Source organism: Orbilia oligospora (genome assembly GCF_000225545.1).
Source record: "Orbilia oligospora ATCC 24927 unplaced genomic scaffold scaffold00081, whole genome shotgun sequence".
In the NCBI taxonomy this organism is placed as follows: Eukaryota; Fungi; Ascomycota; class Orbiliomycetes; order Orbiliales; family Orbiliaceae; genus Orbilia; species Orbilia oligospora.
In genome coordinates this window covers 978,559-1,047,668 of record NW_011645638.1, presented here as the reverse complement: position 1 = coordinate 1,047,668, position 69,110 = coordinate 978,559, and the positions used below count along the sequence as shown (strand labels likewise).

General features: G+C 44.5%; 19 protein-coding genes across 19 annotated transcripts in view; 9 read left to right on the top strand and 10 right to left on the bottom strand.

Annotated features, from left to right (window-relative positions):
* Window positions 1-350, bottom strand: part of AOL_s00081g305 (uncharacterized protein) — a gene marked incomplete at both ends in the record, with an annotated part of 1,919 nt that extends 1,569 nt beyond the window's left edge. The window contains one exon of the mRNA XM_011125122.1: window positions 111-350. Within this exon, the coding sequence (XP_011123424.1) occupies window positions 111-350 (240 nt within the window). The remainder of the gene's footprint in view (window positions 1-110) is intronic.
* A 1,763-nt stretch (window positions 351-2,113) lies between these two features.
* On the bottom strand, window positions 2,114-3,148 carry AOL_s00081g304 (uncharacterized protein; the record flags this gene model as incomplete). The annotated part of the gene is made up of 1 exon (XM_011125121.1): window positions 2,114-3,148. The coding sequence occupies one exon, from the start codon at window positions 3,146-3,148 to the stop codon at window positions 2,114-2,116; it is 1,035 nt and encodes a 344-aa protein (XP_011123423.1).
* A 2,687-nt stretch (window positions 3,149-5,835) lies between these two features.
* Window positions 5,836-8,745, bottom strand: AOL_s00081g303 (uncharacterized protein; the record flags this gene model as incomplete). The annotated part of the gene is made up of 6 exons (XM_011125120.1): window positions 5,836-6,282; window positions 6,343-6,784; window positions 6,850-7,227; window positions 7,291-7,819; window positions 7,881-8,582; window positions 8,667-8,745. 6 exons carry the CDS (start codon window positions 8,743-8,745, stop codon window positions 5,836-5,838), a joined length of 2,577 nt encoding a protein of 858 aa, XP_011123422.1.
* Window positions 8,746-12,680: 3,935 nt separating this feature from the next.
* AOL_s00081g302 (uncharacterized protein) lies at window positions 12,681-17,972 on the bottom strand (the record flags this gene model as incomplete). Its single annotated transcript, XM_011125119.1, has 2 exons — window positions 12,681-17,773; window positions 17,870-17,972. 2 exons carry the CDS (start codon window positions 17,970-17,972, stop codon window positions 12,681-12,683), a joined length of 5,196 nt encoding a protein of 1,731 aa, XP_011123421.1.
* A 2,287-nt stretch (window positions 17,973-20,259) lies between these two features.
* AOL_s00081g301 (uncharacterized protein) lies at window positions 20,260-22,554 on the bottom strand (the record flags this gene model as incomplete). The annotated part of the gene is made up of 4 exons (XM_011125118.1): window positions 20,260-20,328; window positions 20,417-21,082; window positions 21,160-22,354; window positions 22,463-22,554. The coding sequence occupies 4 exons, from the start codon at window positions 22,552-22,554 to the stop codon at window positions 20,260-20,262; spliced, it is 2,022 nt and encodes a 673-aa protein (XP_011123420.1).
* A 3,628-nt stretch (window positions 22,555-26,182) lies between these two features.
* Window positions 26,183-27,273, top strand: AOL_s00081g300 (uncharacterized protein; the record flags this gene model as incomplete). The annotated part of the gene is made up of 3 exons (XM_011125117.1): window positions 26,183-26,963; window positions 27,028-27,162; window positions 27,254-27,273. The coding sequence occupies 3 exons, from the start codon at window positions 26,183-26,185 to the stop codon at window positions 27,271-27,273; spliced, it is 936 nt and encodes a 311-aa protein (XP_011123419.1).
* A 920-nt stretch (window positions 27,274-28,193) lies between these two features.
* On the top strand, window positions 28,194-29,597 carry AOL_s00081g299 (uncharacterized protein; the record flags this gene model as incomplete). The annotated part of the gene is made up of 1 exon (XM_011125116.1): window positions 28,194-29,597. One exon carries the CDS (start codon window positions 28,194-28,196, stop codon window positions 29,595-29,597), a length of 1,404 nt encoding a protein of 467 aa, XP_011123418.1.
* Window positions 29,598-30,172: 575 nt separating this feature from the next.
* Window positions 30,173-31,361, top strand: AOL_s00081g298 (uncharacterized protein; the record flags this gene model as incomplete). The annotated part of the gene is made up of 4 exons (XM_011125115.1): window positions 30,173-30,436; window positions 30,630-30,699; window positions 30,765-31,167; window positions 31,268-31,361. The coding sequence occupies 4 exons, from the start codon at window positions 30,173-30,175 to the stop codon at window positions 31,359-31,361; spliced, it is 831 nt and encodes a 276-aa protein (XP_011123417.1).
* A 412-nt stretch (window positions 31,362-31,773) lies between these two features.
* Window positions 31,774-32,205, top strand: AOL_s00081g297 (uncharacterized protein; the record flags this gene model as incomplete). Its single annotated transcript, XM_011125114.1, has 1 exon — window positions 31,774-32,205. The coding sequence occupies one exon, from the start codon at window positions 31,774-31,776 to the stop codon at window positions 32,203-32,205; it is 432 nt and encodes a 143-aa protein (XP_011123416.1).
* Window positions 32,206-32,439: 234 nt separating this feature from the next.
* Window positions 32,440-33,793, bottom strand: AOL_s00081g296 (uncharacterized protein; the record flags this gene model as incomplete). Its single annotated transcript, XM_011125113.1, has 3 exons — window positions 32,440-32,590; window positions 32,683-33,323; window positions 33,392-33,793. The coding sequence occupies 3 exons, from the start codon at window positions 33,791-33,793 to the stop codon at window positions 32,440-32,442; spliced, it is 1,194 nt and encodes a 397-aa protein (XP_011123415.1).
* Window positions 33,794-34,471: 678 nt separating this feature from the next.
* On the top strand, window positions 34,472-35,924 carry AOL_s00081g295 (uncharacterized protein; the record flags this gene model as incomplete). The annotated part of the gene is made up of 2 exons (XM_011125112.1): window positions 34,472-34,655; window positions 34,750-35,924. 2 exons carry the CDS (start codon window positions 34,472-34,474, stop codon window positions 35,922-35,924), a joined length of 1,359 nt encoding a protein of 452 aa, XP_011123414.1.
* A 779-nt stretch (window positions 35,925-36,703) lies between these two features.
* AOL_s00081g294 (uncharacterized protein) lies at window positions 36,704-39,505 on the top strand (the record flags this gene model as incomplete). The annotated part of the gene is made up of 1 exon (XM_011125111.1): window positions 36,704-39,505. One exon carries the CDS (start codon window positions 36,704-36,706, stop codon window positions 39,503-39,505), a length of 2,802 nt encoding a protein of 933 aa, XP_011123413.1.
* Window positions 39,506-46,290: 6,785 nt separating this feature from the next.
* On the top strand, window positions 46,291-49,501 carry AOL_s00081g293 (uncharacterized protein; the record flags this gene model as incomplete). The annotated part of the gene is made up of 8 exons (XM_011125110.1): window positions 46,291-47,378; window positions 47,435-47,934; window positions 47,991-48,113; window positions 48,167-48,242; window positions 48,296-48,484; window positions 48,541-48,714; window positions 48,780-49,224; window positions 49,295-49,501. The coding sequence occupies 8 exons, from the start codon at window positions 46,291-46,293 to the stop codon at window positions 49,499-49,501; spliced, it is 2,802 nt and encodes a 933-aa protein (XP_011123412.1).
* Window positions 49,502-49,957: 456 nt separating this feature from the next.
* Window positions 49,958-51,689, bottom strand: AOL_s00081g292 (uncharacterized protein; the record flags this gene model as incomplete). The annotated part of the gene is made up of 2 exons (XM_011125109.1): window positions 49,958-50,132; window positions 50,197-51,689. 2 exons carry the CDS (start codon window positions 51,687-51,689, stop codon window positions 49,958-49,960), a joined length of 1,668 nt encoding a protein of 555 aa, XP_011123411.1.
* A 1,733-nt stretch (window positions 51,690-53,422) lies between these two features.
* On the top strand, window positions 53,423-53,803 carry AOL_s00081g291 (uncharacterized protein; the record flags this gene model as incomplete). The annotated part of the gene is made up of 1 exon (XM_011125108.1): window positions 53,423-53,803. One exon carries the CDS (start codon window positions 53,423-53,425, stop codon window positions 53,801-53,803), a length of 381 nt encoding a protein of 126 aa, XP_011123410.1.
* Window positions 53,804-56,618: 2,815 nt separating this feature from the next.
* AOL_s00081g290 (uncharacterized protein) lies at window positions 56,619-58,811 on the top strand (the record flags this gene model as incomplete). The annotated part of the gene is made up of 1 exon (XM_011125107.1): window positions 56,619-58,811. The coding sequence occupies one exon, from the start codon at window positions 56,619-56,621 to the stop codon at window positions 58,809-58,811; it is 2,193 nt and encodes a 730-aa protein (XP_011123409.1).
* A 1,059-nt stretch (window positions 58,812-59,870) lies between these two features.
* On the bottom strand, window positions 59,871-60,848 carry AOL_s00081g289 (uncharacterized protein; the record flags this gene model as incomplete). Its single annotated transcript, XM_011125106.1, has 1 exon — window positions 59,871-60,848. The coding sequence occupies one exon, from the start codon at window positions 60,846-60,848 to the stop codon at window positions 59,871-59,873; it is 978 nt and encodes a 325-aa protein (XP_011123408.1).
* Window positions 60,849-61,472: 624 nt separating this feature from the next.
* Window positions 61,473-62,924, bottom strand: AOL_s00081g288 (uncharacterized protein; the record flags this gene model as incomplete). Its single annotated transcript, XM_011125105.1, has 3 exons — window positions 61,473-61,986; window positions 62,051-62,777; window positions 62,861-62,924. The coding sequence occupies 3 exons, from the start codon at window positions 62,922-62,924 to the stop codon at window positions 61,473-61,475; spliced, it is 1,305 nt and encodes a 434-aa protein (XP_011123407.1).
* Window positions 62,925-64,735: 1,811 nt separating this feature from the next.
* AOL_s00081g287 (uncharacterized protein) lies at window positions 64,736-66,050 on the bottom strand (the record flags this gene model as incomplete). Its single annotated transcript, XM_011125104.1, has 3 exons — window positions 64,736-64,789; window positions 64,855-65,126; window positions 65,192-66,050. 3 exons carry the CDS (start codon window positions 66,048-66,050, stop codon window positions 64,736-64,738), a joined length of 1,185 nt encoding a protein of 394 aa, XP_011123406.1.
* Between the last annotated feature and the right edge of the window lie 3,060 nt (window positions 66,051-69,110).

Below are 69,110 nucleotides of genomic sequence, written 5' to 3'. Positions count from 1 at the left end.
ATCGTGCCCGAGCGAACGTTGCACAAAATCAAATGACACACGACTCCAGAAGCCAGCAGTCGAAGATCGAGGGGGGGAAGCTGAGTAAACAAATGGAAAAGATCACATACATCCTGATTCTGGTTCGCAACCCGCTTGGCCGGTCGAATTTGAGTAGCCATCTGGGCAGCTTGAAAGACGGAGATTCCAACGTTTCTTCCAAGGTTTGGGACGTTTGTTGCAGCAGATGCGGCGGACTGTCTAGCGAGGTTTGCCGCGGCAGCGTTTGCTACAATTGGAGATGGCGACTGACGTAAGAACACACTACGATAAATAGGGTTCAGAGGGAAAATTGGTATGAAGGGCCGCATTGCGGAAAAGAAGAGAAAAGAGAAAAGAAAGAGAAGAGAAAAGGAAAAAAAAAACTGAAAAAGAAGCAGAGGGGAGAGTGTCGAAAGGGAGATTTTAAAGTATTTACGGAGAAGCAGAAACTAGAGACTCAAGGGAAGGAGAAAATAGTATGTACAACAACAACGTTCTCTCGATACCACCGTCACGGCGCCGGTACGGTCGAAATACACCTAATCCGGACTGGAACGATGTCGCAATTCCGGAGAGTATGTTACTATGTGTCTATCCCTCGAAGGATAGCAGTTTTCGTGAGTCCGCAGACGGCCAGTCGGACAGGGACCGAGATAACGAAATCAGGAAAGAAAGTCAGAGGGAATATAGTATAAATATTGATACAAAGAATCGAAACCGCAATCTATCAATCTATTATTCACTCAACTATCTACAAAAACGAGATAGCTAGTAGACGATAAATAGCAGAACAATGGACAAAAAACAAAAAGAACGAAGATATGAAGGGAAAAAAGTTTGCAGGCGATAGGGTAAAAAAAAAAAAGTGAACTGCGACATCCAGATAACCTTTCAAGATCAAGACCTGGGGATGCTAGCAACCTTAAATCATTAAGCCTATAGCCTATAGCCAACCCAATCAGCTCTTTCAGCTTTCTCATTTCAGTCGCATCGGGATCGCATCCCTCGACCCCTTGCACTTTAGGTCCTTTAGGTAGCTTGGAACCTGCGATCAAGCTTGCGACGTGAATGCCGCAGCTCGTACGGGCCTGCCGTCTTGCGCTCGTGACCCTTTCTTAAGATTGCCCCTCATCTCCCGTGATGCCCATCGCGGGGCTGAAGCCGGCTTAGTCTACGCCAACATCGGGTCCAATCGGGTGCGGCTTGTCAAGATTTCCTTTAAAGGCATTAGAAACCGGGTTATTGGGCGCCTGTTCAATCGGCTTACCGTATTCTTAGGTAAGGGACTTTGTATTTTGGCAGCCCGAAATTGCAGAACTGCAAGAAAAGAATGTCAAATCATCGTTAGCGAATTTCGGATTCGGATGTAAACGTCATCTGGCTAAATAAAGCTCACGGGTATTTGGCATTCCGACGGGGTACAAAATTTAATAAATTGCTTCTAAAAATCCAACATTATGCAACGCAGCGCTCTTGTTTCGCATCTTGTAGGCGCCCGTTTATAATTTATGCAGCCTTGTTCCCTGATGTCGGTTGGTCACGCGCCTGATTAGACAACTTAATTATAACTTTTCGAGGATAGCTTCCGATGTATCGATAATAGATCGGGTTTGGCTTCCGCTAGTGATATTCAAATACAATAGTGTGGGGTTGGGATGTTATCTGTTCTCTTATCTAACAGTATCACAAAGTCGTATACTATACCAGTCTATTAATACATACTAACTTAGGTGTACCCTGCATAAGTATGTTAATACCCTATATGGTTATTTAAATGTTACCCGTGGAGCTTAATATTGGTGTTGGGGTCTAGCCCTTAAACCAGGGACCGGGCCAGCACCATGCATTACTATCATGTTAACCGCATATATATGCATACGGACGTCATAGAAGAAATGTTCATAAAGCACTTGACTAATCGATAAGAAGATTGGATTAATCAATAAGAACCGACTATTACATGCAAGCCACAAACACTGACAGTTAATTGCGAACCTCAGTTGACTATATAGAAAGGACCCCCAAACACCATTCCCGTTTCAAACCTCCCATTACTATTACAAAATGCACACAAAGTAAGAAAGCAAACCAATCAATATAACTCCGCCCGAGCCTCCAGTTTTTTCCATCCCTTCTGCTTCGCCATACTCCTAATCCCCATCCCAAAAGAATCTCTAACTGCCAAATCCGCACCCTCTTTCACCAAAAGCTCCACAATCCTCTCAACCTCCTCTTCTTCCTTTCCAAACCTCACCGCCGCATACAACGGCGTATGCTTCATCGTACTCGTCATGTATAACCTTGCTCCAGCCCCCACCAATTCATTCACATAAGAAAAATCACCTTTCGCTGCTGCCAAGTGTAACGGGGTATATCCCGTCTCCACGATTTTTGAGTTTAAAAACGGTCCTTCCTTCAGTAATAATTTTAGAACCTCTAATCCTTCCTCGCCGTTTCCGTATTGTACAGCTGCATGAATAGGACTCCATCCGTCGTCACCACTTATACGAACGTCGACTTTGTTCTCGATCAGAAACCTTGCTATATCCGCATGACCACCCTTCAATGCCAAAAATAATGCCGTCCTCCCAACGCTATTCCCATCATTTTTGATCTCTTCAACTCCCTTCGGTCCTAACCAATCCCATAATAATTTCAAAATTTCGAAATGTCCCTTCTCAGCCGCCGTAAGAACCGGACTCATCCCACTAGAATTATAACACTTAACCTTCGCCTTAGCCTCCAACAACACCCTCACGGTCTCCAAATGTCCAAACTTAACCGCCAAAATCAAAGGCGTAGATCTGGATTTTTCCGTTTTAGCTTCAATATCGGCTCCATTCTCCAATAATAATTTAATCCCATCTATCCAACCCTTTTCGACGGCTTTGTGTAACGGTGTAAACCCGTCTTTGGTTTCTGTAGCCGTGATATCGGAGGTGAATGGAGGTGATGTGAGGAGGAGGTTTAGGATGGATAGGTTTTCGGAGTATGCGGCGAAATGGAGGGGTGTCCATTTTTGTTTCCCGGCTGTAACGGGGTAGGAGTAGTTCTTTGATGAGAGGATCGATTGAACTTGTTCTAGAGAACCGTCGCGGATGGCGGTTATTAGGGCTGGATATGGCATGTTTTTGTCTTGGTTGAATATATATAATATATATATATATAAGTATATATATATATATATATATAATACGGTGAAGCTTTAATCGAAGACTCTTCGACTAGATAATCTGTAGGCTTGGGTTCAAAAGATCCTGGGGATGATATCGAGATGGAATTTGATATATTAATACTGTAGGTAATATATAATATTTAATTTGTGGATGTATATCCTACAGACTTTTAATCGAAGTAATTGCCGAAGGATTTACTGATATAATATACTGTCCTAGATATACCCTGACGTACCCCCCTAAAACCGGCTTTTGTATCCATGTGTCATCGGTTCGAAGAGCTAGAATGGGATGATATCCAGCTTTGGTTAGATATGCCGCGGCCTTTCGCGAGGCACACACTAGTTACTTGTATTACCAGACAAAAAAAAAAGATCCCTTCGGAATGTTCTGTAGCCAAGGCTTTTCCGAAAAATTACTGCAAGCTGAGGAAGGTTTCAAGTGGGTTCGGTAGTTTTGAAGTATTCTTTTAGGACGGACCTAAGATGGTAACTACCTAATCCTGTCATGTTCGGCGTGACATATAAACCCTTAGCTACTTAAATACTTATAAAGCAAAGCAAATAAAATCAAAGTATTCTTACCGTCTCAGCCCGGGGCGGGACGTACCTGTTATGAACAGGAACTTGCTAACATTCTCCCCCCCTAAAAATAAAAAAACTCCAGTCAGTTAACATAAAAAACAAAAGTTTTATGTATGAATACAATATTCAATACCTCGAACCACATTGGGATTTTTAAATCCGCTTTTTGAAAATCAACAGGTTGACCATTCTGATAGCACTCGTGAGGTGTTTCTCCGTTTTCGAGAGCTTTAAGGACTGCCTCGATGTTTTTTAATTGACGAGCGTTTTCTTCGGGCTTCTCGAGGAGTTTCCTAAGATATTGAATTCGTGGGCCTGTGTCTATAGGAATCGGGATAAATGGTTGCCAGATACGCGCTGGAGCCTCTGGATTACTGATATTATCACCCATATTTCTTTTTGTTATGTTACAATTGATGAAGTGTGTATCTGGACGGCACGGCAGAGTGGCTGTTATTCGGTGTCGTGAATACTATACCCTATCAAGTTATCGGTAGTCTGTAAAAGTGGCTCATGACGGTGGTCTAAAAAGCTAAATTATAGATGCTTAGGTACCTCCTAGTGCGCTAGATATCGGTAATATTATTCTAAATACTAATTATGATCGTCGCTGATCGCGAGAGCTATCAGGACAAACAATATTCCGAATACAAATACTTGTAAATATAAATATAGTTACAGATTTGTTATAATTGTGTTAGGTAATTGCTCGCTGCCACGTACGACGCTATTCGCGCTCGACGAACAAAAACTAAGTACTTGGTTAAGAAAGGTTTCCATCGATCCCACCGCACATGCAACTATATCACAAAGGACTTCCCAACTTCAAATCCCCCAGCCACAATTAATTATCACATTTAAATCTAAAATATGCATACCTAAACCAAACCAAACCAAACCAGAAAAGAAAAAGAACCTTCCGGTTCCCAAAGAAGTATCTACCCCAATCCAGCAAGCCGTACATACCAGGAAACCCGTAGTTAGGCTAGGGTAGGGCCCGCCGTAGCACATCCCTGCATGAACAACGGAAACGTAACAGAGTTATGCATGTCAATAATTCAGCCATCCGAGAAACAGCCTTGCACGGTTAATTCATTAACCAACTAACTGATAGTAATAGTAACCTCTTCGCATAAACACAAGCCGACTAACTAGGTAACTTCCTTCTCTTTTGATACCCTCAAACCCGGTTTTATACACCCCACAACCAATAACATTATATATATGGTTTATAAATCTGGATGTATCATATTAGAATACTATTGGTCGCAGATTGAAACTGTGTTGGCAGTCGGAAACGGCACATTAAAGGCCTCTCTCAATTTCGGTTTCGTAAGGGGCCGGGCCGGGGGTCATACATGTCATCATATATTATGAGGATCTAGGAATGGATAACTCAATAGCTTCCACTTCTAGATCCTCTTCAATCATTCCGCTAATTATAATTATAAATTTTACTTGATGACGAAGAACATGTATGAAACGGGAGGAAAATGGTATAAGTTCTTTTCTTTTTTTTGGGGGTGTGTTAACTCTACTCTGAAGATTTTGATTTCAAACAAAGGATCTCCCTCCCCGCTCAGATCTTCTGTCTCGAAAAAATACAGGGTGCATATATACTATTCTGTACATACTACACAATTGATATCATCCAAAACAATATGGGATATCTCAAGATAAAAATTAAGGAAAGGGACAAAAGAAAAAGTGTATAACAAAGGAACAAAAAAAAAAACCAAGAAAAAGAAGAAAAACGCCAATAAACGCCAGCTCCAGATGCAGATAATCCCTCCCGCAGAGAACCAAAAGAACGGAATGCAAGAGGAGGATAGAAGAAGGAGAAGATCAAATAACAGAAAATGCCCAGATGATGGTGATGATCGTAACCTTTGTCGTTAGTTTTTTCAAAACAAGAAAATATAAAAAGCTCAAGTGAACGGGGTATGAATTATTATTTTTCCACCTCCGAGGGAGAACAAAAGAGAAATGAGCGAATAAAAATACTAGGTATTCACAAATGTAAAGGGAGACGAAAGGGAAAAAAGGCCTCTTAATTAGGCATAACGCACACTCTGACCCCTCTGCGGCTCTTGCTGCCCGTAAGGCGGTGCGTATGGAGGTGCGTTGCCTGGCTGCTGAGGATGACCGCTGTTGGTTCTCATATTATTATAATAATCCAATGCTGCCGCTTGTTCCATATAATACTGTTGATCATAGCCGAACTGGTTTGGCGGCATCTGTTGAGGAGGAGGAGGGGGCATGTTTCCTCCAACACCGCGATTCTGGCTGCCGTCCCGTCGACTAAGCCTTCTCCCAGCATTACTGGGGGCGTAGGGAGGGGCGACATAACCCATATCTTGCGGTGGGATGAAAATTGGTGGTTGTGAACGGAGCTTTCTACGCTTGACGCGACGGATGCAGCTACGGATGCAGCACCACAGGATCGAGAGGACTATGAGGCCGCCGATACCAGCGGAAAGGCCGATGACAAGTGGAAGATGCTGTAAAGAAGCTTGTTAGAGTTATCGTTCTCATGATATATAGTCTGGCTCGAAACTCACCCTCTGGATCCAACTCCTGACATCATTGAACACACTATTACCGACACAGGATCCGGATCTGCAGACTCCAGACCCACACCTCGTGCCGTCGACGAACCACTGTTGCATCCCGTAGCAAACGCCTTGGCCAAGTTGTGGGGATGTACATGTAAGTTGGCAGTTAACATCATCGCAACTCTTGGTATTGTTATTAACGCCCTGGAGAACGCCAACCAAACTGCGACACTGAGCGTCACGATTGGTACAATGCCCACTAGCACAATAAGTACCAGCGTCTGCGTCACCGCATGATTGGCCATCCGGAGTCGTAACATCTGCTGGACAGGAAGAACTGCCACCACTGCAGGTTTCTTCGGGATCGCATGGACCGTTACTGGGGCGGCAGACTTGGGTATTCGGGGCGAATTGGCATGTGCCTGTGCAGCACTCTTCGTTCGTGGGACTAAAGGTGGATTACTATTAGCAGCACGTCCATAGAACATTATTATACTAAGATGTTGTACTTACTCGCAAACGGCTCCGGTACGGAAACGGCAGGTACTAGGATCACAGCAAGTAGAATCACCACCGCTGTCACATTCCTCACCCTCTTCGACGATTCCATTACCGCAAACACCCGCCACAATTGTAGGAATATTACGGTTAGCAGACAAGCAGTTCATATTAACAGTGCCCCGGCTAAGTCCGGTACAGATATTGCCGACAGTGCAAGCGCTGAACTGAGTGATAGAATCTCCGGTAGAGGGGTTCATGATGAATCGCCCGCCAGCATCGCAGCCGTTCGATGAGAAAGGACAGCATTGCGATGTAGCAACGTAGGCTTCATCTTGACAAGCTGCTGACGTACAATCATGTACTGCTCCGAAAGTATGGCCGACCTCGTGACTAAAAGGTTTATTTATTAGCAAATATTGATTTTGTTATCTTGCATTGCGCGATTAGGCTTACGCTAGAACTTTGTATTCCTGGTTGGTTCGGGCTACAACGTTGGCTCCGCTGACAAAATTGGTGTTCTGGCGGTTGGCTTCGGATTGGCAAAGAAGACCCAGCCATGCAAGTCCAACAGATGCCCCAGTAGGACAGTTGGTGAGTTGGGTCCAAAAGGCCAGACCGTCGCCAGACTTTGTTCCTCTCCACTCAGAAAGGATATTCAAGCGGTCTTCAATTGTGGTGTTGCTGGAACATCGCAAATTCCATGGAGCAGTCTGAGGCGCAGTGACCGGGCAGGTTTCGTTTGGATTGCTGACAATTAGGTTGGCAAGGCCAAGGGTGATGTTGAAGGTTGATTCGAAAAGAGTCGATGCCTCGTTGACTACACTGATGATGTTCTGTCGGACTCGCTCTCCGTTGTTTCCGAAACTGGCAACGTATTCGCAGTCCGCTACGATACCCATAAGAGCGACCTTTCTGGTCGACGGGCATCCCACGGTGCTTCCGATAACGCTCCTCAGGTTGATACCACCACCGAAACCACCAGCTAGATAAACTATTAGGATTTCCCGCACATACTGAATCTCATGTTATAGGAGGAGCCTTACAGCTGTTGTCGACCTGTCTTTTTTTCATCCGACCGAAGATACTGTTGGCACCAAGAGGATTCCAGCTAATATCTCTCTTCATTCCAGCGCTTTCCATAATCTGCCTCCTGATTTTATGATTCGGGTCCGTATTGAAAGCCAAATCATCAGAACCGCAGCTCTTTTCGGCCTCTATCCCTCTTTTATGTTGAGATCTGATGCCTTCGTTGATGTCCGAGTCCCTCACAACGACCATAAATTCCTCCTCACCATCAAGGTGAGGGTCCTCGTCGTGCTTGGTTTGCATATAGCCGGACCTTAGTTGAATATGATGGTCATTTCCGTGAATTGCGAAGGCACCACCGAACAAAGGTGACTCTCCATCCTTGTAAACGTATATCCTGGCGTGTCCGGCATATTCCCATCCGTGTTCGCCCATTAAATAACTAGTCCCCTTGAAGACCTTCTCTTGACTCCTATCTACATTCTCGGCCTGGACGATTTTGCCATCGGCGCCCATGTACTCGATTTTAACATTATGATCGACAACATCATGATTCGGCTCCAGCGAAAGTTTGATTTGTTGATACGGCCTGTCTATGGAGAAAGTGATCGAGAAGTCGGAGAAGGCGTGGATACGTTGTGATGTTCCATCGGCGTGGATCTTGACATCTTTGATGAGCCCGACAGACGGGACTGGAGCACGGCGTGCTATCGAGTGTGCTAAAAATATTGACGAGTGTCAATCAGCATGTGTTTTTACTTCTCTTATCCGACGACGGGTGGGACTGGTGGGGAGACGATCACCAGGTGGGTCGAATATCGAAGGGTGCAAATAGCGTGTAGTGTCTCTCGACGACGACGACGAAGCACGAAGCGCGAACATACCATGTGAGAACGTGAGAAGTAGAGATAGTAATACACCTGTAATCAGGGCACCTATCCTGTGAAGGAACACCATCCCAATCCGATCAGACCAAGATGGATATTACCGTCGATACCAAATTCCGACCTGACAAGACAAAAATGAACGGATTATTGATGCCGACCCGACCGGAATGTCCGGAATGCCCCTCTAGATTTACAACCCGAACGAGCGACCGAAAAGACCAGTTCGTTTGGTTGATTAGTTGCTCAACGAATGCCGACAAATGAGGACGACGAGGAAGAACGAGGGCGATGATCGAGCGCTAGCAAGGTCGTTAATTTTTGTTTTTTTGTTTATAATATACCGATATGTTTCTGCGAGAGCGTTTAAAAACGAAAAGGAAAGAAACAGACGAAGCCGTGGAAGGGCCCGAGGAGATATAACTATCTCTTTCTCTTTCTCTCTTATTGAAGCAAGAGAGTAGTATAATAGACTGGATTAAGCTGGGCTGAATCTCAGGGCAGGAAAAAAACGTGGTTGAAACACAGCGAGGCAGGAAACCTGGAGAGGATGGCAAACATCAAAACGCTAAACGCCGGATATGAGACCCCTTTCGACGGATCCCCTTCGATCCTATTATATACTCCAAACTCTCGCCTCGGGCCAAGTCTTTAATTTTTAATATTTAATGGTTTTTTTTTATCAAAAAAAAAAAAAAAAGAGGTTAGTAGATTCTAATCGTTGTACCGTTGGTGTCGAGGAGTATAAGTAAGTATTTGTAGTGGGCGAAGAGGCTGAGGCGAGGAAAAGGTGGAATGGGAAAGAGCCAAGATCCAAGGAACCAACGGCACTTTGGTCAGCAGGGAAACGGAAACTAAGAATAGACGATGCTATTTGAAAGTACTTCGGCCCTGCACAACCCTCGTAAAACCTGTCTTGTCGGTCTGCAGGCTGTACTATGCCCGTATGTATGTGTATGTAAGTAGCTAAGTGCGGAGTCTGAACTTGTCCCTGCCGATGTTGATCCAGTGTGCTCGTGGTTGCAAGCTGACGGTCAGATGCAGCTACACACAAAACAAGATCTCTTTCTCGAACTATTTCCTCGAGGCTGAGATTAGTCCGGCCTACATAGTATCGTGGATACTCACCGATCTATTAACATAATATCGACAACTAAGTATGTACCTACCTTTTTTACTGCTCTAGCATCTACATCTATGTACTGACATCTAGAGAAATATCCACATGCACTTGTCTTTCAAAAGAAAATCTGCTATCGACAAAGAAGTCTCCTCGACGACGCAGACGGCCAAGCCGGGCTAAGATGGAAAGGCGTCGTAAGTTCCAAGCTCTGCTCCATGATTTGAATTTCTGGATTCCAAAACTCTGCTTGACAAGAAAAGCCCAGCCCAGGTTCCTCTTCAATCAGAGGAGACGAAATGATCAGAAAATTCTGTTCTACTCGACTCGCAACTTGATGTATGCCTAATAAATGAAGCCTGTGCTACGTGCTCCATCGTGGCTAGCTAGCAGTCGACTAGTCTAGCCCCAGTCCTGCTGTATCGACAATCTATCATCCCGTAACATCGCCCCGATCTCTCTCAAGATCTTTAAAGCCTGTTGACAAAGCGGGCTGTGCAATCCTGTAGACGCATGAAGGCCTTCAAGCCAACATTTGGCCGCACCTCGTGTCGACTCTGGACCCCACTAGCCTTCATTCTTATTGGCTGTTTCACGGCCGTTTCCGAATTCGCACCACCTGCCAACCAATTCTTTCTACCGAGGCTGGGTCGCTGCCCTTTCGAAGCTTTTCGTGTTGGAAAGCTTCCCAGTTCTCAGTTCTCAGTTAGGTATTTGAGATGCACGAGCGAAAAATAAAGGCTGGGCACTTTGCGAATTGCGACTCCGAGCCAGCCGATTGGTTTGAAAGCCCCTCAAAGGAAGCAGTGAAACCCACAAAGATCGAATCTTCTCTCTTCAAGCCTTATTTCCTGTGGTGTGCTAATAACTCCGAAAGTGGGGCTTAAAGAGGTCGTTTCGAAGTGAACGCGTAATTCATATTTGCGCAGCTTCCATTCTGCATTGGTTCGCCTAATCGAATACGCCCATCTTCTCCACTTTCTTGACGGTTGCGGCGTGATACCTTTTCTTCTATCGAAGAAAAAGCTGCTCATACTACCGAGCTGTAACCTCGCTCAGCCAACCTGTCTCACGAGACATCCGAACCGCTTCTACTGTGCGGGTTCTGAAGGGAAAGCAAGAAGTTGGTCTGCTTGATTATGAAATCCTGACCCAGGGTTTCCAATCTTTTCAAAGGACAGGGATATAATACATGACAGAGCGGTAAGTCCAACAGTAGCATTATTGGGACGAAACAATTGGGCAGCGGCATGATAAAGGATGTGTCAGAAACCGTGGAGCATAGGATACATGAAATATTTAGGCACCAAACATCCTAAGCAGGGTTTGAGATTTCATCAAGCTAGTGTTCGCGCTACATTGTCGTCTTCCCAAGATCGTTATATATACTCCCTGTCTCCTAAAACATAAGTTCTGACATATATTCACAGTGAATATATGCATACCTATACTGTTGATGTGAAAACTTTAGAAAGCAATCGGAAGCATGCAATTAAAGACAAAACAAATATGTTTATATACCTCTAGCCTCGAATCCAGGCTAATATACCTCTTGGTTATATTAAAATACATAAAACTCGCCACTTCGTCGTCGAAAGTACTGCCTTAACTGTTGAACGTTCGAACTAGTACAAGTGTGTATTTTCCCTTGGCGACATCCACTATGACAAAATACCACGCAACACACTGTGACAGTCTCGTAACCAAAACACTATGATCCCAAATATGAACACCGATAATATGCAACACCTTTTTTTTTGGTGACCGCCTCGGTGCGTCCGGCTTCGAGACTAAACATGCATGAAGGCAGCAAAAAAGTATATCAACAACCTACGCCTGGGGACCAGGCGCTATCAATAAAAACTAAGAATCAGATTCTAGTTTACGAGATAAGCTTATCCCAGCTAGCAATGTTTGTCTCAAACTAGACTTAATAAAAAAAATTAAAAATTAGCAGTGCCTAGTAATGTGTTTGTTATCAATATTCTTTATCTCTATAGCCCCCAGTCATCATATGACCGGTACCGCAGAGCAACTAGGGGGCGACAGATCTAGAATCCGCATGCCCCAATCCATGTCTTTTGGGACTCCTTGACTCGTTTCTCTTTCTAATGTTTTAACGTTCGTCCGGGATCTAGAACTTTGAATTAACTGTTTCTAACTATCTCGAAAGTCCATAAACTTATCGAGGACCCTAGTTTTCATCGTTCGATGTATTGTGGCAGAATCGATCGATCGGGGCTGCAGGATCTTCCTTGTGCTATATGTATATTCGAGTCTGATTACCTTTATAGCTAGGGTAATAAATATCCGGTATCATTTATGAAGTCTCTGACAGTATGGCACTGAGCAAAGTGTGGACCGCGTCTGCAATACGAGACCAAGCACCGAGAAGAGCTATCTACATCTAGGAAAAGTTCCATACAGTATCTCGATATATACATGTGTATCTATGTATACTGACATAAAGTAGTATTTGGCGGCGGCGGCTAAAAGTTTATATTAAAATAATCTTCCTTTAGTCCTAGGGGATTCAGTATCACTCTATCGCTTCTTTTGCCCTTCCCTTTCCAGTTGCATGTTGCGTGATTGCACCGCTTCCCATCCTCTCTTTACCGCCCTTTTTCATCTTCGGACGCAGGTTCCTCTTTCCCATCCCTCCTCCTCTTCCGCTTCTGCTTTTTTTTTTGAACCACTTCCCCCCTTTCTTTGGACCACTTTTCTCCCCACTTTTCTCCTCCTTGTTTTTCCTTCTCTTTCTTTTCCTTCTATTCTTTGTCTTTTTATTCCTTTTCCTTTTATGCTTTTTCCTTTTATTCTTCCTCCTTGTCTTGTACCGGGGCCCCGGAAATATTTTCCCCTTTTTCTTTTTTTGCCTTTTTTTTTCTTTCCTTTTCTTCCTTTTCCTTTTTTTTCTTTTCCTTTTCTTCTTTTCCCTTTTTTGCTGCTTCAAGAACTTGTGGGTTGGCTTTTGTCATTACCTCGTAATCTTCTCCCAGTCTTATATTCATCCTCATCCTGTTGGTTTTTGGATCATCACACATGATCATGCCCAAAATTCGTTGTCTTCCTAATCTGTAATGATATTTGTGAAGCATTTTCAGAACTGTTACACCCTCAAATGAAGAAAGCAGAACTGTCCATAAAAAATAACGCTGCCTATCGCTCGTGATAGAAGATTTGATGCCTCCAGTGAGTGACGATCCAGTCGAGGGGTAAGCCCGCAGATCGATGCAGTAAAGACCATTTTCAACAATAACGTAGGGTGTACTGGAAAATTCTTGGATTGCCGTTTTAAAGGCTCGGGCCGTATTCTCTGATACAACCTCGAATAAGATGTCCCGTAGCTCTAGATGTTCCTCCCTTTCAAGCCCCCCTCGAAATGCTATAAAGATCATATCAGACAAAGTGTTTACCTGCTGGTGAAAGGTACTATCGCTGTATCCCGAGTCAAACCCGTTCAGATATTTCAAGACTAAAAATCCATCCCGGCCAGTACGCCCCCTCCGGGGTCGAAGTGGTGAATAATACCCAGAAACAATCTGGCAGGCCATATCCTCGGATTTAGTCCGTATACGCATCATAGACCACTTTTTCGCCACGTCTAACTCTGGTAAATCTATCGTGCTTAGCCCATAAGAGCGGGCAGGATTACCCTCGTCAGTCTGTACATGTACATTTAGTCGCAGCCTGACAACCTCAAGCCATTTTAGAGTCTCAGGTAATACATCCGAAGCCTCAACTTCTTCTGATACTTGGTGAGTATCAAAAAGATCTGGGTCAGGCTCTCCATCTTGTATGCCCCCTACTCCGCCGAGATATGTGAACGTAACCAACCCGTCTCCACGAGTCAGAGCTCTTGAAGCGGGATTCTCCTTGGCTAAGGTGCCCTTGGTAAAATCTAGAGTGATGAGCATCTGAAAATCTGCGACGCCATCATCTCCTTCGGTTCGTCGTATCACGATGGTGTTAAGGTGCAACAGAGGTCCCCACTTACTGTGGTCCATTTGGCCTCGGAATTTGGTTGCCATGCGAGCCAGAGCCGATAATTCCGTTAGTGCCATTAAAGATACCCATAGTTTTTCCATTCTCCTTTCAATGTGCGCCTCCGGGAGGACGAGCCCCATGTAGGTTCGAAGATACCCACCTGACTTCGGATATGTAATTATGAGCGTTTTATTACTAAATAAATCGATATATTGACCATAAATCTGTTCAAGAAGCGACCATGACTCGGGTAAGACTTTTAACACAGTCAAGGTCTCAATTCCAATAATACCTGTCTTGGGGGGTTTTACGTGCTGGTCGATACGATCGGCATTAATCCATGTTGCATACATAGCATCGGCTAAGATATCAGCATTAGCGCGGCTTCCCTGCGCCTGCTCTGAAAGGTCTACAGCTACAAGGACTAAGTTGGAGCACCAACCGCTCGTGGCGAAACCGAATTGCATATTATTTTGAGCCGGTTGGCGCACGCGCACAGACCACGCACTATACTCCGAAAAGCGTTTATGGCCAAAAGTGGTCGGGGTCGCGGACATCAAAGATCTAGTCCGGCCGTAAAAGGGGATGCTTATGCTCCTCAGCAAGCCTTCATCCCGGAGGTGAATAGTTATAGCATTTTTGCCGGCGTTATCAAAATACTTAGGGTCCTTCTTAAATTCGTACTTTTCGAGATGGTTGCGATCCTTCTCATCATCGTAGACATAGTCAGGAAGACGCCAAGTACTCCTCTCGCTGAGGTACCTTGTTCTTTCGTTGCTATATGCCATGATACCCTTTAAGAATGACTTCTCGAGTGCTGATGCGTGTGGCGATGCGAATATGGGCTGCCAAGGATGGATATATAGACTCGGATATGAGCTGTCCGGCTCTGAAGTTAGCTCTGAAGTCTCCAGCTCTAAAGACTTCAGCAGGCCAGGATCGAAGCCGCTACCATGCTCGCCAAAATCAACATAGATGAAATGCTTGTTCGTGTCACCGATATGAAGACCAATGCTTATAGTCTCTATCGTCGGATTTTTGAGAAACTCCCTTTGTTTCTCGATGAAGTATTTCACCACACCGCCCTCCATCGTTGTATAGAAAGATTCCAAATTCTGATCCCAGCTTTCAGGTGTATCTCTTTCCCAGACAACAACCGGGTTTGCCTCATCAAGCAAAACTTCCAAGGCGGGTATAGTATTTGGGTGTACTGTTTGGAAGGTTATGCGGGAAATTTGAGACCAACCCTCCTGTGAAAACCAGGTTGCGAAAAGAACGGTTCCAAAGTTAATCTTGACAAACTCTTCAGCGTCTGGATCGAGGGTGCTTGGAGCGAAATCGTCATCGCCCGCAGCCTTATTATCGTCCGTGGCCTTCGCTTTACCTTTTCCCTTCTCATTCGTTTTTTTTTTCACTTGATAATCAACGAAGAGAAGATGTTCTTCTTGAGAGGACAAAGCAGTTTGGTACACTATTCTGTACAATTCGGCTCCGTTCTGAAGGGCTTGGGTAGTCTCCATCCTGGTATAAGAAGGACCACCTGAAGGTGTGTAATGGACTCGTGGGCCGAGAGTTGGTAGGAAAGGGTTTTCTATAATAGAAAAAGATGGGTAGCCGATGACTGAATAAGACAAGTCAAGCTTGGTGCGCTCAAGCTCAACTTGGATCTCGGTGAGAGCCATGGGGAAGTCATTTAAACCATCGTCTTCGAAGTCTTTAGAGAAATCCATCGCATTAATATTTGGCCAATTTGGATACGTAGCTGTATTAGATTCACCGTTCTCTCCCCCCAGGAAAATACCGAACGACTTCACCCGATCCCACGCTCTATTAATCTGTGATGGTTTTTTACCAGTATCGAGATGCAGGGACTCTTCTTTGATGTTTACGCTCAGCTCTACGACTATCGAGACGCTATTTGAAGACCATGTCAAGACTTTTTCCGATATGGACAGGGGCCGGTGGAACGAGAAGTGAATAGCAGCAATATTGCATGATCTCAGACCGGTCATGTAAGCTGCACACATATTAGTTATTGACGAGAGAGCGGGTGTTCCTATTATCGCGTTCCAATGCTCTTTTTCATAATCATCTTCTAACTTAGAGTGAGTCAAAGAAAATTTATCCTCAGACTTCCCCCATGAAATGTAGATCAATCTTAGCACGATAAGAGTGGTTGGTTCTTCGACCCCCCATATCGTTATATACTTTAGCGGTACCGCTGGTATGGCCGAATAATGCCGCATATCTTCATATGCCGATGAGCCGAAAGAATTGGGTTCGTCGTGATCGTTCGAACCGATTCGCCAACAATGATATAGAAGATGGTGTAGCCCCCCCTCCGAATAAACACTTTTTTCCCATGGCCAACGGAACGAAAAGTGCTGATTTTCCGCAGATGAGCTTGTGATAAGCCTCAACGTTGCAGGAGGCTTGTGAGATCGAATTATTTCGTTCAGATTTACTTTTCGATAGCTGTGCTTGTTCCGTACGATTGGTCCGCGCTGAGATTCACCTGTGCCAAATGTTGATTCGAAAGTAGCTAGTGAACGGTCTTGCAGCGCAAGGCTCACCAACAGACCTTCAAACGCATATGTTTGTAAGCCGCTCCAAGAATAATCTATTTCGTAGTTTCGGGGAAAGGGAGAGGAATGTTCTAGCGGGTGGAAATCATGACCTGAAAGCATCAAGCTGAGAGCCGTTATTTCTGCACTTTCGAGGGCCTCTTTTGTTTTCTTGCCCTTTTCGACAGCCCGGTTGTATATTGGCCTCAAGATATTAGGACGTTCTCCATTCCCTTCCAATTCCAGGATAATCCCCGACACATCTCCAGGACGAGTGGGCTTTGGGCTTTTAGGTGACTCTGAGCGGCCCTTCACACCTACAAGAATGGACACAACTTCACCCCCATCAGGAGCGGAAGATACATACGTATATAATTCCTCTACTCTTGCAAAGCTCAACTCCGCTACGTGAGAATATAGAAAATTTTCACAAGCAACCATTTCATCAGTGCCTTTAACTGCGGTCCATATCTCAGCCTCCAGAGTATCTTGGTTTGCAGATGATGTAACATGGAGATAGTTTAGACCATCAGGCAACTTCGCTCGCTGGTGGGCTTCTAACACGATTTTGATAGTGTTCGGGTTCCGAATATTGTAGAAGGCTATGTATCGCAAAGGCTCTTGTACTGCGTCGAATTTCGTGGCCAAAGCCCAGAAACTGTAGGCTTGGTACCAGATAACTGGCATATACTTGTTGATTCGGAGGGCATTCTGTTCCCAAAGGTTATAGACTCTTGTTCCGAACTTTTCAAAATTTACGCCGATGTACCGATTATGAAGAGACACGTCTATTTCGACCCTACCCGATCTGTCCGAACTTCTGGCGGCGAACATGTAATCAGCTGGTCGACACTTTTTTGAAGGATCCTTGATCACATTTTGGAGGCTTTTGAACACTGTAAGAACTTCCTGTCCCACGCAATCGAAGGCCTCTTGAGGATTCCTTTCTTTGAGGGCGATTTTTTTGATATATTCGGGGAGCGGTTCTTGGTCAAGAGCCACCCCGTACTCCGCCTGCAGTTGATAAAACTGGAAAAGCTGAGAAGATACCTGTCCCTTCCCTATCGCGTCATTGTACAATCTAGAGCCAGGGTCATCTCGGTTTTTGGGTTGCTTCAACGGAGGTCTTTCCGTTTCACCATCGCTATCCGAATCCACTGGGCGTTTGTTTGGTTCGGTTCGTTTATGTAGAGGAAGAGGGTTTGGATAAACGCCAAACTTATGATGCCGTTGTAACCCCAAGTCTCCACTATCAACTCCAGATCGCGGGGTCAGGGCTTTCGAGTAGTGTGGAAGATGGTTCAGGTTAGAGCCAAGAGAAGCATGCGCAAGCGAGTCTTTTCGTTTTGAGATATCTACAGTCGCTTTTGGAATATATATATCTCGAGAGTATTAGGTATAAATTACTTTCTTTAGCATGGGGTGAATTCAAGGCGGACATATATGCATACCTCGGTGTTTTCCAGGATCTTTTCCAGGCAGACCAAAGATAGCGGTCAAGAATAGTAATTGGAGAATGCAGAACAAGATGGGACTGCAACGGGCTCGGGACATGGCAATAGTGCTTATCCGCCCAGGATGGTGGAGGTTTCTGACTCCAAGGTGTAAACCCTATTAGCAAAGATCTGATCAAGATCAAGTTAGGCGTGGAATGGATATGGATTCCGAGGGTACGGGTGACAAAGTTGGCCTCCTACCTCACGATCACAAATAGAAGTTATATGTATATATATGAAATGTAGATATCTTAGGACTCGAGGGATATCTAAGCTTATCTTGTATCTTGAATTAAGCAGATACCGGTGTGATACGTATCGATAAGTGGGTGATATATATGGGGCTGGAATCTAATATCTCTGATCGAGTGGGGCGGAGTCGTCGGGATGAAGAAAATACTCTCATTATTACTTCCTAAGAGGGGCTGTACCTATCTGACGGAAATGGATAGGAAATACACCAACATGATATTAACATCGATACATCAAAACTAGAGCAGTGTTTGTGATCGATATCTGGGAACGAGACCAAGCAGTGCCTCATTTTAGGCTCACCAATTCACAAGCACAGCCGCATGAACTTAACTGGTCTCGTTCTCAAACGCCACAAAGGAAAGTACAACCCGCAGAAGGATCGTTATGAAGTATTTGAAGCTTTAGCACAACTGTACAGGATATAAAGTTGGAGTTTCACCGCTTCATATTTTATTCGGACCCTGGCTATATGTTATCAACATTGGTTTCAAAACAACTTTTTAGATATGTATCCATCTTAATCGATAAATCGGCACTAGCAGGAGTCTGATTTCAATCATAGCATCCAGTAGCTGTGCTATAGCTATCTCACTAACAAAAAACATGATACGCATAATCAACTAGTACATACCAAAGTTGGAACGCAATTAATAGCCAACTTAATCGTATCCACTTGCGCTCCTCCCAATCCTAAACACATATTGACCAGGGTGCGTTGAGAGCAGGAGAAGTAGACGGCGCAGCCCCTAGAGCTTCAGACTTCTGGAACCTTGACTGGTTATGTTTTAGCTGGTATCACGACCCAATTGTTTCCTGGTTTACTTTTGTAACCTTGATACCAGACACAAGATTTTGGTCCTAACGTGTTGGGTGTTGTAATTTTTCTTTCGATGTTGGGCCTCTGAATTTATGTCGAGACAGTACAGTGCAGCTGACATGACAGTACTGTATCCTAGTTTTTCAGGTGAATCTGTGGCGTATGCGCAAAGCTGTTATCCATTATATCACTTGTACTCTGTCTCTACAGCCCTATATGTGTATATACTAGTCTAGATCTACCTATCTTATGACATTAGTGAATGCAACATTTGTTTCAATGGCTAACACTACGTTTCAAATATAAACTTATTTATTTTTTCTTGGGAATCAAAGTCGCAGTTAGTTACTTAGTGATTTCCAGCAATGTGCATACATACGGATATATGCCCTCCAAGAGCTCGGTTCTGTTACTGGTAAGTACTTGTACGTATACTTAAGTTCCTAGTATCTTCTATATAACCGTCCGATCAGCTAATCCGAATTCCATTCCCAGACGAAAACATGCAAAGAACCTGCGGGGTGTAGCTGCTTAACTCCTGTGCCGGAAAGAGGTGTATTTCGAATACCAGTGCAATTAATACCGATCATAAGCAGTATATAGGTTTGCTAATTGTATTAATACCGTAACTAGTCCTGTCGTAATAATAACACCCCATTTGTCGGCACAGTATAGTTAGCTAGCCCATGGTACAACTTATATCACGATGTTTAATACGGATCAGAACGGTGTCAAGAACGAAAATTTCGTTAAGAATTCGGATTCGGATGGTATTAATTTGTGCATATAGTCTCGCCGACGTCTGAACACGCCCGGATCACAACGGCACCAAGATATTTACGAAGAAATGCTTATAGCAAAACTGCTAGAGACTTATATATTTAAGTACTTATTTATATAAGTTACAACAGCAAAGGTAGCATCTGTAATCGATGATTCAAAAAAAAGGCTTAAAACACTTAAAGAAAAAACAATCGAAGTTATAGACATGGCCAAGGAGCTCAAAGGACAAAAAAAAAAAAAAGGGAATCTTCTCCTTGTCAAGATTTTTTTATGAAAAGAAAAAAGAACTACTCCCAAGTACCATTGACAAAAACCTTATCAATCAAGTCGAATATAAGAAAAAAGAGATATCCAGATCAAGCATAGAAGAACCTGAAACCAGACCACAGACCCCGAACCGACCAACCAACCCAAACCAACTAGACATTACACCGTCCTGTTTTTCCATCATTCCTTTTATTTTCTAACAAAAAAAAAAAAACAGAAAAACTTATTTACCACCAGCCCTAACTGCCTTGACGGTCTCGATAATACCAGCAACAACGGAAGGATCAGCGAGCTAGAGAAAGTTTCAATATTGTTAGCCTGTTTATCCTGCTTTTCTTCGGACTATAAATACCACGGGATGGAGGGGAAAAAAAACTTACAGTGCTGATATCGCCCAACTGATCTTCCTCACCAGCAACAATCTTTCTCAAGATACGTCTCATGATCTTTCCGGACCGTGTCTTTGGTAGATCGACGACAATGTAGATAGCCTTGGGGGCAGCGAATGGACCAATAGACTTTCGGACCTGAAGGACAAGCTCCTTCCTTAATTCAAGTGTATTCTCATAACCATCCTTAAGGGAAACGAAAGCATTAACAGCCTGGCCAGTGAGTTCCTCAGCAACACCGACAGCGGCAGCTTCAGCAACAGATGGGTGGGTAAGAAGCGCGGCTTCGATTTCAGCAGTGGACAATCTGTGACCGGAGACGTTGACGACGTCATCGACACGTCCTCGGATCCAGTAGTAACCGTCGTGGTCACGGCCAGCACCGTCACCTGTGAAGTAGTAGCCCTTGTAGACGTTTAGGTAGGTATCCATGTATCGGGTGTGCGATCCCCAGACGGTACGAGCCATGGATGGCCATGGTTGAGAGATGGCGAGGACACCCTCGACGTCGTTTCCTTCTAGGACGTGACCGTTGACGGGGTCCAAGATCTCTGGCTTGATACCGAAGAATGGGAGGGTGGCGGAACCGGGTTTGGTTGGGGTGATACCGGCGAGAGGGGTGATGACGTTGGATCCGGTCTCGGTTTGCCAGTATGTCTATATTTTAATTTCTCGTTAGAATTTGATTTTCTTTGATTGGAGTTAATTGAGGGGTTCGGAGTGAAGATACTCACGTCAACAATGTGGCAATTTCCCTTTCCGACCTTCTCGTTGTACCACTTCCAGACCTCCTCGGCAATTGGCTCACCGACGGATCCGAGAACTCTCAAGCTCGACAAATCGTGATTGATATACTTATCACCAGCCTTCTTCAACAATCTCAAAGCAGTTGGAGCGACGTAGAACTGTGTGACCTTGTGCTTCTCAACGGTTTCCCAGTATCTCGAGAAGTTTGGATAAGCTGGTGTACTTTCGAACACCAAAGTACCAACACCGAGCAACAATGGGGCGTAGACGACATATGTGTGACCGGTGATCCAGCCGACGTCACCAGCGGTACCCATGATGTCACCTTCCTGGAGATCGAAGACGTATTTACCAGTTGCGGCAGCACCGAGGAGGTATCCAGCTGTGGTGTGCATGACACCCTTTGGTTTTCCAGTAGAGCCGGATGTGTAGAGGAGGAAGAGTGGATCTTCAGAGTTCATGGACTCTGGAGCGCAGTATGGTGGGTATTTGGCGGTTTCCTCGTGCCACCAGAAATCACGGCCTGGGGTGAATGGGACGTCTTCATTGCCAGTTCGCTTGAAGACAAGGACGTTCTTGACATCTGGGCAGGACTTGAGAGCATCATCAACGATCTTCTTGGTACCGATGACCTTGCCACCACGCTTTCCCTCGTCAGTTGTGATGACGACCTTGGATTCGGCATCCAAGATACGGTCTCGGAGAGATTCCGAGGAGAAACCAGCGAAGACGACGGAGTGGACGGCACCGATACGGACGATAGCGAGAAGGGCAATGATGGCCTCTGGAATCATAGGAAGGTAGACTGCGACGGTGTCACCCTTGCGGACACCCATCTGCTTAAGCACATAGGCGCACTTGGAGACCTCACGGAGGAGTTCACCGTAGGTGATGACACGGCCTTGGTTGGGTTCGTCAGCTTCGTAGTAGATAGCTGGTCTGTTTGGGTACTTGAAGGCCCATCTGTCAACAGCATTGACGGAGGCGTTCAAACGACCTTCTGGGAACCAGCTGACATCGCCGAACTCGAGGCCACCGTGGAGAGTGGTCTTGAATTCCTGGTCCCAGTCGAGGAGATCATTGGCGAGCTTGCCCCAGAATTTTCCGGGGTTTTCGATGGACTCCTTGTACATAGCATGGTACTCCTCGATATTCTTCAAATTTGGGGTTCCTTTGTGCTTTCTATAAATAACAAAAGTTCAATTGGTATTGGGTCCATGGATGGTTGCATTTATATATACTTTCTATTCAAGTATATATAAATATAGAAGATTGACAACAGAAACTTACTGGTGGAATGCAACTGGGACCGGGTAGGTCTCAACATTATGGGCCTCGATGACCACCGGGGTCGCCCCATTTCCATTAGTAGTAGCAGCCATGTTTTCAGTAGTAGTGACTGTCGGAACGTTGGTAGCTATAGCTTTCTCTTTAGAGACACCGTTTGTAGCGCCGTTTGTAACACCGTTGGCGGGTTGTTTCGAAACTCCGTTTGGCTGTGTCTTTACGGGCGACTTGCCTGCCGACTTGCTGCCGACCTTGCTCTTGAATTTTTTCTAGTGAAAGAGAAAATTGCGGGGAGTAAGCTTAGGTTTTGTGTGTTCAAAACCGCGAGTGAATATAAAATAAAATCCAGACGATTCGGGTTTAGTGGGGGCCGAGCGGTCAGAAGCGGGTAGTTGGGGATTGGAATTGAAGTTGGGAGCAATGGTGGGGTACAATTGCAAATACGTAAGAGCTGCAGCAACGCGAGAGTACTTGACACCACAAGCTTACAAGCAACTATCACGACTTGATATTGGATACTGAAGAGGCACGACAGGAGGATGGAGAGGAAAGAGAAAGAAGGTGAGGAGGAAGAACAGAAGGATTAAACAGACGGGGAGGAGAGGGCTATATGTACCCACATGGAATCGATTGTGGTCTGCCGACTGTATAACCACAATAGATCCGGAGCTCAGATTGATTGCCACTAGCTGGTTCGGACTGAGCAGCTGCTTGTTCTGGGGCTGTCGATTTGCAACCGAGCAAAACCTGTTGGATGGGCGCGCAGAGGGCGAAATATCCCCGAGCGTAGCGTATGTACGGAACTTGATTAAGACTACTGCACGGTATACGCACCTTACCGTTCAGAGGGGCCGGTGGAAAAATGTGGGCAATGCAATGCAGCAAAAGTGCGGGGTGGTGCAGGGTGCCAAAGGTATAAGACCCCAGGCTAAAATCCCTTGGCTTGTCGCTTGCTTACCCAAGGAAAAAAGGAAGCTTGTCGGCAATGAAGCTGCGACTTGGTGGGCACGACGGATGTATGGATGACTGACGTGCGTGGAAACGGGACAAGAAAAGCGGTCAGCAGTCTGTGAGTCTGGAAAGGAATATGGACGACCGTTGATGCGCAGGTAAGAAGTAATTACTGTCGGTCAGTAATTAACGTATCAGGATGAGAACAAATTAAATGGCTCTTTGCTTCCAGCGGGTTTTCCCCTTCTGCGGTGTCACAATAATATGTTCCCTGTACGTTTTTGTTTTTATCTTGGTCTTTCGATTCGAGATATTAGAGTTGCTGCCGGGCGCGCTGTTTTCGTCGTTCTGATTAATTGATATATCCGAAGTCCGAAGCTTCTCGAATTCCCAGATCCACCGGCGATTTGGAGAATGCAGTGCAGAGGGGATACTCGAGGTTTGAGGTTCGAGGGATATCTTCAGATTCAGGATTCAGACTCAGACTCAGGATTCCTCGAAGCTAGAGGGATGCCTGGCGGCCCTTATATACCGCTCTTCATATGAACGAGGGCGACTGAACCTCGTCACACAGCTCACAGTTTTTTTTATTTATTTTTTAATTTTTCACTGGATAGATTGCGAGAAAAAAAAACCTAACCTTACCCCTCCTTTCCTTCGAATCAATTTTGCATATCTCTCTGGAAGAATTAATGAAATGCATGTTCAGATTCGACCAGCTAGGGTGGGAGGTCTGTAAAGTTGTGTGGCAGCTGGCAGAAATCTGTCACTGTCAAGCAATTAGGAACTTTGATTTGAAAGCTTGTGCTGATATCCCCGGCAAAGCCATTGGATCACCAGGAAGGAAGTCTCTCTCTCTTTTTTTCCGCCAAAGGCATGTGCTAGACTCTAATAATTACAGTCTGCTATCAAATAACAAAAAGCGTATTTCGGGGCAGTGGCCGGGTTGTGGGGATCTGGGGTCAGGTTTTAACCTTGGTCAGTGCTATGTCACGGGTGAAAGGCGTCTCCGTTTGTCCGAACACAAAACCCGTAGGATTTTATATCATCATGAAACCGACCCGCGCGCGCGAGGTTATAGAAAATGCCCCCAGGTTAGGCAGGGCACACAATGGTGGCCAGGGACATGGGACTATAGATAGGTTAGAAGGGACCGGGCATGGAATCGGTAATCTTATCCGGAGGAATACAGGAACGATTAGACCCTCTTTGATGTCGAAAGCCGTCATCGTGGTCTGACGCCATGCTTCGTGCCGTTGCATACACAGTAGATCCGTTTCAACGATTGGAGAAAGCCGCGGTCTTGGACGATATCATTGCTATGGTCGCACTTGGCCGCCCGTCGCTCCACATAGCCTTCGTCGCAAGATAATGATTTCGCACGAAATGTTCATAGGATTTACAATTCTTTTTTTCGGCGGCGAACCGAAATTTCGACAGCTCCACGGCTGGTGGACGGCTATGATCATGCGTCCATGTATGCTTGAATATTATAACATGTTTCGGCGAAGGGTTTACTGATCGGCTGGCAGAATGATGGAAGCCAACCCGTTGTCGGTGGCTAAATGGGTTATTAGGTCGGAGATCTTATATGCATGCCTGGTCGTAGCCCGTTACCGTTACGAGCTATATCGTGAGAACGCTGCGCAAAGCGGGATAGGATATGCATGCCGTAATAAAGCGATGTCAAATTCGAGCATGGCATGGCAGGGCATGGCATTGCAGCTTGATACAGCTGGTTGCAGGGTTTGTCCCTTCTCCAGCATTTGAAACCCCGAAGATTTTAAACCGATATCAGACGCGAAGCAACGGCAATTATAATTATAATTATAATTATAATATATGTGAGATAGCACTGCAGTCTGGTAGATAATCATTTAATCAATCTTCAGTCCGTGCATCTCGGTTTCCAATATCTGGCAATGTCTCTGATCATGATCTGGTCCGGCTGGATTGAACATACATGTATGTCATGTACTTGCATGGTCATGAAGCATGGAGGAGAGGTAATAATTGATCGCATGGTTGCACAAGCGTCGCACAAACAGGAACAAACGACAGGTATCAGTGCTATAGTGCTATACATCTGCCCTTAATGTCTGTAAGCTTGCAGAAGAATGTATCAGTGCGCCTGCTAGAGCGGCTTGCGAACGGCTGGTATCGAGTCTAGACCTGCATAATTAGTCCGTTCGACGGTAAAGGACCCTTCAGACAGGAGTTTTGTTAGTTAGGCACACGCTATGTCGTAACTTTATTCCCGGTGCCTAACAATCGCATACCCAATTGCATACCAAGTACCTAATCGATACGAGATTGTGAAGCTGTCGCAGAATAAAATACCATTGCAGAGCTTAGACATTTGACGGGACATTCCGTATTCCGCATGCGAGTTTCTGATGGCAATCCGGGGTTGTAATTGGGCAAGAACAGAGGCCCAAGGTAGTTCTGCTTTGGCTGGCGGGCTGGGCACAAAACTGGCGCCAAGACCGAGATCCTCGATTGGTCGCACGAAACGCGTTCGTTCGTTTTCTCATCTCCAACTCGCATCAACACAACCAGCCGCCTGCAATCATCGACACGACTCCGCCTATCCATCGACTCTACCTCCAACTGGATTGCGGCGCTATCCATCGGTACTTCGAATTAAATCGGTTTATTTCCAATTTGTCATATCTCTGTTTCCTGGTGCGGTCTTCGGGGGCTGTGTCTTGAGACGGGCGCCTTGGTCGAATTCGCTCTTTAAACTACTACTACCCCTACAAATCCAAAAAAATGCCTCCAAAGGCTGCCAAGCAAGCTCCTCCACTCTACGAAGTCAGCGAACGAGTTCTCTGCTTCCACGGGCCTCTCTTGTACGAAGCTAAGGTTCTCGAGATCAAGAATCCTGGCGAGCCTGGTGCTAGCTACAGCTACAAGGTTCACTACAAAGGATGGAAGTCGAGCTGGGACGAATGGGTTCCTCAGGACCGTGTTCTTGGATGGAATGATGAGAACCTTCAGAAGCAAAAGGAGCTACGGGATGAGCATAATCCCAAGAAGAAGGTTGAGAAGGACAAGAAGCCAGCTCATACTGAAGAACCCGTTGTCCCGACTGTTCGAGGCCAGAAGCGTGCCCGAGAAATGGACATGGATAAGGTATCTTACCATTTCTCTTCTCACAAAAGAATAAATCTGACAGGCTGCCAGGAGGAGGACTTTATTAAACGTCACGAAATCAAACTCAATGTCCCCGAGATTATCAAGTCGCTCCTTGTCGATGATTGGGAGAACGTTACCAAGAACGGTACTCTCGTCAAGCTTCCTCGAGATATTACCGTGACCATGTTCCTGAACGACTATTTCGAATCTACGGAACCAAGCTATCCTGCTGGGAGCCAACAGCGACAATCTTATGAGGAAATTATTCAAGGCCTTAGAGCGTACTTTGACAAATGCCTCGGAACCATGTTGCTCTATCGCTTCGAGCGCGACCAGTACAACGAGATCAAGAAGGACTATCCGGATAAGAACATGTGCGATCTATACGGGACAGAGCATCTTCTCAGACTCTTTGGTATGCTCTTGTTCGGTACATTAAGGTGTGGTTGTGGTTGTGGAAGAGGCTAACTGGATCATAGTTACCATGCCGGAGCTTATCGCGCACACCAATATGGATACTCAGGCTGTCAACTCCCTCCGTGATCACTTGGATAATATAATGCTGTTTATCTCGCGAAATCATGAGAAGTACATCCTGTCAGAGTATGAACAACGTACGTAACCCTTCGAGTCCTCCTTCCCCTCCTTCATTTTTCTATCCATGTTTTTAAATTTAAAGCTGACGATTTGGAAGCTTCATCCTAGTGCTCAAATACTCTCAATAATGCCTGCTTCCTGGATTGGGTTTGATTCTTATTTTTTTTTACCATTGCATGGTCTATTTCTCCCGACTCATTCTACGGGACGGGTTTCGCGACATCACTTCAAGACTGCTCTGGATTATGTGTTCAGCATTTTTGGCCATTTCAATCTCTGTGTGGGACTGGTTTAGTATTGCAAAGGGCATTCTCGGTTTTTCTCATCGCTTGATCTGAGATGATCCTCATGTATAGGGTTCAAGGGGTCGAGAGCGAGAGACTGGAATGGGTTGAACTTGATATCACTTTAATGGAATTTTGGGTTTCTTTCCAATACACATGACATGACATTACAGCCTTCGATCCCGCTTTTTTTCGTGTCCATTTCGGCGTCTGCTCATGCGGTTGCATTGTATTCCTTTTTCTAATTTTTTCCATTCGCAACTTACTTATGTATTATATGTTTTTCACACCGTCGAGAATACCCGTGCTCCTCTTGCATACCTTTTTTTTCCTATTTATATATATCACTTCCACCATCCTTCATTTTTTTTGAATATGAAAAATGGGCACTACCTATTTCTTCAATTTGTGTCGCATGAACTCACTCGTTATTAACCGTGGTAGTGAGCAAGGAGCTAAACCGTTTTGCTATTGGCGGGGTGGACATCGGGTAAACTTTTCTTCTTTTTTTTTCCTGCGTTGCGAAGAAAACCGCAACCTTTTTAACTTTTTTTTTTTTTTCCCAATCCGAGAATCCGATAAGCTTTCCAACCATAACCGTCTACAAAAGACAAATCCCTTCACTTCCACTATTTCACAACATTCTAATCAATACCAATCCACAAATTAGCATCTCAATCTTACTTCAAAGACCCACCCTTCACCAGCTTAATAATATCATTATTTTGAGAAAAGAAAAAAAAAGAAGAAAAGAAAGGTCCACAATGACCTGCACAAACTGCACAACCCGCATCCTCCGTTCGCTCATCACAGACATCCCATCAACAACCATCACCACCAAGCCCGCCCGTCGTCTACCCCGTCTCCCCAGGACCACAATCCGACATACCTCCTCCTCAACCCCTCGTCACCAAAGCGCCGATTTGAGCGTAAACCTCGACAGCAATGGCACAGGATCAGCAACGGACTTTTTAGGCATGTACTCTACGGCCAAAAAGAGTGCAAATAAAGAAGCATTGGCAACATGGGGTACTTCGTGGAAGACGGAGACTGATTTGAGTTCTATGAGGGATCATGAGATTCGGATGCCTGATGTTCATAATGGTGGGAATGGGGGGAGTAAAATACAGAAGACGGAGTTGATGGAGGGGTATACGTATCTTGACGATTTTAAGTCGTTACCGTCGAAGGTATCGAAGGGTGTGGATGTGGATGTGGATGTGAATCCGGAGACGGCACCGTCGTTTGCTTCTTCGACTCCACCGTTATCATTTGCTTCGAGGAGGAGGAGGAGGGAACGGAGACCTAGGGATGATGATCCGGAGTTAAACCGTATTCCACCATCTTTAAGATCACAATTTCCTACTCGTTCATCATCATCATCAACAACTACTTCTGAAATTGAGGATTCAAAATCATCATCATCATCTTCACCATCACCCGACGAAATCCCCTGGGAAAACCCAGCACAAATTTCCAAAAAGATAGCAACCCCCCATAACCCCACCGCAAACGCCTGGAAAGAATGGTCAACACCAGCACTATGGTCCCACGCCCGCATGCAAGAACTCTACAAACCACGAACCCTAAAAAACGGCATTCGAATCTCCAAACACGCGGCCTTAAACGTAAACGCCGGTCAACTAAACTGGAACCCATCATCCAACCCATCCGCCTCGTTGGATAAATACAAAACAATCGCAGGCGTACCAATCAACCATTCCCAAAAGATTTATGATAAAGATACACCGACGTGGAAGATTCATATGGATTCTGTGAAATCTAAGTTGAAGGGAGAGAAGTGGAATCCCTTCGGGAGACTTTCTCCGGCTGCGGTGGCGACTTTGAAACAGTTGAAACAGGAGAATCCGGGGATGACGGTGGAGGAGTATGCACCGATTTTTAAGATTTCGCCGGATGCTTTGAGGAGGATATTGAAGAGTAAATGGATGCCGACGCCGGAGCAAGAGACGGATAGGAACGAGAGGTGGAAGAGGAGGGGGAAGGCTGTTTGGCAGGAGTGGGAGGAGAAGGGATTGGTGCAGAAGAAGAAGGAGAAGGAGAAACAGGAGGTAGGATTGGGGATGTTGACGAAGAGGGAGGAGGAGAATAAGAAGAAGGGGTTTGTGGTTAGTAGGGGATTGAATTTGAAGAATAGGATCTTGTAGGTCTTTCTTTTTTTATCAAAAATGTAATGAAGCCATGAGAGATGTGTATATATATATATAATTTTATAGTTACTTCTCCGCTGTATCAATTATACTGAAGTATTTACAGAGTAGTAGATATTTGATATAAGAAGTATTGTATTGTTGGATTGTATTTAGCCGAGTGGAGCAGCTCCACCTGTCCCTGCAAACCCAGCCAATTGGTCCGGCTCGTATTCAAAGACCGAGAACCCCTGTCAGCTGTCTCCCAAAGACCCGGAGCTACATACTAGTTATACGTACATACTCTGTACTTTCGAAGAACTTGGAACGTGCAAATTGCTGGAGCTATGATGAAAGCGAGACATAAGTGACTTCGTTTTATTTTTTTCTGGATTACCCGTAAGGTTTTCGCGCGAAAGAGAAATGGAATAGACTGGAACCATTTCCCCTTCCTTAAGAACTGTTCCCTTCTTCTTCTTCTTCTTCTTTCTATTCCTCCACTTCTTCTTCTTCTTCTTCTTCCTACCCCATCCCACATACTTACTTACTTACTTACTTATATACTTAAGTATTTACATATACATACCACCACAATGAAACCCTCCACCCTCCTCCTCCCCCTCCTAACCACCCTGGTACCCACTCCCGTAAACGCGCAATGGGAACAAATCCAAGAAGCACTGGGTCTAGGCGGTGGTTCCAAAACACCGCGAGAACCGGTGGTACCGGTACCGAATGTGGTACTACCCATCGACAAGGGGAATTTTAGAGAATTATTGGGAGGCAATGATTTGGAATGGTTGGTATTGTTTACTACGGGAACGGAGAATTGTCCTGGGTGTATACTTTATGAGAATGTAAGTATTCTTTCTTTTTATTTACCTTTTTTTTTTGGGGATGGGATGGTGGTGCTGACTTTTGTGGGGTGTGGGGTGGTAGACGTTTAATGTGAGTTTTTCATGTGATGTGATGTGATATGATTTGATATATCGGTATGATGTTATGGGAAGGTATTGTGGATGGATGTTAAGAGGGTGATTGATATAATAGGAAGTCGTCGCTTTACTCCACGATAACAATAAAATACACTTTGGCAAAGTAGACTGCGACACCGATGCCGGTATGATATCCCCATTAACCCCCCCCCATCTATACACAATACTAACATATTATACAAAAAAAAAGTGGTCTGCTCCGTCTTCAGCGCCTGGGGTTCCCGCATCTTCCACGTCTCCCACTCAACTCCCCCCTCCGCATCCCTCCCAGGTCTAGCCGACCACCTAACCCACCTACACCCAGTCCCCTTCCACCGTCCCGGTACAGAATCCCAACCGATACCCACAGATTCGGAGGGTAACCCGATCAAGGATGCGAGACCGCCTCCACCGCCTCCCGATGCAAAATGGATTGCTGAGGTGGTGAACGAGGAGAAGTGGAGGGGATTCGAGGAGTGGACCGGGTGGACGCATCCGTTGGATGGAGTTTTTCAGGTTCCGATTTATCAGTTTTGGTGGGTTCTTAGTATATTTGCGAAGGTGCCGCCGATGGCTATGATGGTTGGGATTGGATTGCTTTCGAGGTTTGTTACGTGAGTATTTTACGTCCCTTCCTACTTATTTTTTTACAATTAATTACCTAGTTGGGTAAATATGAGGTATTGGATGGCTAACACTGGGGTATTATATTAGAGCACGATTCACGGGAAGGACGTTGGCGAAGAGGGAACAGCAACGTGCGGCGGTTCAAGAGGCGGTTCAACAGGCGGCGAGGAAGAAGAATTAAACACCGTTCTTTCTTTTTTCTGTCTTTTTTGTAATTTTTTCATTCGCTTGGTAGTAGTAGTATTATTATTATTAGTTCGTAATAAAGCATTGGAGATAAAAACAATCAATCCATTCATTTCATATAATATAATATAATATGTATTGTATTCTCTCATCTATATTGAAATTCGGGTTGAATACCGGGTTTATATGATATGAGGCTCTGTCGCACATTAACCGAGAGATCCCTCCCAAAAAATGATATGGTATCACAAGCTATTACAAGCAAAGCTTCCTTATAATCCGCCACAATCGAATCCATAAAACTTCAACATCTCAACCTCCACTCCACCCCAACATCCTCTCCACCACTACTCGAATCAAACCAGACATCTCCATACCAACAAACAACAGAAGAGAAAAAAAAAACAATGCTCCGCCACATCCTCCACCAAACCCGGCACTTCACCACCACCCTCCCTTTCAAATCCTCCAAATCCTCCTCCTTCAAACCATCCCCCTCCCCTCCCCGTCTCCCAAAAGAAGACCAAGAAACCTTCGAATCCCTCACAAAAGCCTCCATGGGTGCCTTCTCAACTTCTCACCTCCAATCACCATCTCCCAATACCAATACCAATACAAATACCACCGCACAATCAACAAGTAGTACTAGCAAGAATAATACAAATATGAAAGCAGAAGACCTCCTTTCGGAGTTGAAACATAAGGATTTATTAACCGGTGGGGAGAAACCTTTGTTTGAGGGGGAGAGGAATCCGGTTACGGGGGAGGTTGGGGGACCGAAGACTGAACCTACGAAGTATGGGGATTGGAGTTTTAATGGGAGGGTTACGGATTTTTAAAAATAATATTTATATAAGTATATATACCTAGGTATTTATCAGATCTGGGAGGGGTGGTGTAGAAGGGATGGGATGGGGTGTATGATATGGAGTTTTTATGTATGATAGAAAGAGTAGTATATATAGAAAAGGTATTTATATAAAGACAACCGCTATGAATGATAAAAAAGGAAGGAAGGAAACGCCAGTCTAAGCTACAGTTTCAACAAAAAAAAAAGGGAGACAGGAAAAGATTTAACTGGAAGCTGGAGTCTCCGGCTTCTTCGCCAATAATGCCGGTCCAACTTTACTATTATTCTTCCTCCCGATGGCTTCCGAAATCCAAGCTCCAACTTCCGATACCTTCTCCAGATCGACCCCTGTCTTCATCCCCACGCTGTGTAGACTATCCCCCCATTCAAAGTCAGTACTCATGTCCAATATAAAAAATAATAATCACATATAAAAAGAGGAGAAGAAGGAAAAGGGGAGACTCACAAATACACTAAATCCTCAGTAGCAACATTCCCCGTCGCCCCCTTCGCATAAGGACAACCTCCCAACCCAGCAACGCTACTATCAAAGACCCTAACCCCATTAGCCAACCCCACCATACAATTCACAATAGCCTGACCGTAAGTATCATGAAAATGACAAGCAAGCTTCTCAACCGGTACCCCTCCCTCAATCAACGCTTTCATAAGTACATCAATACTATAAGGATTCCCCACTCCCGTCGTATCCCCCAACGAAACCTCATAACATCCCATTTCCAACAGCTTCTTCGTAACTTCCACTACTTTCTCCGGTGGTGTATCACCGGAGTAAGGACAGGCGATTACCATGGAAACGTATCCTCGGACTTTTATGTTGTTTTCTAATGCCCTTTTTACGACTGGTTGGAAACGTTCGAAGGAGGTGGCGATGTCGCAGTTGAGGTTTTTGAGGGAGAAACCTTCGGATGCTGAGGCGAAGATGGAGATTTCTGAGACGCCTGCTTGTGGGGGTGGGGGTGTTGTGCGTGGTAGGGCGGATTCTAGACCTTTGAGGTTTGGAACGAGGAATGGGTAGGTTACTGGTTGTGGGGATGGGGGTGGGGAACGGAGGAGGTGGGAGAGGATTGAGGTTGAGTCTGCCATCTATTTTTTGTATTATATCACCGATTAGTTTTTATACTTTTAAGATAGATGAAGGAGGGTAAGAATACCTGAGGAACCCATTTCGGAGCAACGAAGCTACCGGCTTCGATGACTCTTAATCCCGTGGTGCTGAGTTTTTCGATCAATGAGATTTTGGTGTCCAGCGGGACAATGGTTTTTTCGTTTTGAAGGCCATCGCGAGGACCCACTTCGACGATTTTGACGAAGTCTTTGTCGTCTGGTGATGGTGATGATGAGATTGAAGAGAAGGATTTGGGAGATGATGAAGAAGAAGAGTTATTGTAGTAATAAAGATCTTTGATGGAAGCGAAGAGACGGGATCGAGTAAGAGATCTGGAAGGGAAGAAGGACGGACGGAGAGAGGTTGAAGTTGAAGATGAGGTTAAGGATGTTGTGGCGCCGCGCAGGGGGGCCAGCCGACCGAAGATGTGTTTTGAGGCGCAGAACATTGTTCCTCAACTTCAACCTTTTTTTTTATTCACAAAAAGATAAAAATAAAATATGGAAATAGAGGTAAAGATAAAAATAGAAACTTAATAGTAAAGATAAAATAAAAATAAAATACAAGAAGAGGAATATGTATAAAAAAAAGGAGTGGAAGTCTTGCGGTTGACTAAAATGCCAGTAAGTGCACTAGGTACAAAAACTGTTGGGTGGAATGTCTATACAATAATTAGTGTCTGGAGAAGGAAGAGGAAAAGAGAAGGGAAAGAAAGTCCCTGAATTCAAAGCAAGAAAAATTTAATTATAACCGCGATGAGCACGAGAACGGATGAGAATGACATCTTTTAACTAACAGAACGGAACTGAACAGAAACAGAAACAGAACAGCTGAGCCTTCTCTCCTGCGTTCTGTCCGAAGCTAACCGGCCGAGGTTCTTTTTTCTTTTCATCTCGATTTGGTTGGCAGAACGTGGGGTAAAACCTCCTGCGAATTCGAATGGAGGGGCACAACAGGCTTAGCTTGGCCTGGTCTGCAACAAAATCCTTTTCTGCTTCAACCCACACTCTTCCCAAAATATATATATATATTTCTTGACAGTTGCAGCTCTCTTTTTTAATAATAAGAAAGGGGATTTTGGATCGGTTTAATAGAATTCAAATAAAGGAATAGATAAAAAAAAAGAATGGCAGACGTCATCGGAGAACCATCCGGATTGCAGCCCGAAAGCGCTCCCGTTCAGAAACAACCCCGCCGTCGCTTCATCGGAAAAAGAGCTGCCGCAGAACTACACAAGGCGAAAGCTGCTGCTTCAAATCCTTCGACTTCCACCGACGACATCCAAGTCGAGGATTCTGTCGCCATTCAGGGTACATATATATATCTTATCTACTCATCATTCTGAGGGACGATTGTATAAGAAAACATGCTGATCATTGTGATATAAATTTCTAAAAAAAACAGTGAAACCCCGCCGTCCCGCAGGTACCACTCGCAACCAAATCCCAGATTCAATCCTCCAAAACCCCTCTCTGAACGCCGCCATCTCCCTCCTCCCCTCGAACTACAACTTCGAAATTCACAAAACAATCCACAATATCCAAAAAGCATGTGCCACACGTGTAGCCCTCCAACTCCCAGAGGGTCTTCAAATGTTCGCCTGTACCTTATCCGACATAATCACCCAGTTCACCTCAGCAGAAGTACTTATCATGGGTGATGTGACATACGGTGCATGCTGTATAGACGATTATACAGCCAGAGCATTGGGATGTGATTTCTTGGTGCATTATGCTCATAGTTGTCTTATTCCTTCGGATGTTAATAGGATTAAGACGTTATACGTCTTTGTCAGTATTGATATCGATGCTAAGCATTTTATTGCTACCATGGCGAGGAATTTCACATCAGGGAAACATATTGCCGTCGTGGGGACGATACAGTTTAATGCTACAATTCACGGTGTGAAAACCGAATTGGAAGAAACGGCTGGTATTAAAATATCCGTTCCTCAGATACTACCTCTATCCAAGGGCGAGATTCTGGGTTGCACGGCACCCAAGTTATCGAATCAAAGGAAAAAAGACGGTACAATGGTCGAAGGAGTCGATGCGGTTGTATACCTCGGAGACGGAAGATTCCATCTAGAAAGTGTGATGATTCAAAACCCTTCCTTACCGGCATATAGATACGACCCATACTCTCGAAAATTCACGAGAGAAGAATACGACCATCAAGAAATGCAAACACTACGATTGACCGCAATAAAACAAGCAAAGACTGCTAAAAAATGGGGGCTCATATTGGGTACTTTGGGAAGACAGGGGAATCCTAATACGTTATCGAATTTGGAGGATAGATTGAAGGAATTGGGGGTTGAGTATGTTTTGTTATTGTTGTCGGAGATTTTTCCGGGGAAATTGGCGATGTTTGGGGATGTGGAGGCTTGGGTGCAGGTTGCTTGTCCCAGGTTGAGTATCGATTGGGGGTATGCTTTCCCCAGACCGCTGTTGAGTCCCTATGAGGCCTGGGTGGCGTTGGGGAGGAGGGAAGAGTGGACGAAGGAAGGGGATGGGAGTTATCCGATGGATTTCTATGGGAAGGATGGGCTGGGGAGGAGTAAGCGGTACACCCAGTGATCTATTAATTACATTGTATTAACAACATTAATACATCTTTTATCAAAATCAAGATATGCATATCCATCTATCGAGAATCCAAAATTCGAAAAAAAATATTAGACTGTAAAGTGGATATAATGCGACAGACTCTGATTGGCTGATCCCAAAGCGAGTGAATCAGACCTGAAGAGCGGTTCCCAAGATGGATTTCTCGGGCACCTAAACCGGATCTGGCCCGATTTTAAATTAATACAAGGCGCCTGCCAAGAGTGATACAGGGTGAGTGACTCAACAACACCAACGCCTTGGTAACAAAAAAAACACCACGGTTTTAAAACTCGCGATCTTTTTCTCTCTTCAGGCATGCCTGAGAGCTTTTTCTCCTGCTACCAGGCCCTGAAGTCCATGACTATGGTACTCAGGCGCCCTGAAGGCTTTTTGCATGGCGGATCTAACTACTCAAACTATACTAACTGTACTTAGTTATTGGGAAGGTAAAGGAGGTAGTAATTGGAAAGGTATAAGTATTGCATTGCTTCTCCAGCTTCATATTATTTTTTCAGCATCAGCATTAGCATTCAATTGCAATACCATTACTACTATTACCACTACTACCATCACCGCCAAAACAATAAGATATTTGTCCTCTGAGCCTATTTCCAGACGACAATCTTTCCCTCATCACTTAAATTATATATCAAAAACCACACTTTGATTAGTCGCTGGTTTCCTCTTCCTATTTATCTTTAAATTTAAAAATTAAAAATAAAGATATAAATTAAAAAAAATTAAAAAAGATGTCAACAACATCCCTCCCAACCGCCACCCGTCGCCTCCTCCGCGACCTCTCCGAACTCCGCTCCTCTCCTGTCTCAACCAACGTCGCCGCCCACCCACTGGACTCCGACATCTACCAATGGCACGGAAACCTCCACCTCTCCCTCCCTAACCACACCTTCACCCTTCACTTCTCCATGCTCTTCCCATCAAACTATCCATCCCACCCACCATCCCTCCTCCTCCTTACCCGTCTTCCACACGAAAACGTACTTACAGCCGTAGGAGGGTATAAAGTATGTCTTGACATGTTAGACGAGAGTATTGACGGGGAGTATAAGGGATGGTCGCAAAGTTATTCCGTTCGAAGTATTTTGATGCAGCTTGAGGCTTTCTTGACGGATGAAGGGGAGTTGGTGAATGTGAGGTTGGGGAGTTTGGATGATGCGCAACGGGATGCTGGGGTTTTTGAGTGTAAGAAGTGTGGGAGTTGTAGAAGGAAGGTTTGGCCGAGGTTTCCTACTGAGGAAGAGGTGGAGAGGAAGGTTGTTAGGGAGGTTAAGAGGCCGAAGATTGTGAGGAGTGTGAAGGTGGTTAAGAAGACTGTGGTGGGTTCTGAGGGGAAGGAGAAGGATGTAGATGGGTGGACTTCGGTTTCTAAGAAGGGTTTGCAGGTTGATGATGTTCCTGAGGCGAAGAAGAAGAAACCGGCGGGTCCTGATTTCTCGAAGGCGGCTGGGAAGGTTATGGTTATCAAACCGGGACATCAGATCAAACGGGCTCCGAAGCTCATCGCCTTGAAGGATCTTGAAAGCATCAGAGTCGCGAAACCGACTGAATCTCGTCCTGCCTCGCTGGATGATGAAGTCGCAGATAGTCCTCGAGAACTTCATTACAAACGTATCGAACGCCATAACGCCGGTTTATTCTCCACTTTACCCTACGAAATGATGTTACAAGTCCTTCTTTCCGGTGGATTATCCGCTAAGGATATTCTAAACCTCAGCATGACCTGTAAACATATCAATTCCTTCTGCATGGATGGATACTTCTGGAAATCATTTTTCCAACGGTGTTATCCAAACTCCGATCTGGTTGCTTCGAACCTGGACGACTGGCTTTTGGCTTTCGCTCAGGAAACTAACTTTGCCGGGTCGGAGATGAAGTGTTTTGCTTCGAAGGTTGGGATGGATGAGGATGTTTTGGGAGTACCTATCGATTGGACGGTTAATCCTAAGACTAAATGTGTGGATTATATCTACATTGTCGACTCCTCGGACTTTCTGAGTAGATCTTCTTTCCATGATGATAGGGTTAGGAAGACTACTTGGAATAAGGAGTTTAAGTCTTGGTGTCCGATGTACCTTACCGAAGAACACTTCCAACGTGCCTTACCGGATATCAAGGAGTTCATGGTGGAGATGTGTCCTGAATACGGTACTCGACTGTTTCAACCCAGAATGGTGCTAGACGTCATCCCCAAGATGATGAATACACTTGTTGTCCTCCTCATGGACAACGGAGAAAAGATCTCTAGCAAAGCCATCGAAGGGTATTTCCTCCTCCACCGACTCTTCCGCGCCCTCCTCGTCGAATTCCCACAGTTACAAAAGGAAGTCGACGAAAGAATCCGAAGAGTCAAAGAAAGTGAAGAATCAAGGACGAAATCCGTTCTTCCAAACTTCGGAAACTTCTTACCTTTGTTATCTGTCAGCGAGAAATATACATGGACAACACCGGGTCTCAGCCGTTCCATCATCGGGGAGTTCTTCGATAGACAGGTAATCTGGACAGCAAGGGAACATCCCAAAATCGTCAACGTCCAGAAATTCGCACCGACGAACATCGATGCCAATGATAAATACCTAAGTCTTTGGTTAAGCGTCGGACAGGTTTCCAGGAGGTTGATGGTATTTCACGTTCGATTGTTGTATATGATTCAACAGAAGAACGGGGGTTATATGGATGAGATATCCACCGCGAATGATCTTTTGTACGGTCGTCCTCCCAGACAGGTTGTTGAGAAGTTTCAGAGGACGGTGCAGAAGATTATGACGTTGGAGAGTTGGCCGGATTTCTTCGATGGGATGTTTGTGAGACAACCTACTCGGGCGGCGTTGACGGGGGTATTACAGCAGGCTGTGAGGAATTCTTTGAGGAAGAGGTATCATCGTGCCGGGATGGATTTTTCAAAGATCCATGCCAGTGGGGTATCTAGAATCCTTTTGAAGGGACAAAGTTATTCCGTCCCACCCAATTTGAAGAAATTGGAGATGAAGGAGAGTTGGAGATGGGATTCGAATTCCGGATCTAACTTTTTAGACGCTACTTGTACGGTCTTTGATTTTAAAGATCAAATGATCGATGAAGTTTCTTATATGTCTCGGATAGCGTTTTGCTCTGATGAGAATAATAGGAATAAATCCGCGGCGTTGAGACATTCGGGAGATCAAATGGATCATACGATTTCTCGAGGAGAACATACGATCGAAATCGATCTCGAGAAGATTGGAAAGGTTAAGGAAGTTAAGAGTTTGGTGTTTTGTATGAGTGCTTTCAGTGGAGCTCATCTTAGGGATTTTAAAAGTCCTGAGGTGGCGTTGGTGGATAAGGCTTCGAAGGTGGAGATGGCGACGTATAATTTTGGGAGTACGAGAGGTGGAGAGATTGGAGGGAAGAAGAGTGTGGTTATGGCGGTGCTCTATAGGAGTAAATTTGGGGATAAGTGGGATTTGAAGGCGGTGGGGGATATTGGGAGTGGGGATTTGACGAGGGCGGATGTTTTGAGGGAGGAGATGGAGAGGAGTTTGAGGAAGATTTAGAAGCTTTTTTTTTTTCTTTCTTTCTCTCTTCTTTCCTTCCTTTTCTTGTAGATAGTACTTAAGTATTTAGGGTATTTAGAGCAATGGAAGGTTCTTTTTTAATCTACAAGTATATCCAATATGTTCTAGAATGGTGATGTGCTAGATTTTATATTGTAGAAGGTTCTTGAAGACTATGGTTCATACCTGCAGAGTTGATATCATGATATATCTGAGCTTTATTGGAGAGAGTATAAATACCCATCCCACCCACCAATTTACTCGTTCTTTCTTTCTTCCCTTTACATCCTCCTCCACAATAGCAACAATCTAGGATCTAGGCTAGATACCAAACCTTCTCCGCCCCCTTACTTTTTTCTCTTATATAATATAATATAATATAATATATATACATACCCTCCTAGCAAATCATGCACAAAGCCGTTCATAACCTCACTACTAAAACCCAACTCCAAAACAGTTGATGGTGACGAAGTCACCTCAGTCAATGATGGTTATTAAGTAAAAACTTTATATAACGTGCTCATGTCGTAGGGCCTATTATCAACTTCTGTGGAATGAACTCTAGAAAAATATGATCAGCGAAGCTTCTAAGACGGCCGGCTACGGTCTAAACCGATGATATCCTCAGATTGCATTTCTGCTACGGGTTTAGTTTACTACTTCTTTACCGAACAATAGCCTTATTTGTGCTTATATCAGCTTATATATATATACACCCGTCTTATGGTTTGCTTTAACTTAAGCTTCATTATAACAGCAAAACAAGAAAACCCGCATATGAGTAGCTGGTCTTTTAAGGAGGCTGGGATGCTGTCTATGGCATGTTTGTTTGTGGATTATGATATATATTGGATCTTATTTTCCACTATGGGGATATAGAGCCCAAGTATGTGCTTTGTTTCGGAGAATCTTGCTGTTCTTTTAGTAGCAGGTAAGTACTCAAGGGCTTTGAAGATAGGAGTATATATATTAATGTTTTTATATTATAGTATATTTACTAGGTTGAAGAAGTACTCCTTCTAGGGATGTGAACTTAGATATTTCTTTTGACATACAGTTCAAGTACTGGGATGGGTCAAATATCTCGTCTCCGCGGTTCCGAAGCCCTAACATCGTTACCTTATGAAGGTTTAAAGATCCATTTTGAAAAAAAATCCGGTGCCTTTTTTAGCGTCGAGATAGTTACAAAAGAACTTCAAGAAGAAGTCCAATTATGATTCAGGAGTATGTACCTGGCCTAGTTGTTATACGCATACAAAGTATATATATATATATCTGGATCTCAGCAATCACCCATGTCCCCCCAACCTAAGGAAGATGAAAAAAACAACGAAGATGTCAATGGAATGATATATATCTTAGTTTATACCTACTCACCCCGTGGGCGAAAATGATGATCGATAATATATAAAAACTGTACTTCCTTTCTTTCCTAGATATTTTATTCACCGGCTCGATTTCAGGAAAGATTTGGAATGTATACATATACTGTGAGTATTTATTGGAAAATATATATAGCAAATCTCGAGCGGGCTATATAATCTTCATTTGCACTTCTTAGCCTACGGAAGCCGTGGAGTACATGCTCTCCTAGAGTATTCGGCGAGATACAAAGGTATCTTGATGACCAGAAGCACTAGTGGAATCCATGATTCAACCTCCTCGAATTAATCGGACAGAATATTTCTCTTCAAATCATGGTACCAATTTTAAACTTTTCTTGAGGCGGCTAAATCAACGGGGCGTACAAAAGGAAGTAGTCGGTAGCTGTAACTCCAGCCTTGCCGGTTTATGACCATGTTCCAAGTTATAATAATACAACTGCATTTTCTACCCCCTTGGTATATAGATCGACAAATTACAGAAAAAAGAATACTGTACAAAGTTTCAAGACGCCATGGAAATGAAATGGCACATAATTACCATACGCCCTTCGAAGTCTGTGTCGGTTACCTGGTATTAGTTCCCCGAATGTGGCTAACGGGCGGACTTAACGCCACTGATGAGGATTTTTTAGAAGGTATATACTATATATATATATATATATATGTAGTTGGTATCTAAACTCACCGTTCTCGGAATCATATGTTTCGAATTATTCATCCTAGATATGTAATTTCTATTTGAACTTATACTCGAGCGGCGAAATGGAATATTTCGGTCCCGATAACATGAGCATTATAACAGTTTCCTGACCAGACCTTTTTTGTAATTTATATTATATTTTTAGAGATTTTGTGACGGAATTCCCGCCGCTTTGCATGGTTGGCTAATATATAAACTAACAACTAACCTAGCTAGTAATGCGAAGATCATCGAGTTCTGATGCATTGACTTAGCGACTATAAAAGCTTTAAAAGTAGCTAGAGAGTCAGAGCTCAGCCCCCAGAGCATGGTACCATGGTCTGTATCTATATAAACAGATCCAATAATACAACAGAAGATCTATACGAAGTTTCCACACTCACGCTATGGGAATTTATATTGATCATCTGGCTCAAAGGAAATATATGTTCACTCTCGATAAGTTCATTTTAAATGTTTCATCTCTGTATATTAGTTATATTATTTCATCCCTTGAGCACTCGCCATGTTTATGTTTTTTTTCCCCGTGGGGTATGTTTCATGTCACATTGGGGATAACGGGAATGTATTTTAGATACAATTCTTCCCGAGGCTCTGGATGCATTGTGAGGAATTAAAGTGACAAAAGTCATGGGGGTGCTTATCATGCTGTGAGGAGGTCGCGAAATCCAATGAAAGTTTGTTCTTTTTTGGAATTTATATATATATACTACATAGTCCTGCATGCTTATCATAAATTTCACGCAGGCAATTTTATGAAGAGCTGTTGGCTACTCCTTGAATGGATTTTAATACTTGGACAATTTGATGGAGGAACTATTTATATGTGTGTTTAAGTATAGGCACACTACCGGACCGGTAGTACATTTTTATAAATATTTCAGTGATACGGTTGTGAACTTCCGTGCTTTAAAACATTACTATATATATTTACCTTCTTAAGATGTTCTCTCGCGATCGTGGGGAAAATCCAACGACAAAGGGATACAGATATGATGCATAAACTCCACATCGTACATCATGATCAATCGCCTCTAGTCTAGTCACTATATATACTGTTTTCTAAAGATACACGGAGTATGAACTATCTGAGCCAAATAAATATTTAAAGGAGTTTTAAACAAACCAAGAGACCAAAAAATTCCTATGAGTCCAAGACAAATAAAAAAAGGTCCATTGAACTCTAGATACATGAAAAAGGGGACTAAACCAGAAGGAATTTCGTGGTATGAGAGATATGGTTATTTATGTTGCGTCCCCTCGTTCTCGAGTGACGTCACAGACGTCCCGTGATCACCCACATATTCTATTATATATATATATTCTGTCGATAAAATCCTGTACCAAAGAATATTCTTTCCAAATGACACAGAATCATCTCATCTTCACAATTAAATGGTAGTTTCAGAATATGAAACTGAAGGCTCTATGGATTCTGTGACTCCAGAAAGCCATCACGGAATTCCTGCGATACAACAATTTATAAATATCTCTTTTTACGTAACGTAACTACACAGGAAGTAGCCAAACATTGAGGACGCAGGATTGACAGAACAACTACTGTGCTGTCATGGGGAGTGTTTCGAACAAGGGGGCTAGCTTGGAATAACGACCAAGTTATATATGGTTGATCAATTGATGGCTCCGCTTTATGGGATATTTCGATCGTAGCATGATAATTTACTATGAAGACAACGTCGGTAGTATTAGTGTTATAGTTATTAAGACCATTTACATACACCGGTGCCTAAGACAGGATATATGTTGACGTTTGCGAGTCCGAAGGGGACCTTTGTGATGAGTTAAAGTTCCTGGATTTTGTATATTGAGATCATGGGATTCCATATCCAAAGAATGTTTACTGAGCTGCCGCCTTTAGTATTTCCTAACTACATGAAATAGAGAGTCAATAGCTAGAGTATAAAGAAAAAGCACGGGTATATTTACCCTGAAAAGGGGGTTTAATGCTTATATATATTGATTTTAATATATCTCAGTTTTATCTATCTACCGGTCTAAGTTCCAAGAACGACCATCTTTTATGGAAATATCCTGTCTTTTCTAACGAAAGTCAGACTGTACCTTTTCAAAGGATGATTTCATGTTATATTTCGATCCTTATTCATGGTTATGGTTTATCCGCTCCTGCTTATATTCATATGTTGGATCCTCCTAGTTGAAACTAGAGATGCGGCGAAGCGGGAGATGTCGCTTTGTTGGATCAATTCGAAGGATAAAGGAATTTAACAGTCGAGTAATTTTATAAGTACACTATACGCTTTATAGATATTTATATATAGCGCACAGAATTCTGACTCCCTTGTTATAACGGCTTTGACATCGGTTCCGGAAATATAATGGAAGAAATTACTATACTAAGAAAGATATAGAACAGGAAATTATCTTGATCAAATGCAGAGACCAAAAATATTTTGGAGAGATGCCAATTCACCGGTTAAAACTCCGCTGAGACAATGAGTGTAACATCCGGCTATGAATTGCGAATTCTAACGAAAGGCGGCACAGGGGGTCCCGCAGTTTACAATTACCTTGTTTTTTTGTTTTTGCTTTCTTGGTTAAAATGTTTTGGGACAATTCCTTATATCTAAGAGGCACCATATGTCGATATTCTAAAACATTCTGAAGTTCTCCACAACCAGTGGCGAAATCCTAGTCGAATATCGAATGTAGCACGGCGCTATATTAAAGGCATAGTGCTTGGGTTTGGTAGTACTGATCTAACAGAAAGAGGACCCTAAATTATCAGAAAGCTAGCTACCAAGGATATGCTACAGTGTTATCCAGACCTTGTTATTGAGCTTCTAGTTACGCTCAGAATCTCAGGATTCTGAGATCCTAAAATGTGGTTTATATAAATCAATCATATTCAAGGGGCCCGGAACCTGGCCGATGGAGTCCTTATAGGGCTGAAATTATATATTTAAATCACCAAATTTAGCTAGGGCCAAGATCCGAAAATGTGAATGTCAAGATAGCATAAAGTGGCCGGTTGAATATAATTCGAATATTCTGGTAGAACCCCAAAAGGTGGCAGGATGGCTATATTAAGCCAATTTGTTTCGGGAGTGTATGGAACTGGCGGTATTGATATGAGATTCTAGCGATAACTATATATTATCATTGGATCATGCGAGTATAGCGGTTCTATGATGCCTCAGAAACAGGATTCATGTATATTAGACTCTTTCTTTTCTTAACCTTCACAATTCAGTCGTTAGTTTTCAATTTCATCCTTAGTTACTTACTATCTTAGACATGTAATTCCCAATATTTAGGTTTCCGCCACCGACCCCTTTATCAAGACATACCGAGGGAATGTTCTGCCGGGCTAGTTAACTATGTCTAGTGTTTTGAAGCTAAAGTCTAATGGCTTCATCACGGCCTGGCCCAGCTGGGCTGACCCCCTAGCTCCCGCTTGGCTGGCATACTGACATCAGCCAACACACGCTTCCATGACATTAGCGTCTCAAGACCTAGGAAGTGTTGTTTTTGTTGTACTTTTGGTCCACATTTTAGTGCGGAAGCGGTTGATATTTGTAGAAAGTTCATATTAATTTCATTAGTCAAATAATTGACCTTTTAAGCTTTTAAAACTTTGAGCTGAGTCGTCTATATCGGGCCATTGTATGGAGAATTGGTATCCGCTTCTGAATACTCAGTCTGTCTTGGTGAGCTCTAGTCAGTTTGCCTCAGCTTCCGAGCGCTTTTGCCAACGAGGTTAATTGCCAACCGAACCCTTGGAAACTAACCGTCCACAGCCCGCAATATCATTTCAACAAAATAAAACGCTAGACACGTTGTGCGGCTGAACCACATCAAATCTCTGTTCGGTACTCGGAGCCTTTGGGGTTCGAGTTCGAATCCATTTTCGGCTTTGCCTAAAGTGGGTCTAGACTGCAGCTCTTATTGGTGCGCACTTCGGAACAACGCTAACGTCGCGCGAGTGCGACTGCGCAGCGACTTTTTCATTTCCACATTAGCTTCACATGGGATTCTCTTTGGGCGAATTCCCCGATCGATCAGGGGCCTGGACTTGTGGCAAAATAATTCTCGGCTCACGGCTGCTTAGTTTTCTTGGAAATTGATTCATCCCAAAGATCTAGTTGCGGCTTGAGCGGATTATAACCAAGATTGTGAGTGTCCAAAAGTAATGGCGGCTGGCGGTTCCAATATACTAATATCTAATAGAAGTCCTCTTGAACGTTGAGCTCCTGCAGTTGCCTCCAGAGCTTTAAGAAAGGGGTTTATCAGATTATTGTTCCGCAGGAGGCCGAACTCTATATTGCCCTACTGTGAGATATATTTTCCCTGCACATTCATATGCAAGGAAAGGGATTGCACAGGTGACAAAAAGCCGCCACGTTCTCCACTTGAAAACTTTGTTTCCAACAGAGTAACATTCGGAAAGCTGAAATTTCCCCATACTAACCTAAAACTGACGATTAGCGTGTATACACAGACGCCACCAGCGGTCTGGAAGAAACTCTCGTACACGATGGCCAGCTCGCGGGCCTGCTTAAGGCGCGGTGAACTGGACATGCCGAAGCCGTAAGGGATAGAAAATTGTGACTTCTGAGAAAGGGATCAGGATAGAATGGAGGGTACAAGAAGGGCTCGTTTTCTTTGAAATTTAACGGCCATCATCCACATTCCTTTCCTATAGCATCATCATAGCTATGAAGGTCCTCGATCAAATCAATGTGCTAGCTTGCCTTGCGGCAGCAGCCCTACCAGCAGTCAATGCCGTTGCATTGGCTTCAACCACTACTCTGGCATGCCCTCCAGTAGCCGCTACATCTCCTGCAGCCACTCTCGTTTGCGCAAAGACAGGTGATGTCAATGGTGCAAAGAGAAAATCGATCCGCACGTTCAAGAGCAAGTCGACTCCATTGGGAGACGATTGTCTGACGGAATGTCTTAAGGATACTACATGTTTGAGTTATTCATACGACTCGAACGCATCCAAGACAGAATGTCGTCTTATGCTCAAGACAGTGGCCGAGCAGGTGTTCACACCGGGAAGCACCGGAATCACTTGGTGGGATCGCGGATGTTGGGCTGTTCCAACATCGTGCAGTAACCCAGTTGTTCCTACGACGAGTGCCAAACCCATCGTGTGTAACCGCGATAATGTTCTTCGAGCATTATACGGCAAGGGCGACGAAGCTAGCTCGTTCTGCAGTTCTTACACCAAGACTGTTGCAACAGCTGGACAAGTTTATCCTGCATACCTTACAGCATATTCGACCACATCTGAGCGTATCTCTAGCGCCTGCACCTGCTTGAGCGTTTCTCCTCTTACTACTTCTACTACTTCTACCACATCATCCGCTCCCGAAGTTCCTCAGGTTCCTGAGGACCCCGGCTGGACATCAACCTACACATGGACTGAAGCCGTTCTCCCAACTTTCACATCTTTCCCATCTTATGAAGACAATCCAGTTACACAACCTCTGTTCCCAACGACTACACAAGTCGACTCTTTGCCTCCGGCATACACGCCAGTCAATGATTGTATCTTCGACCCTCTTGCGGCTCCAGATACCAAATATGTAAGTTCAGCCTGGTCAGTCGATTTAATTGGAGCAAGGATTAACGAAGTTCAGGAACTTTTCATGTATGGACCAGATGAGGCCAGCAATGACTTTATCGTGGCCGATGATATGATCATCAAGCTGCTCGGTGACCCAAATTTTGCAACAGAAGAAGAAGCCAATGCATGGGAGGCGCCTCTATTCCGCCTCTCTCGACCAGCAACTTCGAGGTGAGTTACATTAAACTTTATGTTCCTGTCAAATACTCGCTCACAAAATATCCTAGCTTGTATGATATTATCATCGAAACTCCCCAAGGCAACCGATATCTCGGTTATGACCCAACCAATGGGAACATCCTGGTTGCAGCCTCAAGTTCAGGACCGGCAACCGAAGTTCCATCGATAGGCGATGTGGCACCGATTAGGACAACCGCATTCATCATCGGATGCGATGGCAAAATAGAATTAGTCATGGATAGTAATCGAGTCCGTTGGGGTTACCGGACTGAAAACCTAAATCTATATGGTTACGGTGCCGCTGGAGGAGATTTGATTATCAAAGCCACACCCAAGCCTCCAGCCACCGAGATACAACGTCGTGGTAGGGGCAACTGGGGAGGAAACCCTCGCTGCCCTAATTTAGCAAACTCTTGGGCTTCTGTACGAGGTGGTGCTCCAGGCACCTATAACATCAACTACTGCGGTGAAGGTTATACCCAAGGCATTGAGGATGGTGGATTCTACTATGTTAGAATCACCTGTCAAGATCTTCACAGATGTTACAGTAAGCCTCTTTGTCAGCGGTTTTACCCTAAACTTCGTTTACTAACACATAAACAGGTGATTGCAGCAGGACCTGGGAAGAGTGCAATACCGAGTTTTATGACCGTGGACATGGTTTGTCCGGCGATTTCCGATGCAGAAGCTTGAACTGGAAGAACGGTTCTCAAGGAAGATGCTTCAGTAAGTAAATTCGAATTTCTACATTTGGCAATAATTCTAACCCGATTTCGCAGAGGTCGTCACCGATATGACTGAGCGTTTGAAGGGCGGTACAGGGCGAAACAACTTCAACAGAGCCAATTCAGATAGGTACGTATCATTCAACTTTGTGGGAAACTTCGTACGCTAATTGAAAATAATAGATGCACTTGCAACTGTGACAATGGCGGCAGTATCTGCAATGGCCAGTGCGCCGACTCCAACTTTCTCTCCAGCAAAGACAACTGCGGAGCATGTGGCAGACGCTGTGAAGGCGATTTGGTCTGCAATAGCTCCCGACAGTGTGATTGCAACTGGGGCGCTCTCGGCAGGAACAGCCCAGATAACTGCGGGTATGCACACTTTGTTTTATGGCTTTTCTTGGTGCTTCTGCTAAAAACTATTGTAGTGTTTGCGGCCGACGATGTGCGACTGAGAAGGGTATTATCTGCTCCAATGAGCAATGTATCTGCCCCTTCGATACTCAGACCGACCGAAATAACTGCGGTGCCTGCGGAAACATCTGTCCGACCGGAACACATTGCAATGGTGGTCAATGTGTTTGTAACGAAGATCAATGCGGGTAAGTTATTATTCTCTCTTACCTTTCACCTATGGGGCGTCGAGGCCTAATACTCGTGTGTATAGAAACGTTTGCCTGAGCCTCAAATATAACCCCAACAACTGCGGAAGCTGCGGAACCGTTTGCGCAAGCGGATTTTGCTTCAGTGGAACCTGTTACGACCCTCCTGTCGATGCTCCTGTCTGCCAGCCCAAGGAGATCATTGTCAATGGGGGCTTTGATAACGGCATGGCTCCATGGACTGGACCCGACAGCACGGGGCGTACTTCTGGCCAAATCTTGACAGACCCAAGATCCCCTCCAGACTCTCCAAATAGCTTGCAGATCGTCCTCCCAGCCAGCGAACTCCGATACACACAATTCGCGGACATTGGACAGGCGATCGACATCTGCGTTAACCAAAGATACCGTATCAGATATTTCGTACGAGTGGAAAGAGCAAATTCTTTTGGAGGAGGCTGTGATGTCGCCGTTCTCGTGCCGGGTCAACAATTCGTAGTACAAGCAATTGTAAGTTCCAATATCCCCCCTCGTATATTATAATCACCCCAAAAAGCATTTGGCTAACACAATCGAATAGGACATCTATAAACAAGAGTACACCGAAGTCGTGGTCGATTTCACCTCCGACCAGGGCGTTGTCACCTCACCCATGTTCTGGCAAAGCATCCTTACATCGGATGGCGCTAATGCCAGAAGTACCGTGACTTTCAGAGTCATGTGTAAGGGTGGAAGCACAGGCGGTGGTCTTATCCGCTTCGATAGTATTAGCATCGCTCCGATCTAATAGCAGCAACTTTGCGAGTTCACTTCGTTCGCTTTTTTGCATGATCGCGCGCTTGCCATCAGTTGCTTCATCATACATACTTTTTTAATTTCATATCAGAAAACAAGATTCTGGTTTTCAGCATTGCATTGCATTGCATTTGGAGCATGTAAATTAAAAACTATCTAAAATCGCATTGGGGGGGTATTATTATTACATTAATAACGAAATCAAAGAACCATAATCGCTATGCTTGTATGTTAATTAATGAATCGATGGAGTCTGTTTCCTCGACCGAATGAGAAGTATTTCTAAATTTTCTATTTTTAATCTTTTTTCTTTTTTCTTTTTTCTTTTATTTATAACTTTTGACCGATTACTGAACCATCATCGGTTGGGCCGTAAGGTCCCGCATTGCTGCGACTTCTTTTCTATGCCGACTCTTTCCTTTCAACCCGTCCGGGTTCGATTGCTCCCTTAGAGCTTTTCTACCGGATTTGTTTTGGGAAGTTCGTCTGGTTCCACATAAGCGTATCTGGAATGTTTCCTAATGGCTTCACCCTTAAAGTAAAATACATAAGGAATTGCACAACAAGCGAGACCGATGAAAGCCAGCAAAGTACTAGCCCATTGGTATCCAAGACGGTGGTACCTAGTTAAATATTATCGTTAGTAAAAAGTCCTCCTTGTGATTTTTTTAAGAAAGCTTGACTTACATCTGAGTAGTAAACAAAACCGTAGAAGCACCCCAAATCGAACGAATGAATGTCTTCGCAGCAAGTGCAGATGCAGCTTGATGTTGATAGGTATCGACAAGATAGTTATTTGCAGAATTGTAAAGGAAAATAAACCCAAACCCGACCGGGAAGCCACCAAGACAAGGTCCAACCCATGATAGATGAGGATACGAAGTCCATGCGAAGATGAATAGTCCAATTGGAATTGCCCAACAGGAGATCATCATGGGGATAAGTCTGGCTTCTGCTGGAGGCTTGCCACCATGTTTTTCTACGAGGGTGAGGTAGTGATTGTTGACCCATGGTGAACAGGCAGCGCTGAGGAGGACACCGACGGCGATGGGGATGAACATTAATCCGGTTATTCCGGCGCTGTAGCCTTTTCCTTCTTGGTAGATGATTGGGTATGCGACGAAAAACATGTATAAGAGACCATAAAGAACGGACATGTAGAGGGAGATAAAAAGAACAATGGGTTCAAGGAAGAGGAGTTGTAAGGGACGGAAGAAGAAGAGTTGCATTCTTTCGCCGAAGGGACGTTTATCGAGAGATTGTTCGGTGGTGTATCGGTTGTCCCCGGTTTCTTTTTGTAATTTCTTAGCCCTTTTGGCGAGAATAGTGGAGGCTTGGGTTTCTGGAACGGTGAAGGTGATAAGAATCCAGACGAATCCAGCTAAGATGAGCTGAATCCAATACAACCATCTCCAGCCCTTAGCATCCGAGAGAAATCCACCGACAAGAGGTCCAATAGCGGGTCCAATAAATGGAGCGGCACTGAAGGCAGCCATTGGAACACCTCTTTCTTCATTCCTCCAAAGATCTGCCAAAGTTCCACCGACCAAGGACATTGGAGCAGAGAAGGCGATACCATCGATAGCTCTTGTTATAATCAAGGTTTCGATATTTTTCGCCACAGCTCCGGGTATGATGAAAATAACAGCAACTCCAAGTGTAATTGCATAGACAATTCTTCTTCCAGATAACTCACTCCAAGGAGCGAATACCAAAGGACCAAGACCAAATCCAACAACAAAGACCGTGATAGTAAGAAGGGCAACTTCTTCCGAAACATTAAACTCTTCAGCCACGCCAATAATATCACTAGTAATGACCGCAGAAGCAAACGCAACGACGAAACATGTTAATGCCACGACCATGGTAATGTACCATTTGTAGGCCTTCGACCAGTTCTTGGGATTTTCCGGATCATTGAGGGTAAATGTAACGAGAATGTGATCTTCAAGTTTTCCGGTAACATTGGATTTTATGGTTTTGAGTATTTCACCGGCTGGTGTTTCTTCTGTGAATTCGTCGAGGTTGGCTTGTTCGCTGAAGGTTCTGTAAGGAGTGTATACGGGGTCAGGAGCGTCTCGATGTGTTGGGACATGTGTGAGTGTTGCATTGTCGAAGTGATGGCGTTCCTCAGGAATAGATTCCTCTATCCTGGTATCAAGGTTATTTGCAACAACCATTGTGGAAAGGAAAATGAAAAGGAAATATTATAAAGCAATAGCGATAAAGAAAGAAAAAATAAATAAATATAAAAAGAAGCCCAAAGGGAAAGGGCAAATGAATTACACAAAGACTGAAGTCAATATTGGCATTTTCTTGTCGTATTGGCAGCGTACTCAATGGCTTTTTATATTCGACTCTTATCACTAAGATTTTATGCATACTGACGTGATGCCTTTGAAAACGGGTATGTCGGCAAGCACCAAAAAGTCGGCTTGCTCGGCCGGGATCGATAAGAGCTCAGGTTCGGCATGCCGAACTTTGTCCTGATTGGCTGAAAATTTTCGGGATGCATCTAGAAGCTTGGGCCGGCATAACCGAATTGGCGGTTAGACATTTTAGTCCCACACTTTTCGGTATGCCGGACCAATGGAGAATGCCTCAGGCCTATTTCGTGACTATCTCTGCATGCGGCCCGTAGATTTTAAATAGTAATCATCATTGCATAATTCTTTTCATACGGACAGGTTTTTTTTTTTTTAAATCTTTGATTATGGGATTTCAAAATAGCATTCACCAAATCAATATTCCTACCTCGTTCAGAATGCTACTCGGAATGTTCGATCTCGATACGTTCGATACCTAGGTCCCTGACGTCGACACTTCTTTTCGCACAGACAACCGACTCCGCAACATCGAGGATATGCGAAAACCAGATCTGCGAGAACGGCTCAAATCTTGCACGAAGCTATTACTAAACCATATGTAGTCTCTCATGTCAGCTGCCCCTTTAGCCCAGGATTCGGAGAGAGTTTTTTTTTTGAAATTCGGAGTATTGAAGCGGGGTGGTGTCCCCACCAACGTACTCCGTCTAAACTTCGGCCGAAGTTTCGAAAAGTGGACCATCGTGGCTTCTTTTACCCACGGGATTTGCCATATTTCACGTGTAAACAAAAGCTTATTGTTGGGGTTTTTTCTTCCTGAACGGCAGACTTCCGGAGGGTTTAGGTGGCTATAGGCCGCTGAAGATATAGGCCTTGATTGTGTCGATATGTCCTGCGATAGCGATCTAGATGCATTATCTCGGGGCCTTGTGATTCTTAGTATAGATTATAGCTCTTCTTTTCCGTGAGCGCATTAATTAATCTATTCGAAGATTCGCCGATATCGCAATACAGGACGTCACTGATTGTTAATTCCAGAGAGCCGTTCGGGTGAATTACATTACCGGAGCCCAGAGTTAAGTTAATAGTAGATGTATTTAACTGATATAAACAATTCAATGTATCATAAGCGGCCGTTTTAGTCCTTATCTGTTTAAGAGCATGGTAGCGGCTTTATTATCCTCGCTAACCTACCAGCGGGAGGCTAGGTTTGCCTCGTTGGTTGGGTGTGTTGTGTTGAAATTGTTGCCAAAACACACCACGCGATAGACCCAACCAAGCCGAGATGGGCAAGATTGTCCTCGTCTTAGCTGTTGGCATGACATCACCATAGCATGTAACAATAGTGACGTCTCGGTGGCCATGTGGGAAAACGGCTGTACTTCAACAGCTCGTGGTGCAATATAAGTCTTCCAGTGAGATTCATGTACCATTGAACGCTTCAAATTCAATGTATACAAGCATACACCATTTGAAAAGGCTAGAATCCGGCTTCAATCAATTAAAATCGATATCGATCTGATTAACATCAATTCTCCCTAACGTCGAATTACTCGAACACTTCAACAAAAACATTCAAAAGATCCAAAATGAGCTGCTTCCTTGTTCAAATCAGCCGCCTGTCTCGGGTCTCACATCCCAACTTCATCCGAGCACAGCCACGAAGTTCGTTCTCAAAACTCGGGGTTACACAAATCCACCAACAAAGCCAACTATCTACGAGCAACTTCCTCTATAACAATTCTCCTGCCGGTGACCAAGAACGGCCCGAGCTACCGAGCGATAAAGGACGAACAGCTCAATCTCCAAAGTCAAGCGATGAAAAGATATTAGATCGTGCACATGAGGCAGAAAAGGGCCAGCAAACATTTACAGAAGAGGAACAAAAACGAAAGCAAGTGGACAAGAGGGAAGGATATGGGGAGGGCGAGGCTGAAGAATTTGATAAATCGCGCGGTCGGAATGCTTAATATTGGTCACTAAACTATAGACCTCGATGCAAGCCTTATGCAGGTATGGATACCGGGCCGAAACCTATTGCGTCCTTCAATCCAGGCTTTGCAATGTTTCCCAGTTAGACCCTGTGTTTGCTGGTCAGCCTTAATGGAATTGAAGATATCGATGTATCAACTCGTCACGCGAACATCAGGCGCGTCAAAATAATTAATTTCTATTAAAAATAGCACTTTTCTTAGTCGTAAGCCAAATTACATTTAGTATCCCTAGTTTGTGCATATAAATACTATCCAGTCGTATATTCTCTGGCCAAGTCATGACGCTTAGTGAGCTCGGGAATTGGGGGCGCTTACCGATGCATCAGATCCTCCAACAACAAGCCGTCGGCGCGGAAAATTGAATTTCCATCGGAATTGTCTCCGAACGGGCAGGTAAATTATGCGTAGGGCTACATATTCGAAAGCCTTTTTTCGCTGAAGAAGTTTCAGACCGTCCAGGTAATATGTGAGCGTTTGGAGAATTATGCTGGGCAAAGGGAGTGTTATTTTTGGTATAAAATGGTGTTGCATATGACGGGGGTGTTGATTGGCTGTCAGCGCTGTTTGCCGGGATTTTGGGTGGGAGGACAACAAGGGCCTGGCGGTTACCAGCTTAAGCTTAACTTCTGACTAAAACAACACTTTCGAATTCCGGGCGACAGAAAGATCAAGGATCAAATTCAAAATGGCATGAGGGCATCTGTGCGCCTAGATAATGCAGTCGGATTGAAATGATGCGCGGTGCTGACGACGCTTTCGGGCTGAACAGCGGGGAGCATTATCACTCCAGTTTCGAAAGCCTCAAATCCAACATTTGACAAGCAGTAGCCTAACCATGTGGCTGTTGATACAGGTACACTAGCTAGAGAATAACGAGCTTAGCTTCGTCATCTCTTTAGAAAGCATGAACTTGGTTCTGTAACGCATATTTGTGGTCGCAAGTACCGGTACATCTAGACCAAGATGTCATTCGATGGAAACCTGTCCAGTGTTGCATCCAAGGAGAGAGAGAAGTCATTCTTAAGTGGTGATCATATAGACATTTACGAAGTCGATTTTGAAAGAAGCCTCCGGTGTGGCTGATATCATCATCATAGCAGAGAAACTGATCGTCAAAACGGTGGCAAAACATTTAGACGTTCCTTGGATATCGGATTGCACTTGCAGAACTAGAACTGGCACATGCGCTGTACATATTACTGTCATTCAGGGTCCGTAATCCCATGTTCGCGAGTGGACTGTTGCAGGCGGTTACTCAGACTTCAAGGCAAAAATAGGTGAGCGCACAAGTCACTCCCTCGAATTTACTGGTCCTCGATCTGCCAGTGCCTTGCTGGGGTTGTGCGAGCTGACCCCTGTATTCAGCATTAGCACGATGCAATTGGCTGGAAGATCCCTGTTCCCACCCTCGCCAAAGAGCCTGTTATGCGATATGATGCTATTGCGCTCACCAGCATCTCGAACACAACATCCGGTTTTGTGAATTCTGAATAAACCCAATCGCCTTCGAACTTGCAAATTCCTTTTTTTTTATTTTATCAGCGTTAAGGCGACGCCAATAGACTTATGAACTGGCAAATGCAGGTTTGTGGAGTCGTCTGTCGGTTCCTGTACCTTCTTTCGTTCAAGTCATGTTCCTGCTTAGTACCCTTGCAGCTAGAGCGATCAAATAGCGAACTCCTCGTGTTCACCGTTGATAAACGTTGAAATCACCCACGGTTTTCGCAGCCCTCTCTTTTTTTCCTATTTCTTTTTTCCTCAGGTTGCTCTATGCTCAGGCTTCCTCCTGTCAATTCGCCTTTTTTATATATCCGCATCATATCCCTCTAGTTCAAGTTAGATCTTTTGCCTCGTCTTCCCCTCTCTTCGACTCGCTACTTGTGTGAAGCTGTGTTTCACCTTGCAGAACCCGAATTCGAACCAAATATATTGTTAGCGCTTCTTCAAACACTTACCAAATCGCGTCACATACATATATATAACGACCAGGTCATCTGCATCTCCAAATTTTTTTTTGTAATACTCATTCGAAAAGGTATCTGATAAAAGCACTCGTGAAGCGTTCACTCACTTTCGCGGGTTCCTTTCTTAATATCCTTTTCGGCAGGTATCACAAGAAGATCGACCTTGAGGGACGACAATTCCAACATCTCAACACCTCAACACAAATCATAGCATATCCAATTGACAGCCACATCCGACACTCTATTGAGCATCATTTACTTCCCCACCGCGACTGTTCACGAAAACGAGTTTCTTTAGTCGAAATTTGCATAGCATTTGAACAGCGTCTTATTTATCTATTTGTTTAGTAGTGGATTTCTCTCAGGAAGAGTGGTTGCTGCTTCAAATACATCTTTGCTTTTTTTGAACGTATTTTCGATATCCCACATTGTTCACTGTTCTGCTCAGCACAAAACGAATTTTTTATATTTTATCACTCTTCATCTTCATCAACATCATCAACACTACCAACAAACTTCATCAACCTCACCTTCCTTTCATTCAAAGACACTCTCGAATCGTCGTCATCATCAGATACCCGTTTCTCTATTGTTCTAGCGCTTTCAAATAGAGAAGAGGAACCATACAGACCATCAAGCAGCCAATATCTCGGCATCAAGATACATTGTTGCAAAGTAGGTAATTGACTCGAAGACTCGAGCTTGGCCTTCATATAAACACGCGATCTAACAATCGATTTTCTACGAACATAGACTAGATACACCTAGGTTTAGAGCTACAAACCACTTTTCTGACAACATCTCTTTCCCTAAAACGTCCCGTCAGCATGGCATCTCTGAGAGATAGGATGCATCGGAGCATATACCAGCAACGGGATGAACCTTATCCATACCCTGACCTTCCACCATCGTTGACACCACACCGACATACCAACGACCAACAACACCCACAAGCGGCTGCACAAACATACCATACACCATATCTTGGCTTAAGAGCTAGGTTATCCCAGATATGGTTCAACCGATGGACAATCTTGCTCTTGTTGATCGTCGTACGGATGATCATCTTGGTTGCTGGTATGAGCAAGGATCTTGATTCGGCTCAGATCCAAGCTCAGTCGGCATGTACTGGTGTCGAAAGTATGGGTAGTGCTATGGCATCTATGCCACACTACATGGCTTCCGGTGTCAACGAAGCAGCGGCCAAGGGTATTGAGGCTGCCGTTCGCGGCTTGCAAAGGACCCTTTTCTTGGGTATCACAGCTATTGAAGCTATTGTCATCTTCGCCATCAACGTTCTTCTGCAAACATATATCTGCCTTCTGACCTTCGCCATCAGGAGCAGCTTGGGAACTGTTATCAATGCCGTCGACGAGATATCGCAATTCGTTAACAAAACTCTAACTGGAATCGTCGACGACATTAGAGGTGATGCGAAGAGCTTTGAGAACGCCTTCAACCGCTTCGTAGACTCCCTCAATAGTCTTGGCAACTTTTTCGGCTCTGGCACTGAGGTTCCTAAGCTTACCCTTCCCTCCCTCAATCGACTCGGTAAAATCCAGATCCCCGATAGCTTTGCCAAAGGCCTCGAGGACCTGAACAAGACCATTCCAACTTTCGATCAGGTCAACGACATGTACACCTCAGCTCTTAAGATGCCATTTGACTACATCAGAAATGAGATGAACAATTCTCTCACTGTCTATCAATTCAATCGCGATGTCCTCCCTGTTCCTGAGAAGACAACATTGAGATTCTGTTCCGAAAACCCCACAATCAACAATTTCTTCCAGATGATCAACGACAAGATCAAGCAAGCTAAGAATATCTTCCTAGGTGTCCTGATTGCCTGTGCCTTTTTGGTCATGATCCCAATGGCATACCGCGAATGGTGGCGCTACAGGAGCATGCGCCAGCGTGCGTACATGCTCAACGACAATCGTCAGCAGTTCGATCCCGTCGACATCGTTCATATCGCTACCTACCCTTACTCCTCAACTCTTGGGTTGAAGGCTGCCACTTGGTTCAAGGCTCATCGACGCCAAGTCGCTATGAGATGGTGGTTCGCTTACATCTCTTCACCCGCCTGCCTTTTCGTTCTTTCTCTCGGAATTGCTGGCCTTATCTCTGTTCTTGGACAATGGATCGTTCTCAAGCAAATCGTTAACGCTACACCCGCGCTAGCCAACGAAGTTGGGGAGTTCGCTGACATCGTTGTCACTCAACTTACCGATTCTTCCCTCGCCTGGGCAAAAGATGCCAACGGTGTCATTGATGAAACCGCAAGCAACATCAACGGCAATGTTCTCGGATGGGTTCACACCGGCAGCCTTGCTCTCAACGATACCCTCACTGGATTTGTTGATACATTACAGGACGGAATCTCTGATTTCTTCGGCGGTACTCCTCTCGAGGAGCCCGTCAAAGGTATCTTCTTTTGTTTGGTCGAACTCAAGGTAAAGGGTATCCAGAAGGGCCTTACTTGGGCTCATGAGAACTCTCAGGTTTCATTCCCATACTTCCCCAACGATACATTCTCCCTCGGTGCAGCTACCAGCGTTGGCCCAGATGCAAAGGAAGGATCTTCTAGCTTCCTGGCTGATACGGGATCCCAGGCAGCTGACAAGATTACCAATGTCGTTGTGAAACTTGCGGAGAAATATGAGAGCTCACTCCTCATCGAGGTCTACATCTGCTGCGGTTTGATCGGACTTTGGTTGCTCGTCTGTGTCATTGGTGCGATTCGTGTCGTTATTATGATGGCAGGAAGTGACAAGACTAGGGCCGAGGGCGGTTCCAGAGCGCCAATGGGAGGTAACCAGCAAGGATTTCCCGATCATGGCGAGGAAAGGATCGCTCCAGTATTCCCACAGTTCTCAGAGAAGTCTGACCCCGATTTGAGGATGAGGGGAAGCTCCGAAGATGGGGGTGCCCCTGCCGCGATTGGGAGTCCGACTCGGAGGGTAGTAACCAAAGAGCGGCCACCTGTCTGGAGCCATCATGGCGACGTTAGAGACTAAGCGGTGGTTGAGTAGGTGTATTTCTTTTTCTGTCTTCGAGTAACATGACTCGGGAAGCCTAGATGGTGGATCTTGTCATTTTACTCCGTACATATTCGTTTCTAATTAGCATATTCTCATGGTGTGTTTTGAGAGTTTTTTATTTAAAATTTCCTTTGTCTCTTAAGCGCACATTTTGCATTTACACAATACCCTGAGAAAGCGATGGTTCATTCCATGTCTGTTCTACTGCATGCACGAGTTTTTAACTAAACTGTGTAATATTTCCTTTGTCCGGACTCTGATCCGAGTGTCTTTTCTATATCTAAAAGCTTGTGTGGTTACACTATCCACTCCCTCTCTCCCCAAACAAGGAAAGAAGATTATACCTGTACTGAGAGTGATTCTAATATTTTAATTTTCGTTTTTTTTTGTTCCAATATACCCTGTCCTGTGGTGTGCGGTATGGGAAACGATCGAAGAATACATTTTTTTTTTAGCAAACCTTTTTCTTCTTTTAAGATGTCATTCAATAATGTGTCCAAGTGTTCGTCCTTCTGTTTTGCAGATGTTTCAAGACTTCAGAGTACCCTGGCTTTGTAGTCGCGCGTGGTGGATCGTTTCATAACTTGCTTGCTCTTACGCCTCAAGTATGTTTGGTCTATATAGCTGGATGCAGGGTATCTTGATGGCATCTGCATGTGGTTTTATAGATCGGTTTCATGAATTGTGGGTGTATTCGCTTCACGACTATCTTTAATTAATTAATGAACAATGGACAAGATTCATTGTGATTATATTTACTATTTATGATACTAGAACCGAGTTATGTAACCATCTACGCAAGCCGAAGGGTCCGGGGACGAGAAGCATCTAAGTCTAATCCTTGAGAATTATCTAATCACGCCAATTCACGGAGCGAAACCTAGCAGGGTCTGCTATTCAAACACCGCGATGTAATTCACCAGAGTTTTCTTCAAGAAAGATACTAGAAATAGATAATTGCTGATATGTACAGATGTATCTTACAAAATAATACCAATCGTATACAGCGGTCAATAACTGGGAGGCAGCGGCCACCTAAGCTGATACTGTAGGATTGGGAGATTCGGTGGCGGTTTGAGCAGAGGGTGTAGGGCCTCCTCGTCGAGCCGCCTGAGCTTCTGCTAATTTCAATAGCTGTTCTTCTTCCTGTCTCTTCTTTTCCTCCTTCTCAATCTTCTTCCTCTCTTGATTGGCTTGCTTTTGCCTTGCCATTACTGCCTCTACTCTTCGTACCCTTGCATTTTCCGCCTCTGTCTTCACCCTTCGTTCACTACCTGCCTCTCTACCCACATACCTCCTTACCCTCCACGGCTCTCCGAATAGCACCTTCTTAACCTTCGCAGACTTCTTCCATCGTTCCGCAAAGCCCTTAGGTATATCCTGCCTCTTCAACCGTCTCTGTTTATACGTCGGCAAGGCCTCCTGCACACCTTGTGCAACACCCAACTTCACATTCTCAGCCACCATCTTCTCCTTAGTAATCAACCCCATCTTCAACCGTTCCTCATTATACTTCCTCTGCACGGTCTTCGAAGTCTGTAATCTATACCTCAATTCCCACCCCCAAGGTCCCAATTCCTTTAACCTCGCTGGCTTTTCCGATAATAGGTAGTTATCCAACCCACCGACCTTATCGATCGTTCTTAGCACGCTAGTGGCGAGTTTGCAAGTAACCCATTCACCCAGTCCGAAGCTCCATAGTTTCTTGTGCTTGATGTTGGGGTACCATCGACGTCGGGTTATGGTGTACTTCTTATTGGGGATGTTATTGCCGAATTGAACATGTTTGGAAGCGTATAGACCGAACCAGGATTGTTTGAAGGTGGTCTTGATGGGGTATGGATATGCTGGAGCCTTTGCGAGGAGTTGGTCGAGCTTTTGCTTCGAGGAGGAGTGTTTGGCTTCGAAGGGGGTGGTTGTGGTGAAGGCACGGCAGGCGGCTAAGAGGAGGGCGGATGGTGGGGTGGTTGTGGTGGGTCTGGAGACCAAGGAGGTGGGTATTCGAGGTGGCATTGTGGGGTGGTTGTGACTTGTGGAGGGAGGCCACCGGGGCCTATGAATGGAGTTTGTAGGGGGGCTTTAGGTACCCTCTTTTGGACGTCAATTGGTGATGGGGGCGCGGTCACGTATGTCTGTCGCTCGAGTTGGGAAAGTTGAGGTTGGTGAAAATCTTCGAGCGGTCGGAGATAAGAGAGTTTTCGCCGAGTTTTACAACACAGTTTAGCTGTTGTATTCTGCACCAGCAATTTTTGGATTAGAGATTTTGGGTCGATGAGGAGAAAAGGTTGCTAATTGCTAACTTGTATTCTATATATAAAGAAAGAGAGATAAAGGAAGAAAAGGAAAAGAAAACATTAAAATATCAAAACGCAAATTTTTTGACCAGCAGAAAGGGTATAACGATTAGAAGATACTATGAATGCATGTACAGAAAATATAAGAAATTACCATTAATCAAAAGAAAAGCCTAGGAGTCCTGCCGCATTTTTGTATCCGTCCGCCCATCCATCCATCCCCACTAACCTCGCCCAAAATCCATATTGTCGTATTGCTGTAGCCGTCAATATAAAAAGAAAAAACCCCTCAAGTAAACTGACCAAAGAGAACCCGTTATCAAAATAGTCAGAAATCGAAAATCTAGCTCCGCGTGACCGGCGAACTCAGGTGCACCTGCCCCAAGCCCACAAACTGCAATACCTGCAGAACAACCAGTCCGACCATCATAATCAACATTAAAACCCCAATCACCAGTACAGCCCAAAATGTATACCAAGAGGCCGCCGGATCCACCCCATGATTCCAGATACTCGGCCAACCCCTCGATTTCCATTCTCTTATGTGCTTCTGCATTATAGCTATCCTCGCTCTCAGGATCGGAAAATCTCTTTTATGTCGGTATGAATCCCTTTGTATGATGTTCATTTTCTGTAGAAAATCGAGGGATTCGTATTGGTCTGTCGTACATAGTTTTTCAAGCAGGGGGTCATGAAGTTCCTTTGGAGTCTTTTCTCCGAATGGGTTCGCTGTGTGGAATAGTTTTCTGGCATCGTGTGATTGTCCGAATATTAGACGATAGCTGAGGAGGATCTCTCTTAGGTATTGGGTTATATCCTCTATTGATCCCCACTTTTCGAGAGTTACCGACGAACAACTAGAAACTCTTGGTTAGTATCACTATACAACGTAGAACAGCCAACATAAAATATAATAGTTACCTATGTATCACCCCAATGCTATCACTACTCTCAGGTAGATTGAGATAACAAAACGTCGGATACTTATATAGAAATAACACTCTCGCATCCGGATCAAACTCCATATGTGCAGAGAGCACATCCGTCCAAGATATCCGAACCCCTCCATATTTCAGCATAAGTGCAACATTGAACTCCTGCGGCCGTACCATCGTCATCCTATCAAAATTCTGACAATCCTCGGTATCCTCACTAATAAACACATTCCCCTGCGGCAGCATCAACCCAAATCCTAGTAGAAAATCCGGTATCGGTAGATGCGTAAGACTACTATCCTGCCGTATCGCCCAAAATGCTGGAATTGTGTGGCCATCGAATACATCCGCTACCGCAAAGTTTCCTAGAGGACATGTATTTATCGAAGGAAGGAATAACATCGTCTGCCAGCCCAATATAGCGAAAGAAATTGTTTTTGCTAGGTCCCTGGAAGCTTCATCTTCCTCGTCGGTGAAATGGCCCAAAACGAATTCTGCAACATCATCAAGAGATTTGCCGGCTTTGAAGAAAAACGCAACGGGTATAAGTAGTTCTCCTATATCGGGACATTTATCGGTAACGAGACTGGGGAGGGCATCGATTTGTCGTTTGAACCAGGCGAGGTACCATTTCGAAAGGTTGCTCCCTTCGTCGGTGTTGGTAAGAGATGTTATCGGAAATACCGTTCTAAGGAAGTCATCATTCAGACTATCTATGGGTCCCACAATGTGTTACATATTAGATATAAGGGATGCGGCACGCGTCAGGTTAAGAGGATCGGGAGTTGGGGCTTACTATCAACGGTACCGGTATTACTAGTTATGACGGCAAGCGCGTCAGCAGCCGTTTTTGTCGTCATTATAGCTACCAACTCCCTATCGATAGTATCTATTTACTCTGGCCTAGGCGATTTTATCTTCGTTTTGATGTCGAAAAAACACGCAAGAATTGTTTTTAAAAAAAACAGAAGTTACGTGCCCTCCCGTTTCCTGACATATATCCCCTTTTAGTGCCACAGGCTTCCATATATAAGCTTCCATGACTTCATGCAGCGGAGGGGCTATTTGAGAGTGCGGGTAACCAACCGATTAATTAGATATATGCGGGCAACGGCGCATCTCGAAAGTTCAAATCAGGGCAAAATTGCATGAAATGGTTGATGGCTTGAAGGTATTCAAAGTACCTCTGCGCCGCGGAGCTAAATCTTATTAATGCTATATATTTTTTAACGGAAGGTTGGGGGGAGAGAAATGTAAAATGAAAGCTAGATCATCGCCCAAAATTACCCAGCAGCCCCCCGTTGGCTGAATGATACATGCGTCTTGTCACGGAGCATTGTTCTTTGAAGGTGCAGCTAGCAGCTAAAGGATGTGTGGAGTTCGAAATTCGCGAAATCATGCATGTAGCTAGGTCTTTTGAGGCTCGTGAGTTGTTCTGTGCACAATTTTGTGACAAACCGAAAATGGGTTGGTGCTGTTGGATTTTAGCCGGGTTTTGCGTTGCTCATCGCATTTGCTTTTTCTTAGTAAACAAACCAAAAAAAAAAGTCTTGGCGCGCGACACATAAAATCTTCTGATCAACGAAAAAATTTCTTTCTCTTCTTCTTCTTCTCTCTTCAAACACCCAAGTCCCCAATCCAAGACGTCAACAGTCCTGTCTCTTCGGAGGCAGTCGATAGTTGACGCTCTTTACGACATCACCCCTACGAGATCGGACGACACTGCCCTTTCGATGGTTCGATATTTTCATTTTCAAATCATTACATACATGTATAGCTCTGTCGGTTGGGAGACGAGAAGAATCGATCGCAACCTCTTACTTTAATGTAAAGCCTAGTTATTTCTCCGGATGGATTCGTCTGTTCGTTGATGGAGTTTCTAGGTGGGGAGGTGGTCGGCGGGTCATATTCCAAAATCGTCGCATAGGACTATGTCTAATGAGTGCGGGGAATAACCATGACGCGAACATAACATACCTACTTTTTAGATAGTATTATCTTATTTTTTTGATTACGTGTGTGATGTAGGCTATGCAGGCTGTGCGGAGGATGGCAATGAGGCACTAAGACTCAGGGACGGAGATACTCTTGTCCCGGTGGTAAATGATGGCGTGACCCTTCATAATGTCTACGTAGACACTCCACCGCGTGACATGTTCGTGGCGTGAGTTTATATCAGCCCGCGGGTTCGGAACTATGCACGGGAACACGTAAATCCGAATGAATTTTTTTGCCATAAAACTTTGGATTAAGAAAGAGATATGTACACAATGATGCATAGAAATCTCGGAAGTACAGAATTGCCGCCATGCGGAAAAGAAGACCATGGGGGGGTGATGAGGCTGCTCAAGACAACGTTTGATGATGATATGAGCGAAGAATATTGGAATCTATCGTCAGTTTGGGTATCTGCTGGTTCGTGATTTGCCATGACACGACTAAACATGTATGGCATCCTCTTTTTTGTGTGCGTAAAAAAAAAAGACGTTTCTTGAGAAACAAAGAAATTGGAGAGAAGAAAGGTTTTTTTTAAGTGATACAAACGGGAAGCTCTGAATGTGATTTTGGCCGCTAAAGTTCAAAATTTAAGAAAAGGAATTGAGAAGGATAATAGCATTAAATAAAGTATGAATCCAATGAGCTGAACTGGAGTGATGAAAGAGTGACGATACTAGGCACCACCGCCCAGCTCGATCTTCTTGCCCTTGACGGACTTCATTTCCATCTATTCGAACATATTAGCATATATCTATATAATGTCGAATCGACCAAAGGGGCTCGAAAACTTACTCCTAACGAACAGAGCCAAGCTACACCACCGACGGCAATCGGAAGAATGAAGCAGGTGGTAATGGCCTTATTGTAGGCGAGGATAACACCGGGAAGGTTTTCGGCAGAAATAATCACCCGAATAGCTGTGGCACCTGCGTGAATAACAAGCACCGGGTTGACCTTGGGGGCAAGCTTTGGAAGCTGTTGAAGCAAAGTATTCGAAAAAATGTTCTGAGCGACGGAGATCGAGATGGCACCTCCAAGGGAGTTGAAAAAGATGGCAAGGGCGTCTGAAATAAGAAGGTTAGTATATTAGTAAAATGCTGTAGGGATGATAGGGGGACAAAATACTCACTTCCAACAGGCATATCATCTGGGCTTAATACAACCTGGACGGCAACAAAGGGAATCTGAATTCCCATTCCTGCGCCGAAACCCGCTATGACCTGGTATCCAATCCATTTGCTCGACGGGGAGTCAACCTCAAGTGTGTATAAAAGGCCAGCACCGACAGTGAATATAGCAGCGCTAGCCCACATAAATGGGGTGTAGTAGCCGATTATAGTTACAGAGGCTCCGACAATAAGAGAGGCGACAGTCACAGAAATCAAATATGGGATACACCTAATACCAGATTGAACGGCACTGGTGCCTCGGACGGCCTGGAAATAGAATGGTAGGAAGTAAATATGCGCGTAGAGAGCCATAGAAAGGAACGAGTTGAAAGTGCAGGCCGACAAGACGGTTCGGTTTCGCAAGAAGATTCTTGGTGGGATTGTCGCAAGATCCTGTTCTCGATATTGAATGTAGATAAAGACGGCGATAATAAGGCCGAATCCGAGAATGCACCCCCAGACCCTAGAGTCGCTCCAAGGATACGAGAAACCACCCCATTGAAGGGCAAGAAGAAGACAAACAATGGCAGAGATAAGGAAGAAAGCGCCGAGAATGTCGATTTTGGCAATTCGTTCCCTGACGGTAAGGTTCGTGATCTTTCTCTCTGGCGGCTTGAAGAAGAATAGGACGACTGCGAAAGCAACACCACCAATTGGAAGGTTGATCCAGAAGCACCATCTCCAGGTAAGTTTTTCAGCGTCCGTGAAAGCGCCACCAAGAAGCGGCCCGATGACACTAGAGATACCGAACATAGAACTGAGAGCCGCGATATACATCGGTCTTTTCCGTAATGGTACCGTAAACCCGATAATAGTCATACCGCCAGAGAATAGCGCTGCAGCACCAATACCAGCAACAGCACGTCCCACAATAAAGGCGGTAGAGCTAGGAGCTGCTGCACAGACGATGGAACCGACCTCGAATATGAAGAGAGAAAACAAGAAAGTCCATTTTACGCTGAAGTAGGTGTAGATTTTGCCAAAACTTGGTTGGAGAGAAGTTTGTGTAAGAAGGTAGGATGATCCGTACCAGCCAACATCGCCAATAGAGTTGAATTGGGTCGTGATCCGAGGAATCGCAGTAGCAATAATGGAGTTATCTGGAATCCATCGGGTTATCAGTTAGAATGCTCTGTTCGAGTCGAAATACAAGCTCAGACGTTTAAATTGATCGTACCTAGCGCAATGACGAAGGTAGAAAGACAAAGACCGATAGTCAAGACGGCCAATGTGGCTCCGCCAGGATATTTCGATTCGTCATCCTCTGTAGAATCTGTAGCTTTTTCATCCGTTGTAATTGGTGTTTCGTCCTCTCTTTTCTCGACAGCTTCCTCTTGCTCCTCCCTAACGGCCGTTTTCTCAGAATCTGCCCTGCTTGCAGGAGCGGCTCGTTCCGCGGGTACACTTAATCCACTTTCATCCTTGTTATCGAGAGGCTCTTGCTTTGGAGTGGTCGCGGTGGTAGTGGTTGTGCTGTCGGTATGCTTAACTTCCGTTGTCTCCGGAACGGAACTTGCCGGTTTCTCGCTACCCTCTAAACCCATTCTGCGGTAAGAATGCACGTTAATCGGGACCCTGAAGGGCTATGTCTGACAAGAACGGCTGTTCTTCCCAATCAACTCACCTTAAAAGGCTTGGATCTGAGCTTGTCTGCTATATACAGACCGAAAGTTCTCAAGTTGGTGAAAATAAAAACCGTCTACGAGACGTCGAGAAAGAAGTGATTTTTCAACCTGCTGACGAAGAAAATAATGCCCATGAAAACTCGGTCCTTGTTGGCCTTTAAGGAGCAACCAGCACCATCGTGGTTTGCTTTTTTCTTTCTTTCTCACGGAATTGGACTGATCCGAACGCCTGCGCACGCCAATGTTTATTACATACACGGGCATTCACCGCAGGAAACAAAGTGGTGGGCACCAGGTATCGTCGTATTTTCCCTCTTAACCTGTCATTGACTAGTCGACTAGCTGGACATCACCCCGGCCTGCCTGGGCGGTTCGTTCTCCCTGCGCTAGAAGTGTGGCCACACGGACGGTTATTTCGACTATTCTAGCGACTCACACAAGCTTTCCTTCAAGACTGTGCTAATTTGATATTTCACAAGTCGGGCTCCAGCGCTGCTGTGGCTCAGTTTTTCTTACAGCGGACGATAAGCCGAGTGTCATGATACCGAATGCTCAAGACTGTCTTAGGAATTATACGGACAAATCCTGATATGTCGATATGCATATATGGCTTGCGAATCCGTCTCCTGATCGTGATCGCTTCACATACGTGGACCAGACCTCTATTCAGCCTAACCATCACAAAACAACTTTTTTTCCTCCCCTTCCTTTCTTCATCACAAATCGGAAGAGAAATTAGTATTTTTTGACTAAGCAACTGTGAAAAAGAATATGAGACATGTTAAGCTTTGAACCCACATATCGTTGAAATGTTGAAAAATGTTACCTTTCCAGACCCCTGCAGACCCAGGTGCATCCTGCTGACATGATGGATTGCCTGTTCAGGTAGTCGTTTTACGAGAGAGCCTCCCGCTCGGGTTTGCTTGGTACCGGGAAACATGATAAACCTCACGCCTAACTGACATGTTATCAACCAGTCCTTCGAGGACCGCGAAGACTACTAGCAACGTTGGTCCCATTGGCCATTGGAACGGGGAAACCGAAAGGTTCTTTGCATTTGCAGAGATGCTTTGTATGTACTTACACGGCATGAATGACTCGCGCTCGCAATGACATTTCAAAGCAACGACAATAAACAAAACAAAAGGCTGAAATGTAGTATACCATCCAGTCAACCTTAAATTCTGGTGTAACGACCGACGGCGAGATCTTTGACCCCGCCCGGGTCTGTGACACTCGTGCTTTGCAGGCTCTTTGACGTCGCGGGATCGCGCAACTCGGAAATTGGCAGGGAAGATACCTCGGAGGAACCCAAGTCTGGGGCCTTGCATTATTGTGCAACAGCGGCAGGCAGGAAGCCCTCTTTTTTTTTCTCTTTCTCGGTGTCAGCGTGAAACAAATAATTGGTCAACGTTAGACAGGTTCCTTTGGTTTTTTTTTTTTGGTTTTTTTGGTTCCTGTGATAGCTGATGGCTGGATCATAAGTTAACATCTACGAGTACGAGTACGAGTCAAGATCACCGCAAACAGTTACAAATGTTGGTGCTTCCTGCGTACCTATATACCAATTGTTACTTAAAGTATTTTAGGCATTCAACGGTCAAATTAGCAAACTTCAGTCAGAACTTTTGGTGCTACATACAAGTTAGGCTGGGAGGTTTTAACCCCTTGGCCCCGAAAAGCCAAGTCAAGCAGCTCTGATTTGAGATAAGGACGGGACCATGCAATAACAAAAAGAGCTATCGGATACGAAAGATCCCCTCAAGCGGGTACATGCAGCATGATCGGACCTAAACCCGAACCATTAATATTGAGTTATACGCCCCCCTAGTCCGGGGAATGTCCTCCACGTACAGACTTTTGGTAGAAGTTTTTAGTCGCAAACAAGAGTTTAGGCTTTATTTTTGCCACGAGAAAATTCGAAAATTCGAAGAAGAAAAAAGGTACAAGTTGCACGCTTGTATAAATGATGTGCTAACCCGGTACTTCAAGGCACACTGATCTATTTAAATTTATCCGCAAATTTAAACAGGGCTCAAAAATTTTTAAAACAGATGTACAAAATGTACTTCCATATTAGATGGGCTATATTAGCCAGGCGAAGCGACAGAATATTCGAACATGCATGGAAATTAATATCTCAAAACTCTGCAATATAAAAACAGACTACAAGTAGAATTCATCGATCCATCTATTAATATATTCCCCCCAAAATACGTTCGAATTTCTCCAGCTTATCCATGATACCTTTATA